At 43.7% G+C, this 60,948-nt stretch overlaps 1 protein-coding gene across 1 annotated transcript; it reads right to left on the reverse strand.

The window, feature by feature from the left end:
- Nucleotides 1-43,480: 43,480 nt before the first annotated feature.
- On the reverse strand, nucleotides 43,481-49,547 carry LOC145349763 (inhibin beta B chain-like). Its single transcript, XM_080198303.1, has 2 exons — nucleotides 48,488-49,547; nucleotides 43,481-45,054 (listed from the first exon to the last, which is right to left on the reverse strand). The coding sequence occupies exons 1-2, from the start codon at nucleotides 48,882-48,884 to the stop codon at nucleotides 44,279-44,281; spliced, it is 1,173 nt and encodes a 390-aa protein (XP_080054429.1). The 5' UTR covers nucleotides 48,885-49,547; the 3' UTR covers nucleotides 43,481-44,278.
- Nucleotides 49,548-60,948: the final 11,401 nt, after the last annotated feature.

Consider the following 60,948-nt stretch of genomic DNA (forward strand, 5'->3'; position numbering starts at 1 on the left):
ATTCTGTCTCTGCTCGTGTGCTACACTGTGATAAATCTTCAGTAGAGGATGCTGTATTACTTTAGGAACTATTATTTTCCCCTCACTCCTCCATATTCCATCATGACCTTCCTGCCCTCCATCTCTCTCCCGTTGCACCTTTTCCTCTTCATCTGCTTGTTCTTGCGTTTGTTTTATATCAATATCTGGACTGCCCTCAACTGCTACAGCTGCCAACCCTACAGCCTGTGTCCACTCCCAATCCTGTTTTCCTAAGGCCTTTGCTGCCTGGTTGGCAAAATGAGTCCCTTGCTGTATTTTGTTCTCAATTTTCCCGTGAGTTTGAACTTTTATTATTGCTGCTTCTAAAGGAACGCTGGCTGCCTGGAGTAAATTCCTAAGTGTGCCGGTTATGGAGGATTATTGTTCCCATCAAGGTGAGGGGCTCCGATATACTGACCACCCACGAGGCACAAGATATTGCCCGCACACATCGACGCATCCCACTGGCAACCGAGTAACTGAGCGGAGTAATACCCTCTCGGTCGCAATCTGTCCCCGTGCTGCTGAGCAACTACAGCTGCCTGCATTCCATCATTTCCCTCACAGAAAATGTGGAATAGTTTGGTGACCAAAGCTGGGGTTAGCACTAAAGCCTGCTTCAGATCTGAAAAAGCCTGTACTTCTGCATCTCCCCACTCTATCTTTTCCTGACCTGCCCTTCCTCCCTTTATCAAGTCCTGTCAGGGCTTTACCACTCGGGCATAATTTTCCAAAAATTCCTACAATAGTTTAAAAAGTCTACAATACTTGTCTTACCTCTTTTCTGGTTAAAAACCTTTGTACATAAAAAACCTTCCCCCGGTCCTTATGGAAACTATCTTCTTTTCCCAAATTCTATAACCTAATAATTTCTTTGAAATAGAAATCAAATCTTTCAATTTGATCCGAAGCCATAACTTATTTTGATTGTTTGTCCTTATCTTAAATAACGTCATTTTATTACAGTACCTTGCTTACAGCACATTTTCTTATGTCAGAATCATCCCAAACTCAGAAAGCAGTGTTTTGGGCTTTCCACTATCCATTAGTGCCTATCTTACCTTTTTTTTTAAGAAAACTTCGTTCCTTCATCCATAGCTGTCACCTAAATTGCATTCTACTTCCTAGAATCCCTTTGAATGCTCTCTTCTATCCAATGAATCCCACTCTCGATTCTGTCCTCCTCTGTTTACAATCAATTCCAGTATAATTCATATTTTATTTCTCTGTTCATTTTCCTTTCTCATTTACTCCATGAATTATTTTCCTCATCTCTAATTATATTAATCTGTCAATTTGGTGTTATAGGCATGCTCTCCCTTGAAGACAGCTTGGCATCTAAAAGAGCTTTCAACCTTCCCATATTCAAAATTTTCAACAGAGTGTGCTTTATGTTCAAAACTAGTCCTCCAGTTTTGTGGTTGATCCGCTACTTTGCATATCTATGTGACATATTTTAACTAGAATGCATTATGGCAATATAATAATTCCCATCATCAAACACACATTCCCATTCTATCTTATGCAACTCCCCTTTTTGTTAGATTTTTGAATTTGTGTTATAACACAAAGATCCACCCTGTCTGGGACAGAATGTGTTAGTTCTTAGTTTGTTGCAGCAAGGGAGGAGTAAATTAGCTCAGATTAACATCACCACTTCAAACACTCTGGAAAAATTCTTTCTATTTATCTTTTCATTGTCAGTTCTATCAAGAGTACATTTTCAAAAGTAATAACAAGCCTGATACAGATTAATCCAAAATTAACTATTATTATCACTTTTAAATGTCCCTTCCAAATTAAAACTTTTACACTTACTTACCATCTCTCCAGTTCAGCTCAAAATTTGCATGATTAATTATTTCTACAGCTCTGCTTCCATAACCAACACAGGCAGATACAAAATCAAATCAACTGTGTGACTAAATGGTTAACTCTCCTCACAACTTTCAAGATGTAATGTAACGCCATCTTGAAATTGATTTTCCTTTCCCAACATGGCACAGCTCAAATCTCTGTCGGATTCCTATTCTTGAAAATGACCATGGATTGCACAATTACATTCTCTCTCTCCCTTTGTCATACACAGAGAGTCCGTGCCTGCTTGTTTCTTTTAACCCATTACTCCCCTGTTTGGTCTATGATGCTTTAGGCCAACAAATTTAACCATCCCTCTCTCTTACAAGTCTCTCACAAGAGATCTATATTCCTGGGACCTCTTCCTACCAGATCCCTCACACGCCCTTGTCCCTTCTCTACTTCTGGAGCCCCCCGTGAGTTCCTTACAACCGAGCCAGTCGCCATCTGTATGCACAGTCTAGCCCCTTGATGCTTCCCTAGCTACATGGTTCTTCACTCCACTGCCTAGGACTATCCCTCACCCCCCGAGAGTCCATCCCTTGCCCCACTATGTTTAAGCGTACCTTCTCTGCAAACACATCTTCTACCCACATGGATTTTCGCTCTGCTCCATAGGAGATCCTAGTGTCCGTCCTCAGCCTCTCTATGTTAAGCATGGGCTCTTTCCATACACACTGCTTTTACACCTCTTCCCCAGTCCAAGATGCTTAACTTATGGCTTCCGGCTACCAGATGCGTCACCCCCTAGTGACTGGCTGGCATTTAGAGAATGTAGTCACCCACCTTTGGGGAACACGTCTCGCCACCAGTCACCAGTGAGTGCCCTGCTGTCACAGCGCCAAATTGTAAGAGGAATTTTCTCAGGTGTCTGCCTGGGGTGTCCTGTATTTGTTGAACCTCACTCAACCAATACATAGACTGCAAAAGACAGTATATAGTTAAAGAATGAAAAGGAATTTATTTGCTAATGCATGCATCAGGAGAGAGACACAGTCGATGAGAGTTGACTGCCCTCTCGAGCTAATATGGCAAGGTAAAATTATTACATTATCCTGAACATTTCAATTTACCACCCAGTCTTGTCAAGCAGACTGGAGGCTCCAATCACAATATTATCCATTATTACCTTTGCCAATAACATTCCACTGTCAACAGGAATAGAAGAATATCAGCTTATTGCCCATATAGGTTCTTTCCCTTTTACCTAGGAAACCTAACCCACATCATTACCAGTGTCCAAGGCCATAGTTAACATCTGTGATTTTTAATTGATGAAAGGAGTCACTCTTTAGTTGGAACCTGGGCTTCCTTAATCAGCTTAAGAGACTGCTTCAGACTTGCTACCCATAAATGAAATTACTCCCTTAAATAGCAGGCCTATGATTAGACCTGTTTTTGTGTTTCCAAAAACAGATAACAAAAGCTGCCTCTCTGTGCTCCATTGTATTAAAAGAATTTGGCCTGTCTACCCCTGTATTTCCCATCATGCTGCAATCTGAAAGAAGTTGGCCAAGGTGCACAATACATGTATACTGAAAATATGGTTTAAATATATAATATTTGGTTAATTTGTGGCTATACAGTTTATAATACATTTGCAGTTTATAATATCTTTGCGTATTTATTCCAGGCACATTGTGAATTCTCACTATGTATATAAGGCACATTATATTTACCTTGACCAAGTCAATTATAGTAAAACTAAAATGAAGTGCCTCGAATATAATATTTTATTATATTAAAATTATAACATTCTATATTAGTTTAGAATTCTGAGAGAAGAATTCTATACTAGCTCCATCAGATGGGGAACACTGTGTATCAGACAGGATTCCTGTGAAATAGGCTATGATCTCTGTGAATCAGACTGGCATCATTGTGAATCTGACAGGGATCCCTGAAAATCGGATTGGGATTCCCGGGAATCAGACTGTGATCCCTGTGAATCAAGCTGAGAACCCTGAGAATCAGAATAGGATCACTGCGAATCAGACCATGATCACTGTAAATCAGGCTGGGAACTCTAAGAATCAGACCTGAATCACTGTGAATCAGACCAAGACGCCTGTGAATCATACAGTCATAGAGGTCACAGCATGGAAACAGGTCCTTTGACCCAATTTGTCCATGCCGCCCTTTTTTTTAATGACTAAGCTAGTCCCAATTGCCCTCATTTGGCCCATATCCCTCAATAGCCATCTTAACCGTGTAACTGTCTAAACCCTTTTTAAAAGAAAAATTGTACCTGTTTCTACTATTACCCCTGGCAGCTTGTACCACCACCCTCAGTGTGAAAAAATTGCCCCTCTGGACACTTTTGCATCTCTCCACTCTCACAATAAACCTATGCCGTCTAGTTTTAGATTCCCCTATCTTTGGGAAAAGATATTGACTATCTAGCTGACCTGTGCCCTCATTATTTTATAGACATCTATAAGATCACTCCTCAGCCTTCTACGCTCTAGCAAAAAAAGTCTCAGTCTATCCAGCCTCTCCTTATAACTCAAACCATCAAGTTCTGGTAGCATCTTAGTAAATCTTTTCTGCACTCTTTCTAGTTTAATAATATACTGTTTATAATAGGGTAACACAGTATTCCAAGTGTGGCCTTACCAATGTCTTGTAGAACTTCAACAAGACATCCCAATTCCTATATCTTGTCAAAGGCATTGCTATGTAGACAACATCAACTGCACTGCCCTCATCTACCTTCTTGGTTATCCCTTCATAAACATGATTTTCCACTCACAAAGCCATGCTGACCGCCCCTAATCAGTCCTTGCATTTCTAAATGCCTGTAGATCCTGTCTGTCTGAATACCTGGTAACAACTTACCCACTATAGATGTGAGGCTCACCGGCCTGCAGTCTCAGGCTTTTCCCTGCAGCTCTTTTTAAGGAAAGGCACAACATTTGCCACCCTTCAATCTTCACCTGTGGCTGTTGATGATTCACATATCTCTACAATTTCTTTCCTAGCCTCCCACAATGTCCTGGGAGACACTTCATCGGATCCCAGGGTTACTTGATGCGCTTTAAGACTTCCAGCACCTCCTTGTCTGTAATATGTACACTCCTCAAGATATCAATATTTATTTCCCCAAGTTCCTTAACATCCATGCCTTTCTTAACAGTAAATACTGATGAGAAATATTCATTTAGGATCTCACCCATCTCTTGTGGATCCATACGTAGATGGCCTTGTTGATCCTTAAGAGGCCCGACTCTCTCCCTTGTTGCTCTTTTGCCCTTTATATACTTGAAGAAGCTCTTTGGATTCTCCTTTGCCTTATCTGCTAAAACAATCTCTGTCCCCTTTTTGCCCTCCTGATTTCTGTCTTAACTCGACTTCTACACCCTCTACACTCTTCAAGGGATCCGTTTGATCACAGCTGCCTATGCATGTCATATGCCTCCTTCTTCTTAACCAGGGCCTCAATATCCTGAGTCATCCAGGCTTCCCGACTTCTGCCTGCCTTGCCCTTCACTCTAAAAGGAATGTGTTTACTCTGAACCCTGGTTAACACACGAAAGTCTCCCACTTACCAGAGTCCCACAGACTCCCCCAGTTAACTTTTGAAAGCTCCTGTCTGATACCATCAAAATTGGCCTTGCCCCATTTAGATTTTTAATTTTTGGGCAAGACCTATCATTCTCCATAGTTATCTTAAAACCAATGGAATTATGGTCACTGGTCTCAAAGTTTTTTTTATTTCATTCATGGGACATGGGAGTCGCTGACCAGCATTTATTGCCCATGCCTAGTTGCCCTTGAGACGATGGTGGTGAGCTGCCTCCTTGAATTGCTACAGTCCATGTTCTGTGGGTTGACCCACAATGCCGCTTGGGACGGAATTCCAGGATTTTGATCCAGCGACTGCAAAGTAATGGTGATATATTTCCAAGTCAGGATGGTAAGTGGCTTGGAGGGGGACTTGCAGGTGGTGGTGTTCCCAAGTATCTGCTGCCCTTGTCCTTCTAGATGGAAGTGGTCATGGGTTTGGAAAGTGCTGTCTAAAGATCTTTGGTGAATTGCTGCAGTGCATCTTGTAGATGGTACACACTGCTGCTACTGAGCATCGGTGGTGGAAGGAATGAATGTTGTAGATGTGGTGCTAATCAAGTGGGATGCTTTGTCCTGGATAGTGTCAAGCTTCTTGTGTGTTGGTAGAGCTGAAACCATCCAGGCAAATGGGGCGTATTCCATCGCACTCCTGATTTGTGTGTTGTAGGTGGTGGCTAGGCTCTGGGGAGTCAGGAGGTGAGTTACTCACCACAGTATTCCTAATCTCTGTGCTCTTGTAGCCATTGTGTTTATGTGGTGAGTCCAGTTGAGTTTCTGGTCAATGGTAATCCCAAGGATGTTGACAGTGGGGGTTCAGTGGTGGTTATACTATTGAAAGTCAAGGGGTGGTGGTTAGAGTGTGTCTTATTGATGATGGTCATTGCCTGGCATTTGTGTGGCGCGAATGTTACTTGCCACTTGGCAGCCCAAACCTGGATATTGTCCAGATCTTTTTGCATTTGAACATGGACTGCTTCAGTTCTGAGGAGTCATGAATGGTGCTGAACATCGTGCAATTATCGACAAACATTCCCACTTCTGACCTTATGATGGAGGGAAGGTCATTGATGAAGCAGCGGAAGGTTGTTGGGCCTAGGACACTACCCTGAGAGACTCCTGCAGACATATCCTGGAGCTGAGATGATTGACCCTTCACAACTAAAACCATCTTCCTATGTCCCAGGTGTGACTCCAACCAGCGGAGAGTTTGTCCCATTGATTCCAGTTTGGCTAGAGCTCCTTCATGCCACAGTCAGTTGAATGTGGCCTTGATGTCATAGACTGTCACTCTCACCTCACCTCTCATCTCACCTCAGCTCTTGGTGATTGGGATCACTGTGAATCAGACCAGAACCGCTGAGAATCACACCAAGATCTGTATGAAGCAGAAAGGGATTACTCTGAATCAGACTGACATCACTGTGAATCAGACTGAAATCAATGTGAATCAGACAGGGATCACTGTGAATCAGACAGGGATCACTGTAAATCAGACAGGGATCACTGTGGAACAGACCAGGATCATTGTAAAACAGAACAGTATCTCTGTGAATCAGAACAAGATCCTGGTGACTGAGATGAGGATTTCTGTGAATCAGACTGGGATCATTCTGAATCAGAACAAGATCATTGTCTATCAGACTAGGATCCCTGTGAATCACACCAGTAAGCACACTGGATCACTATGAATCAAATGATGATCTCGGTGAATCAGAACGGGATCACTGTAAATCAGACAGAGATCATTGTGAATAAGTCCAGGATCACTGTGAATCAGACCCAAATCATGATGAATCAGACTGGGGTCCCTGTGAATCAGACCAGGATCATTTTGAATTAAATGGATATCAATGTGAATCAGACCGTGATCCCTGTGAATCAGACTGTAATCACTGTGAATAAAATGGGGATTACTGTGAATCTGACCAGGATCACTTTTAATCAGACTGAGATCTCTGTGAATCAGACAAGGATCACTGTGAATTAGACTGGGATTACTGTGAATCAGACTGGGATTACTGTGAATCAGACTGGGATTACTGTGAATCAGGCAGGGATCTAAAGAACTGATGGTATCGCATGACATCCCAGGCAGAACCTGGTTGAAGCTGAGAGGAGATCTCTCACTCTAATTGATTATCTTGTTCCAATAGAATCCTACTCTGACCTCTGGGAGTTAGTGAACTGACTTCAACAATAACTAGTAAGATAGTAAAATGCCTGAAAGCAGAATTCAGTCATTACAGCATTGTGGAGTTGTCACTAGAGACAAAAGACTGAAACATCTCTTTTATCCACAAATTGGTTCAGCTTCCAGAAGATTCTCTGGCATCCAGTTAATTGTGTAACCAGAAACTGATCGCATGGCTCAAATGGACAATTAAGTTATTTGTAAATGATGCAACTATGCTTGGTTCAGACAATTTGTAACTCACATAAAACCCATAAAACCTGGTGCCAAGAAGTCTAAGTCAATGTAAACAGCTTCCCGTATTTGGTCACCACAGAAAGCTTCAGGTCACAGTCCCCAAACCAGGTCATGGCTCGCAGCAACTTTACAGCCTGCATCTGTTTTTAATTATAAGTTGACCAAAAATCCCAGCATGCCTACCTCTCAGCTAGAATAGTCCTTTAAAGCCAATATAGCCATTATTGTTGTTAAAGTCATTGTAGTAGTTGTTTTTTTCCCCTCCATCTACAGACGGATGAGGGGAGCCATGTCACATTTCATTCAATAAAAGCGTTACACGAGAAACAGTGAAGGCATTGATTTCGTAATAGAATGTGGAATTTGCTACCACATGGAATGTGGATGCACTGAAAGGGAAGCTAGATAAGTACATGAGAGGAAAAGGAACAAAGGACTATGCTGATAGGGGACTATGAGGGCAGGAGGGAGGAGTCTCATGTGTAGCATTAAACACCAACATGGAGCTATAGGCTCAAATGGTTTGTCTCTGTGCTAGTCATTCTACACAATTCCATGCACGTTATCTTAACAAATTTCTTATTGTCTCAAGCAGATGTAATATACAGGAAGCACCATTCAGGATATATGCTTTTAATCCTGAAGGATATATATTAATTAGAGCAAGAAATAGGAAGTGATTGGTAACAGGAGCTAGCAGAACAGATGATAGGACAACTAAATGGAAGAGAAATGGCCAATGGATGATTGACAGCAATTGACAAGAAAACTGTGGATGGAAATAATCCGGAACATCAGCCGTAAGTGCACATGTTGGACACAGAGAGTTCCCCATCGGCCGTATAAATAAGCTGGGCGATTTAATGCACAACTGTGCAAGTCTGTAATAGAATTGTGCCATCAGTTGTCAGCCAGGATTGAAGGGTTTGCAGTGAGTAAAAGAATGCAGGATAGAGACGGCCAAGAAAGTCCAGGTCTGGTAACAGGCAGAGGAAAGAATCCAAGGCTTGCTATTTGACGAGAGTCTCATGGGATGATGTTAGAATTGATTCTTTTTGACATATTCAGAAACAATCTGGGAGAGAAAGTCAGCAGCTCTATTTCAAAGCCAACACTTCCCAACAAAATAACGGGGAGTTGATAGGGTGGAAAATCAAGACCAGTTCTAGGAGTACTTAAATTATTTACAGATGAGGGCTGGCAACTGGGCAGATGTAGACAAAAAGTGAAGATGTGTAAAGACATGAATTTAGAATATAAATTAGCAGACGATTATTGTTAAAGTGCTGGCAAAGATGTATCAGGAAAGAGACCCAGGAGCCGTGGTAGCTGAACCCATATCAGCATCAAACCAATGCCTGACTGCTTTGAACAAAATACAAAGGGGGTTGTCAGGTTACATATAAAGCTGAATGGAAAGAAGGTTATCCCACCCCTGTACAGAACTTAGCCAGGGTATATATGGAATATAGCATTCAGCTCAGACAATTTCATTATAGAAAGAATGTAGCTGAGCTCTAGAAGATGCAGAGGATTACTTTGAGGATAATCAGGGGAGTAGTAAATAGAACACGTCCAGGCTCACAAAACTGACAGTCTTCCTATTGAGAGATCGGGGGAATCATGGTGAAAATATTCAAATTAATAAGATTGAAGGATATAAGGAATGAGTTAGGAGTTTTTAATTTGATACAGGCTAGCAGAACAAGTGAGCGTGAGTGGAAGATGAAACTGGGTAGGCTCAGGGCAGAACCTCAAAGTATTAGTTAACTGGGAAGATGGTCAGTCTTTTCAATAGCTCGCCGAACAATGGGGAAAGTAGTTTAAAGTCTCCAGAAAATAGAAAATAAGACCTGCATTTCTATAGCGTCTTTTTTGCAACTACTAGAATTCCCAAAGTGCTTTTCTGGTCCTCCCCACACAGCAGAAATCGTAACGGGTGGGAAAGAAAATCTAGTTCTATGTTCAAAAGTCCGTTGACCTCTGGCGGGAATTTCTGGTCTTGGGGTGCACGTCACCAGAAAATCCCTCCGCATGTCTCCACATCAAAGAAGTCCATGGTGGGAAGGCCTGTGGATGGTCTGCTGCCTCACTCCCAATTGACATTTAATTCACAATTAATTGTCCACTTAAGGATGTCAATTGACCAAAATCTGACAAGAGACATCAGGAACAAAATTGAACTAGAACTTGCCAACTGCAACATTCAAAGTGGCAACAAGGGTGTGCAGATTAGGTTGCTTGGCCATGCTAAATTGCCCCCAGGCTGTGCAGATTAGGGAGATGAGCGGAGTAAATATGTGAGATTACAGGTTTAGGTCCTGGGTGGGGTGCTGTGTTGGAGAATTAGTGCAGATTTGGTGGGTCCAATGGCCTGCTTCTGCATTGTAGGGATTCTATGAGAAATAAGGCGGTGCGTGATGCTGTCATCAAAGAAGATACTTGTAGAATCCCGACAGTGCAGAAGGAAGCCATTCGGCCCACTGAGCCTGCATCGACCACAATCCCACCCAGGCCCTATTCCCATAAATCCACATATTACCCTGCTAATCCCCCTAACACTAGGTTCAATTTAGCATGGCCAATCAACCTAACCCACGCATCTTTGGACTGTGGGAGGAAACCAGAACACCCGAAGGAAACCAGGGGAGAAGGTGCAAACTCTACATGCACCAGTGACCAGTAATTGAACTCGGGTCAATGGCACTGTGAGGCAGCAGTGCTAACCTGTGGTGCGAACTTAATTCGCCAAGGAACCACTGTTACAGCATACTTGATGTTTCGTACAGACAGCTCCCTTCTACACAGCTAGGTCCCACAAACAGCAGTGAGCTACTTGAGCGCTTCATCTGTTTTGGATATCCTTGGTTGAAAAATGACTGTTGGGAAACTAGGGGAAATTGCCACTCTTCTTTGAAAGCTATCATGGGTTTTTTTTAATGTCCAAAATGAATACCCGGTTAACAATTCTTCCAAAAGACGACGCCAGACATTGGATTTGATACAACAATGTAAACTGGGTCATATCTACATCTTTTCCCATTTTTATTGCCAATGAAGTCAAATTTAAATATAAAAATCACTGCCAGTTCATTATGTTCCCTTTTTACACTCTCACATAAAACAACGATTATAACTGATATCACCCAACACTGCAGCACCCCAGCAACACTGCACAAATACCTCAGCCTAAATGATGTGCTCGATTCCTAGAGAAATATTTAAACCTGCATATTTCCAACTGTAAGTACTACCAACTAAATCAAGCTGAGCTGGCTATGATCCAGACTGTAAAATTAACATCATACAGTCAACCCCACGTATCACTGTGTGATATTACTGTATGAATGCCTAGGGCATCCCTATCAAATTCCTTGCCGTTATTTTAATAGTAGCATCAGCCTGTTAATGCTTCAATAAAGTAGCAGACGGAGGAACTTGATATGGCTACAGTAAGTGCTGTATGATAATATAATTAATCGTCACTTCTAGACTACGCAGCTTTGAGGGCATATTCAGCGAACCCTAGATTTGAAAAAAAATTCAGAAGTTATTGAAAGAGAATCAGTGCCGGAGGTGATCCCTGTCACTGATCCACACTTTTTGCTGGGAAAATGGATCACTTACATTTTCAGCCTATAATCTTGATCCAAAATACTTTACTTCAAAGGGAAACACTGCCCAGCGGTCACAGTGGCAGCATGGCACGGTGGATAGCACTGCAGCCTCACAGCGGGTTCAATTCCAGCCTTAGGCGACAGTTTGTGTGGAGTTTGCACGTTCTCCCCATGTCTGCGTGGATGTCCTCCGGGTGCTCTGGTTTCCTTCAACATTCCAAAAATGTGCGGGTTAGGTTGATTGGCCATGCTAAATTGTTCCTTAGTGTTGGGGATGTCAGAGGGATTAATAGGGTAAATACGTGGGGTTACTAGGATAGTTTGGGTGGGATTGTTATTGGTGCAGGATCAGTGGGCTGAATGGCTTCTTTTTGCACTGTAGGCACTCTATGACTGGATTAGCAGAGTAAATGCATGGGGTCATGGTAGGGAGGTGGGGAGATGAAATGCTCTGTCAGAGAGTCGGTTCTGACTTGGTGGGCCGACTGGACTCCTTCTGCACTAACAGGATTCTGTGATTCTATTTACGAGTGGACCAAAATAGTCAGGGCAAAATAATTACTTGTGACAGTTTGCCAGTCATAGTTCCCTCTGGCTATAACTATTTTCTCTGAGAAAGATTGTGGAATAAGTTAAACAACATCCTGTGTGGAAAGTAGGCATATTCCACTGGAATCCTCTGGTTCTCATACTTCAGTGCTATTTTTAGAATCAAGTTTTGAATGTGCATCAAACGTGCTGTAATTGAATCTGTGTTCTAAAGCTTTGCAACATCGCAAAGCAGAACGTAGAGAAGGGAGATCTTGGGTGGAATATTATTATTTTGCTTCTGTGACTTTTTGTTACATATGAGTGGACAGAAAGTAGAAATAAATAAACACACAAACTAAAAGTTGCATTTATATAGTGATTGTCATGACCCTAGGATGTCCCAAAGTTTTTGACAGCCAATTAAATACTTTTGATGTAAAAACAGAAAGTGCTGGAAAGGCTCAATAGGTCTGGTGAAAGAAACAGAATCAATAGTCAAAATTTTCCAACCATTCATGCCAGTAGGTTTTCTCATTCTGCTAAAGTGAACGGAGTTTGGCTTGTCACCAAAATCTCCATCTTTGTTGCAGTGGGACCATGGCATGAAGGGGCAGTAAGATCGCGCCCAATGTTTCAAGTCAAGTATGACTCAAAGGAGAAGCCATGATGTGGAGATGGCAGCATTGGACTGGGTTGGGCACAATAAGAAGTCTCACAACACCAGGTTAAAGTCCAACAGGTTTATTTCAAATAACAATTCTGGTCACTCTATTATAGAAAGGATATTATTAAACTAGAAAGAGTGCAGAAGAGACTTAGGAGGATGCTACTGGGACTTGATGGTTTGCTTTATAAGGAGAGGCTGGATAGACTGGGACTTTTTTCTCTGGAACGTAGGAGGCTGAGGGGTGATTTTATAGAGGTCTATAAAATAATGAGGGGACATAAATCATCTAGATAGTCAATATCTTTCCCCAAAGATAGGGGAGTCTAAAACTAGAGCGCACAGGTTTAAGGTGAGAGGGGAGAGATACAAAAGTATCCAGAGGGGCAATTGTTTTACAGGTAAGTGTCTGGAACAAGTTGCCAGGTGCAATTTTGTCTTTTAAAAGCATTTAGATTGTTACATGGGTAAGATGGATATAAAGAGATATGGGCCAAATGCGGGCAATTTGGACCAGTTTAGGTATTTAAAAAAAGGGCAGCATGGACAAGTTGAGCCAAAAGGCCTGTTTCCATGCTGTAAACCTCTATGACTCCATGGAATCATAAACTTTCAGAGCACTGTTCCTTCATCAGGTGAATGATTCACCTGGAAATGTGCTCCGAATGCTCGTGATTCCAAATAAACAAAGAACAAAGAACAACACAGCACAGGAAACAGGCACTTTGGCCCAAGAAGCCTACACTGCCATTTTAACATTCAGTGAGTGCCTCATCTATCTTCTTCTACCTCTGACTTTTCTCTAAGCCAGATTAGGGGAAGTTTAATTTAGGGACAATTTGTTAACACCAATCAGCCTAAAAGGACGTTTTTGGGGTGTGGGAGGAAACTGGAGCACCGGGGAAAACCCACGCAAGCACAGGGAGAATGTGCAAACTCCCACAGACACCGACCCAAGTCGGAGATCCGACCCAAGTCCATGTATCTGCACAGCAAAGAGTGATAGTCACTGAGCCTGTGGGCTCACCTGTGAGACTTTAACCTGGTGTTGTGAGACTACTTACTGTACTTGAAGAACAAGAAATGTGTTTGACTTGAAACATTGGCCAGAAATCTCCCACCCTATCAGCCTTGGGAGTGGCAGCGGGTAAGCTGCCATTCCCTGCTGCCATTCCCATGCAGCGGAATTTGATGGACACGTAAATGTCCATTGATCACAGGCGGGAATTTCGATATGCATGGCTGGAGAATCCCACCCATTAATTCCATTTATCTCTCTCCACGGATGCTGCCAGACTTGCTGAGTATTTCCAGCACTTCCTGGCCCAGGATTTTCCGGCTGTTCACAGGCTCACCACTGCTGCAAGCAAGGATGGAGAACTTGGCGCTCGATCAATTCACCATTCACTGCGACCGGATGAAAAATTCCCGCCAGCGTGAATGACAGGACGGTTCCAGCCCCTGTTTTATAATTCAGATTTCCAGCAGCCTCAGCATTTTGCTTCATTTTAAATACTTTGGAATTTTCGTCATTCCCATAACATAGGATGTGTGACAGCCAATTTGTCCACAGTAAGGTCTCATAGGCAGTGATGTGACAATGGACTGGATGCTGTGAGCTTCTCAGTGATGTTGGTTGAGGGATGAATATTGCTGTAAGAACATAAGAAACATAAGAAATAGGAGCAGGAGGAGGCCATCTAGCCCTTCGAGCCTGCCCCACCATTCAATAAGATCATGGCTGATCTGTGCTGTACTGTTCTTCACGTAGAGCCATGTAGGTTTTTACTTCCTCCAGCGAGGACAGGCGAGGCTTGGGTTTAATGCTTCATTCACATACTACAAAACTAGAAACAAGAACTAGGGGACATGGCCTCAAACTAAAGGGGAGCAGATTTAGGACTGAGCTGAGGAGGAACTTCTTCACACAAAGGGTTGTGAAGGTTGTGAATTTGTGGAGTTCCTTGCCCAGTGAAGCAGTTCAGGCTACCTCATTGAATGTTTTTAAGGCAAGGATAGATAAATTTTTGAACGGGAGAGGAATTAAGGGTTATAGTAAGCGGAGCTGAGTCCACAAAAAGATCAGCCATAATCTTATTGAATGGTGGAGCAGGCTTGAGAGGCCTGATGGCCTACTCCTGCTCCTAGTTCTTATGTTCTTATTCATTTCAATTCAATCTAACCTAATCTTTCCATCTCAGGTTTCTCTTCTTTCAATTCCAAATGCTGGGTCTGTACTTCAACCACATCATCCTTTTAGGCTGATGCTTTCCAGAATTTAGAAGAATGAGGGGAGATCAGATTGAGATACTTAAGATGATAAACGGTATGGATAAAGTAGGGGTGGAGCGGATGCTTCCTCTTGTGAGGCATTCTAGAACGAGAGGTCATAGTCTTAGGATAAGGCGTAGCAAATTTAAAGTAGATTTGAGGAGAAACTACTTCCCCCAGAGGGTTGTGAATCTGTGGAATTCGCTACCCCAAAGTGCGGTGGATGCTGGAACTGTAAATTTAAAGGAGGAGTTAGGTAGATTTTTAATTGGTAATGGGTTGAAAGGTTATCGGGAGAAGGCAGAAGAATGGAGAAGAGAGGTATATCAGCCATGATGGAATGGTAGAGCAAACTCGATGGGTCGAATGGCCTAATTCTGCTCCTACGTCTTATGAATTTATAAAGTAAACATAAGATTGATGGATATTAATATTTCATCTTTTTTATTACAGTTACTTATTTATTGCAGTTGTTATGATGGCTGATTTCATATATCATCCAAATGTTTGAAAATGGTAGCTGGTTATGTCTCGTTGTGATGGATCTGCCCTGACATACTGCTGCCTCCGTTCCACTCCAAACTAGCATCAGAAGACTGGTGATATTTAAAAATTAATTCTTGGGATGTGAGCATCATAGCTCAGGAAGAAAAGAAGTGCATATGCCCTTAAAGACACAGTAAAAAGTCTCACAACACCAAGTTAAAGGCAACGGGTTTATTTGGTAGCACGAGCTTTTGGAGTGCTGCCCCTTCATCAGCTGAGTGAATAAATATGAATGGGAAGGCAATAGCCTGGTGATATTATCTTTTCACTCACCTGATGAAGGGGCAGCGCTCCGAAAGTTTGTGCTACCAAATAACTTTAACCTGATGTTGTGAGACTTCTTGCTGTGCCTAACCCAGTCCAACAACAGCATCTCCACATCATCCTGAAAGGCAAAAAGAGTTTCCTGTCCTCAATGGATGCATGTCCCTTTGAGAACAGAAAAAAATAAATTAAGTCAATCAGTAATTCAATGCATGTGTGTTAATAATGGTCAGAAACTCAAGGTGTTTTGGGCAGTTAGCCTAGACCCTCAGTTTTACATTTGATTTTAGCATCGGTGAGCATAAAGTGTTTCATTTCAGGTATGATTCAAGTGACCCACAAGGAATCTTTTACCAAACAAAATTTATTTCCGAACATGGTTAAAATATAACAAAGAAATTAGCAAGTCTTTTACCCATTACAATATTTAAACATGACACAGTATAACTTCCAACAGCTCGCTATCTCTGCTGTTCCAAATTAAAGACATACACCCTCCTTCAGACTTGACACAGAAACAAGTATGCTCACATGATGTTAGATCTTCAGCTTTTTAATACCTGCTGTGAATTGATCCTTTGTTTTTTTTTAAAGTTTATTTATGAGTCACAAGTAAGGCTTACATTAACACTGCAATGAAGTTACTGTGAAATTCCCTTAGTCGCCACTATGCACCTAACCAGCATGTCTTTCAAAATGTGGGAGGAAACTAGAGCACCCGGAGGAAACCCACACAGATACGGGGAGAACATTCAAACTCCACACAGACAGTGACCGAAGCCAGGAATCAAACCGGATCCCTGACGCTGTGAGGCAACAATGCTAACCACTATGCTACCATGCGCCCAAATTTTGGATCACTGCTCCGAAGCCCTCCAGTCTTGGAACTTTCAGAAAAGCCTCTGGAGAGAGAGAAGCAAAGACACTGCCTTCCTCCGCCAGCTTCTGGCAGCAACTGAAACAAAACTAAAGCTGGATTTTTCTGTGAATCGTAGATATCCCTAGCCACATGACACAAACTGTCAATCAACCCCAATCAAGTTCCACTCAGCAATCCCCGGTGACACATTAAAACCACACAACGTTGCATTAGTCTACATTAAAAATAAATATGATGTCAATTATACTGCTTCAGTAACAATAAAAGACACCAGCTACAGACAACACGGTGCCGACAAATTGCCAAGGCCAGCAGAAACATCCTACAAAGAAACATGATTAAAATACATTTCTTAAAGGAACAATATAATCACAATAAATATTAATGAGACAAGTAGACTTGTGGATATAATTTTAACCTAATCGCAAAGTGGGAAAGTTACAGGTGGAGCATTGATTTTCCACACCACCCAATATTGCTTCGATGCAGTATTGAACCATCATTGCACCCTGTCCCTGGTTGGTGGGATAGGTTAAAATTGCACTCATTGGGCAAGATGTTAAATCAGCTTTCTATCTGATCCCATGGGGCTTCCCATCCAGCGAGTGAGGTTTAAATTGCCCCCGAGATGTCAGCACTTCTGGTCATTCGTTTATTTGTGTGCAATGGTAATGGGAACAGTATCACTCTCTTCAATGGAAGCAGGATTGACTGTGCCAGAGTGATCCAGCTCTGGAATCACTTGGTATTTTATAACGAGCCCACTTAATCTTCTCACACATTTGCAAGTTGGTCACTTCTGGGGGAGAACACAGATCAGAGGACTCAGAAACCAGGAAAGAACATGTTAGAACAGTCAGAAGATTGGAGATCAGAGGCAATCAGAACACCCTCAAGGCAGTGACGTAGTGGTTTGCTGGATTAGTAATTCAGAGGCCTGACTGAAAATCTTGGGGCATGCGTCCAAATACCCATCATAATGGTTGTGGAATTTAGGTTCATTAGTTAAATAAATCAAATCAGAATTTTAAAAGCTGGTGTCTGGAATGGTGACCATGAAATTCCTGGATTGTTAACAAAGGTTATGAGTGCTCTTCAACTGTGAATCATACTTTCAGAAAAATGTCTTATTTTGACCCTATTATTGGTATAGGACCAAGTGGCTCTGAAATCCAAAGGTTGCAGCAAAGGAATCCAAGAGTTTGGAACAGGCTCCATAAAACAGAGGTAGATATTTCTTCTTATTGAGTTCAACTTAACAACCAATATCAAATGAAACACATGATTGCAATCATTTCCATTGATTTAATTCCAAATAAACTTGCAAAGTTCACCAGTTAGAAATGCATTTTGACATAGAATATACTTTAAATTAATTGGCCCTGTTTATGAGGTGGCACTGTAGTTAGCACTGCTGCCTCACCGCGCCAGGGACCCAGGTTCAATTCTGTTCTTGGCTCACTCTCTGTGTGGGGTTTGCACGTTCTCCTCGTGACTGTATGGGTTTCCTCCAGGTGCTCCAGTTTCCTCCCGCAGTCCAAAAGGCCAGCTGGTTAGATGTATTAGCCATGCTAAATTCTCCCTCAGTGTATCCAAACAGGCACAAGAGTGTGGCAACTTGGGGATTTTCACAGTAACTTCATATCACATTGGGGAATTCTGGTACAAGTCTATGTGCAATTTGGGATGAACAAATAACTCTTGTTAAAGAGAAACAAACAGTACTTTCCATGGGTTAACAAAGGAAAGTTAACGACTGTAGCCAGAATTGAACTAACTCCCTTAAAAGAAGAAGGACCTGAATTTTACAATCCCCAGCAGGTTTTGAGGCAGGTGGGAGATGAAATTGCAGGGATAGAATTGACTCCAGAATCCTACCCGCCTCAACCCAGATACAATTTTACAGTGGGATGGATAGGGTATCAGATGGAAGCCCATCCCTACCCCTATTAAGGATCTTAGGTAGCCATTCACTGGCACTTAAAGTCTTTTTCCCACCAGCCTCAATTTTCAAGATGGTGGGCAGTGGGTATCTCAGGGTGGGTAACAGAACCTCAATCTTGGATGGGAAGTGGTGGACACTTCCATCAAAAGCCCCCTTTTTGACTGGGGGCAACTTCCATTGATGGACCAGATACCTCCTCCCATCCTCCATTTGTTCACTCGACCCTCCCCTTCCCCACACCCACCCCCATGGCACCCCTCACCCTCCCCTCCCTGGAATCCCAGCCACCTACCTCACACTGGCTCCCTGCACTTGGTCCCTGCCATGGTTCTGCAGTACCTCTTCTGGCCACTGCAGAGCTGTGCTTAGATGGTTGACACAATGTAATTGGCCAACAGCTCTCCAAGGGAGTATCATCCTCCAAGTGCAATCAGAAGAACTGCCAGCTGCCAGTTGAAGCTCATTTGAGCAGTGGGCCTTTTTTTTTGTTGGGAGATGGGTGGCGCTGGCTGGCTAGCATATATTGCCCACCCCTCGTTGCTCGAAGGCTGTTGAGAATCAACCACATCGCTGTAGGCCAGACAAGGTAAGGACAGCAGATTTCCTTCCCTGAAGGATATTAGTGAACCAGATGGTTTTTTCGAACAATTAACAATGGTTTCATGGTCACCAGTAGATTCTTAAGTCCAGATACTTTTTATTGCTTTCAAATTCTACCAGCTGCTATTGCAGGATTCAAACCTGGGTCCCCAGAACATGAGCTGAGTTTCTGGATGATTAGTCCAGGGATAATACCACTAGGCCATCACCTTCCCATAATGTGCATTCCCTGCCAACTCTCCAAAAAGTGGGATTCAAAGCCCTCACCATTAGGTCATGGAATTCTTCAGGGTTGTCAAGGAAACGTTGCAGGGGAGGGTGGAGGGGCACCAAAAATGTGGTATTATTTAGACTCTCAGGAAATCTCCCAATTTCCCATACAATCAGTTTGCAGTCTGTCCGACTATAGTTCGATATATACAAAAACCTTCTGATAAGCTGGGTTTATGTGAATGAGATTTTTTTTAATATTCATTGTCATTTTGAAGAAAGTTTTTAAAAGGATACGTAGATTTTACAGGATACAGGCCCTCCAGTGATATCCCACAGGATATTTAATTTAATGTAATAAAGCTCTGAAGCAATAAAAGTCCAAAGGATTTTAAGGAATGAGTAGAACTTAAAAGATGTTTTCATTACAATAGCGGAAAATAAACATAAGGGGATGAGGATTTTCAATATCAAATTAATGCAGTAAATCTGGCTGAAGATTTTTTAACATTCATTTCCTTTTACTTAAAAAAAAATTCAACTAGTTGCAAAAAATAAAACTGTTGTATCTCATTTTATACAGTGCCATTCTGGATCACAAAAGATTTTTTCTCAAAACTGAATAAAACAACAATAAAATGAAGAATATCTAAGCTTCCAGACTGGCACTATGCTGATAATTGATTCCCAAATTAGGGTTAAAGTAAAAGTTTATTCATTAATGTCACAAGTGAGCTTACATTAACACTGCAATGAAGTTAGTGCGAAAATCCCCTCGTCGCCATGTTCTGGCGCCTGTTCAGGTACACTGAGGGAAAATTTAGCACGGCCAATGCACCTAACCAGCACGTCTTTCAGACTGTAGGAGGAAACCAGAGCAACCAGAGGAAACCCACACAGACATGGGGAGAACATGCAAACTCCACACGGACAGTCACCCAAGCCAGGAATCGACCCTGGGTCCCTGGCGTGTGAGGCTGCATTGGTAGCCACTGTGCCATTGTGTTGCCCTCTATCTCTCTCTTCAGATTCTCTCTCTCTGTTCAGAAGCCATGCCCAAAGAGAGCATTGATGACAATGGACCTCCATGTCAATCTTTCACTAGACAAGTGAATCATCTTTGTGGGTGGTACATTCATTCAGTTTGAAGGCTCTTTAACAAGGTCATTCTTTGTCTACCTTGATCTCTTTTATCATTGATATTTCCCATCAATATCAGACTTTCTATATCATGATTACTTATTACATGCCCAAGAATTTCCAACTGTCTCCTCCTGATCCTTTGGTTTCAGATGTTACTAACACCTCTTCATTGGTAATGTGACTTGCCCAAGATATCTTTATTATTTGCCTCAAGAAACACAGTGCAGAATTCTCCTCTGTCTGTTTCGCTGATTGCCTAACATTCGCTTCCATGTGATTAAAATTGATGTGATGATTCTGAGATTTATTTTCATGGCTAATTCTGAGTCCACCATAATTTTTTTCACTCTTCAAAATGCAACTTTGGCCATTCAAATCCTTGGTGTTAGGAAATAGAGATCATTTTAAATAAGTTGGGAAAAGCAGCCAGCATAATCAGGACACCAAGCACCCCAGACCTACTGTCTTCCACACAAGGCTGGAATCAAAGCCAGGTCCCTCACACTGTGAGACAGCAGTGCTAACCGCTGTGCCATCTTTCTATTATTAAAGTTGTAATATCCAACTAATAACCCAGAAAGATCTTCAATCTCTCTAAGAAGCACATTGTTAGGAGTGGCACAATGGCACAGTGGTTAGTAGTGCTGCTCAGGTACCCGAGTTCAATTCCAGCCTTGGGTCACCGTCTGTGTGGAGTTTGCACATTCTCCTCGTGTCTGCATGGGTTTCCTCCAGGTGCGCTTGTTTCTTCCCACTGTCCAAAGATGTGCAGGTTTGGTTGATTGACCATGCTAAATTGACCCTAGAGTCAAGGGGATGACCTCTGTTAACCACAGAGCCCAGTAGTCACATACACATTAGTTTCCAAAAGTCACAGTCTTAATTTTACTCTGACAGGGATTAGGAGGGTAAATAAGTGAGATTATGGGAATAAGACCTGGGTGGGATTGTGGTTGGTGCAGACGTGTTGGGCCAAATGGCCTCCTTCTGCACTGGAGGGATTCAATGAATATTTTCACAGTACAAATTGAATAATTCTAAGGGAACACATACCCCTGTCTGATCCCTCTTTTAATTGTCACAAAATTGTTTTGATCATTCTCAACTTTTACAGCTGCAGTTTGTTCTCGATGAAGATACCTTATCATTCTAATGTCCTTTCCATCAAGGCAAAGGGCTCAAACACGCTCATCAGTTCTCTATGTTACTTAACTTTAAGCCCAATGAAATTCAGATACATTAAGATCAGCATACTGTATCAATGGCCATTTCCTTTAATCCTGATGAACCAGAGTGACACAGTCCTCCCCCCTGGTTTCCTAGGTTCCCAACCACACTGTTGACTGAAGTTTTATGATAGCAGAGGGGCTAAAAATGCAGCAAGCCAATTCATAGTAAGGAGAAACTTTGTGAAAACATTTGAGGGTTGTGTTTAAGTTAAGGAACTTTTAGTTGTTTCTTCCAGCTGGATTAACTGGATATTGTCTAAATATGAACATTTTGGGACCTGGTTTTAAATCTATGTAAGTGAACGATTAATGAGTGAGTTAAATTCTTGTCCCAATTTGTCTTAATATTGAGCTGGATAGGCATGTTCATGTGACCAACAGATTTCACGTCTTTTTGACCCCAGTTCTGAAATCCCTGAAATCAGAAGGTGGGATAATGTCCAACTTATTAAACTGACAGTCGCATCATTAAAGGTAGCTGCAATGAGGTGCACAATACTGTCCTAAAGGTGATTCTTTGCACACTGAAAGGAGTTGTCACAACTTAGTTTCTGCAAAAAATGCTTTAAATTTTGTGATATTGAATTGTTAAGTTCTTGGCCTTTTAGCTAAGATCATGTGTAGCTTTGCTGTCCTGTATTTGCTTCAAGTTATGAGGTTACACCGAGACTTCATTTGAAGCAATATTTTAAAGTGGCATCTCAGCCTTTTGGCTAAGATGCAAATGAGATTAAGCCTTGGAGGAGGTGCAATGTCTGCTCCAATCAGCTTAGATCATGTAGATCAAGCCCAAGACAGGAAGCGGTGAGCCTGTCTTGTCAACTTGGATCTCAAATGTCTCACTTGATGTGACTTTGATTGGATAGAAACAAAACAAAAATTATGATGGGCATTGTGACTTTTTCTTAACATATGAATGGGAACATTTTTTCTTCTTTGTGTCTCTCCTTTTATCCCTAAAGTTACTCTATCATCTACAAGTTACATGTAAGGGGTATAATGGAATACTTACCTAAATGGTACAGATATAGTAACACTCAGGAAGGTTAATACCATCCAAGACAAAGCTGTCTGTGTAATCACTAACCTGGTAATCTTCATTAAATTTCCAGTCCATCGATTATTGGTGTACTGTAGTTACAGTGCATGTGGTGTGCACAATGTGCTGCAGCAACCAAGGCATTCTCAACATCACTTCCCAGATCCACAAACTCCACCATGAAGAAGGACAAGAACAGCAAGAGCACGGAAACACCATCAACTCCAAATTTTCCCCAAGTCACACGTCATCCCTACTTGACCATATATCGTCACTGTTCTTCCATTGCTGCCAAATCAAACTTCAGGAGCCACCTAACATACCGGTGGAAGTACTCACATCGCATGGACTGGCATGATTCAAAGGAAGCTTCATCCATACCTCCTCAAGGGCAAGTAAGGGTAAACAACAAAGACTGACATTGCTAGCAATGTCAAAATTCCACAGAATAAACTTTCAAACAGCTTGGATGAAAGAAGCGTAATGGAACAGGTTAACCTTTCCCAAACGTGAACTACTAGAATTTGGAGAAACTTGGTTTGTTCTCGCTGGAACAACGGAGATTGAGGGATGACCTGATAGAAGTCTACAAGATTATGAGGGGATTATGGACAGAGTGGATAGTCAGAAGCTCTTTCCCATGGTGGAAAAGTCAATTATCAGGGGGGTATAGGTTTAAGGTGCAAGGGGTAAGGTTTAAAGGAGATGTATTAGGCAGGTTTTTTACGCAGAGGGTGGTGGGTGCCTGAAACTCGTTGCCAGGGGAGGTAGTGGAAGCGGATATGATAGTAAGTTTTAAGAGGCATCTTGACAAATACATGAATGGGATGGGAATAAGAACATAAGAAATAGGAGCAGGAGTAGGCCATCTAGCCCTTCGAGCCTGCCCCGCCATTCAATAAGATCGTGGCTGATCTGAAGTGGATCAGTTCCACTTTCCTGCTTTTTCCCCATAACCCTTAATTCCCCTGTCTATCAGAAACCTATCTACCCGTGACTTAAATATATTTAGTGAGGTAGCCGCCACCACTTCAATGGGCAGAAAATTCCACAGGGATTCCAGAATAGAGGGACATGGTCCCTGGAAGGGTCGGGGATTTTAGTTCAGTCAGGCAGCATGGTCTGTGCAGGCTTGGAGGGCCAATGGGCCTGTTCCTGTGCTGTAATTTTGTTCTTTGTACGCACAATGAGGAACAAAAGCAGAAATTATTGGAAAAACTCATCAGGTCTGGTAGCGTCTGGAGAGAGAAACAGTTAACATTTTGGATCTAAATGATTCTGCTACAAAACACAATGAGGAGATGGTTAATGAGTGAACCATCAAAGTACAAAATTGGTGTGCCGCTAAATAAAGGATCAGAATCGGTAGAACTTGCATTGAGAACTCATAATCGACATTCACTATTAGCTTAAAGGTTACATTGCTTTTAGCTTTCTCTTTCCTGTTCTTTAAAGAGAATGTTGAACTAATATCCCCATATTGATATCATGGTTAGTTAAAGCTATACAAGAACTCATTTGCTAAATCTAGACCTCTTGGTACATTCTCTTTGTAAAATCATTCCTGGTCCTTCCCTTAATCTAAGAACTGGCCACTAATGCTAAAAATTATTCAATGTTTGTGGGACTAAGCCGGACATAGAGGACTGAATACTCAAACGGACATTTAACTCACCACATGAATAGCTCAAAGGATCTCCACTCTCTGCAATCCACAAAGGAATAAATTCTTTCTTTTCTCAAACAATTCAGTGCATTTCTTCTCAAATGCAAGGCTATGTCAAAAAATATCCCCCTCAAAGGAAATAACTGCAGTTTCTATTCAGGGATATGATAAAGAGTTTTAAAGAGATAATGTTTCTTTGGATGATCTGGATGCTGGCAATGTGTCAAACTCTTAACCCTTTGTCTTTGCAGGAAGTGTTTTACTTGTGCGTTTTCCCTCAACATGGAGTAGCTTTGTGTAGAATAAACGGATAAGTACAACTCTTTATGTTCCAAAATTCTTTGAAATATCAATTGGAAATTTTCAACTTTCATTAATGTAGATTTTTAATTTTTTTTAATCTAGTTTAGAGAGCAATCACATTCCAGTAAGCAACCTGAGAGCAAACACACTCTCAAAGTTGAAAGGTATGAAGCAGTTGACACTAACAGATGTATGAGAACACCAATGCCTGCAAGTTGCCCTCCAAACCACTCACTATCCTGTTTTGGAAATATATCGCTGTCCCGTCATTGTCACTGGCCAGAATTTTGCAGGCATGTCCATCCCGATTCCAGGGGCGGCTGAGGCTCGGAGAACGGCAAGTTCCATTGGCCTTGGGCGGGATTGTATGAACCTCGGGTATACATGGCGGTAAAATTTCACCCATTGTCTTCAAACTCTGACTCTGACAGAATGGTACCCGTGTACCTACACCACATGGTCTTCAGCAGTTTAAGAAGGCAACTCACCACCACCTTCTCAAGTACTGTGAGGAGTGGACAATAAATTCCTGTATTATTGTCAGTGATCCTCACACCTGATCATTCAATTGTTTAAAAAGTGATTAAAATAAAACACTACAGATGCTGGAGACCTGAAATAAAAACATAGAGTGCGGGAAACTCTCAGCCGGCTAGGCAGCAGCTGGAGACAGGAATAGGGTTAAAATTTCGAGTCCAATATAACTCTTCTTCAGGACTGTTCCAAAGAAGTCATATTGGACTGAAAACATTAACACTGCACCGAATCTCCGAGAGGCCTTTTTACTTACCTTAATCTGGGGCTGCACATTTCTTGACCAGACCCAGGGTTTAGGAGGGATTGTAAGGTGGAGGAGCCAGGAGTACTGCAGGGTAGTCGGGTGCTGAAGGAGTTGGGGGTTATTCAGGTGGTTGGCGTGGGTGGTGTACCATGTGGGCAGTCGTGTGGTCAGGGGGTATCGGTTGGTCAGAGTGTGTAGCCGGGGGGTGTGGGGGATAGTGGAGTTTCAGTCGGTTGGGAGGATAGTCAGGTGATCAGGTGTTAGTCAGGGTGGGGGGGGTCTAGTTAGGTATTCAGGGGGTGGGGGTGATCGGGTGGTTGGGGGGAGAGTAGGGGAGAAATTCCTTCACTCAAAGGGTTGTGAAGCTTTTGTGGAATTCTCTACTCCAAAGAGTTCTTTACTCTCCACCGTTGGTTGTATTCAAGGCTGCACACCTTCATTGTGGAGTCCAAGAGGCATTGACAAAAGTCGTAGGTAGAAGAAGGATTGGAATGAGGCACTTACTGAATGTTAAAATGGGCGGCGCAGGCTTGTAGGGCCGAAGGGCCTGTTTCCTGTGCTGTGTTGTTCTTTGCTCTTTGAGATAGATAGATTCAGGGAATCAAAGTAATCGGGAGTGAGTAGTAAAGTTGGACTGAAGAAGATCAGCCATGAAATTTCTCCTCCTCTCAGTCCAAAATGATTAGCCCCTTTTCCTGGTACTGTGCCCTTATGTTCTCAATTCTCTACCGGGGAAACAACCCGAATGATTAGGGATAACCATGTATGTTTAAGGCTGAGATAGACAGATTGTTGGGTGCTCAGCGAGTCCAGCAATGTGAGGGGGCGTGGGGCTTTGGTGGGGGTGGGGGGGGTTCGATGGGCCAATGTGGTCAACTCATGCTCCTATTTATTCTGCTCTTACATTCTTATGGTCTAAGTAAAAGGAAACCTGCTGCCTCTAGACGGCCTGGCTAATAACATGTTGGTCAACACCAACATGGTTGATTTTTAACAACTCAAAAACCAAATCAAGCCATTCGTTACATCAATATCACTTGGACAACCATGCAGGGAAGAGCAATGAATGCCAACCTTGCCAGCGACATCCATATCCTGAGATTTTTTTTAAAGGCACACAAGATGATGGCTCAAATGAATCTTATCATTTTCTCCAGGAGAGACAATCAATTCAAGAAAAATAGAACATCAGGTTTTGATTGTGTCCTTCCTTGCCACGTTCGACCATGCCCTTTGGAACCTGAACCACATAAGACTCCATTTACACTTCAGTCTGTGATTTCTTTGGGTCTTGAACCATCAACTGCTGAAGTCCTATGAATTGAACTAACATCAACTGGCTTACTTATCTTTAGCGTTCACATTGCACTGAAAACTGAGGGTGAATGCATATTTAAACGATTTTCATAACATTACTTGGAGAAAAGACACAGTGGCACAGAAAGAAACGGTGGCACAGTGTTTAGCACTGTTACCTCACAGTGCCAGGGATCCAGGTTCGATTCCCCAGCTTGGGCCACTGTCTGTGTGGAGCCTGCACATTCACCCCGTGTCTGTGTGGGTTTCTTCTGGCTGCTCCAGTTTCCTCCCATATTCCAGAGATGTATGGGTTAGGTGGATTGGCCATGTTAAAATTGCCCCTTAGTGTCAGGATTACTAGCTAGGGTAAATGCATGGGGTTGTGGGGATAAGTCCTGGGTGGGTTTGTGGTCGGCGTAGACTTGATGTGCCAAATGGCCTCCTTCTTCATCAGAGGATTCTATAACTCTGTGGCTCCGCTCATCCTGAAATCGTAAAATCCTGCCCAAAATCCCACCCAAGGTCAAAGGATCTTTCCACAGTCCGCCCTCGCCCTCTCCAATTCCCGTGGGAGTCAGGATGGTAAAATTCCAGCCCATATTTCAAATATCTGGAATTTTAAAAAATAATTAGTAATTTCCCTTGATAACAAAAAATTTAATAACAAAGAAAGATCTTTAAAACCATCCCTTCCAATATATAAAGATTAATCTGAAAATATTCTCGACTAAATGTTTGTTCCTTTATGGTGTACAACTGGCACATATCTATTAACAATTAAGGTATTATAATAATACGCTTCAATATTGTTCCTGGGAATAAGGCTAGAATTTCTACCATGTCATCTGAGTACATGATTCACGTCAGCCAAGCTTTCCATTGTGATGGCAAAGTGTTCATATCTTCATTGTACTGGCACTTCCAGTGTTACACAAAGTATAGTTTTTCTTTGAATTATTTATCAGAGAACATGCATGTAACAGAAAGAAAACAAATTGAAAAGAATCAACCAACCTTGCAGCTGGAATTCTAAAGCCAAGGAGAAATGGCCTGGTATTGAAGCCTCAATGTACCCCTACTGCTATCCTTGTAGTTTGATGAGGTCTGAGGTAACCTTTCCCATATTACATTCTGGCTAGGCCAGCAATTACTGCCCGCCATTAATTGCCCTTGAGAAGGTGATTGTGAGCCATCTTCAAGAGCCACTGCTGTCTGTGCGGTGTAGGTACACCCGCAGTACAGTTAGGAAGGGAACTCCAGTGACAGTGAAGGAACGATGATATACTTCCAAATCAGGATGGTGAGTGACTTGGAAGGGCTAACTTGCAGGCGGTGGTGTTCCCATGCATCTACTGCCCTTGCCGTGCTGGAGGCTGCTGATTTGAAAGTTTCTGTCGAAGGAGTCTATGAGTTGCTGGTCATCTTGTAAATGGTACACATTTCTACCATGGGATGTTCATAGTAAGCATGAATGTTTAAGGTAGTAGATGGGGTGCCAAACAAGTGGGTTACTTTGTGCTGGGTAGTGTTGCTTCTTGAATGTTCTTGGAGCTGCATTCATCCAGGCAAGTGGAGAATATTCCGTCACACTTCTGACTTGTGCCATGTCCATGCAGGACAGGTTTTGGGAGTCAGGAAGTGAATAGCTCTCCACAGAATTCCCAGCCTCTGACCTGGTTTGTAGTCACAGTACTTACATGTCTGGTCAATTTTCAATTTCTGGTCAATGTTAATCCCCAGGATATTGGTAGTGGGGGGATTTGGTGATGCAGTGAATGTCAAGAGAAGATTAGATTTTCTCTTAATGAAGGTAGTCATTGTCTGACACTTGTGTGACACAAGTGATAATTACCACTTAATAAGCCACTAAATATTATCCAGGTCTCGCTGCATTTGGACACAGACAGCTTTAGTATCGTCGGAATCACAGATGGTTCTGAACGTTGTGCTATCATCAGTAAACATCCCCACTTCTGACCTTATGATGAAGGAAGGTCATTGATGGAGCAGCTAAAGATCTCTGGGCTTAGGGCTCTGGCTGGGCTTAGGACACTACCCTGATGAACTCCTGTAGAGATGTCCTGGATCTGAAATGATTGACTTCCAACAAGCACATCCATCTTCCTTTGTGTTTGGTATGACTCCAACCAGTGGAGCGTTTACACCCATTGGCTTCACTTTTGCTAGGGTTCCCCGATGCCACACTAGCTCAAAGAATGTCTTGTCGTCAAAGGCATTCTCTCTTACCTCATCTCTTGAATTCAGCTTTTTGTCTATGTTTGAAGCAAAGCTGTAATTAGGTCAGGAGCAGAGCGGATCTGGCAGAACACAAACTGAGTATCAGTGAGCAAGTTATTGTTGGGTAAGTGCCACTTCATAGCACTGTCGATGATACTTTCAATTACTTTGTTGTTGACCGAGAGTAGACAAATGGGGTAATGATTGGCTGGGTTGGATTTGTCCTGCTTTTTATTGACTGAAGGTACCTGGGCACTGTTCCATATTACTGAGAGGTTGCCAGTGTTGTAGCTATACTGGCACAGGGTAAGGGCAAAGCTGGATCTGGAGCACATGTCTTCAGCACTATTGCTGGAAATGTTGCCAGCATGTTGCATTTTTCAATGCCTTCAGCCATTTCTTGATGTCACATGGAAGGAATCAAACTTGCTGAAGACTGGCATTTATGATCCTGGGCACCTCTGGAGGTGGGGAGTTGGATCATCCATTTGGCTGGGCTGTGTATGTGCTGGGCTCCTCACCATTGAGGACGAGGATATTTGTGGAGCCTCCTCTTTCTGCTAGCTGTTTAATTGTCCACCACTATTCACAGCTGAATGTGGCAGGACAGCAGATCTTTAGATCTGATCCATTGTTGTGGAAATGCTTATCTCTGTCAACATGCTACTTAAGATGTTTGGCATTCACATTGGAATTTCACCAGTTTGACAGCTCATTTTTAGATGTGCCTGGTGCTGCTCCTGGCTTGCCCTTCTGCATTCTCTATTAAGCCAGAGTTGACCCCCCAGCCTGATGGTAATGGTAGAGTGGGAGATATGCCAGGCCATACAGCTACAGATTGTGGTTGTGTACAATTCTGCTGCTCCTATGGCCCACATCACCTCATGGATGCCGAGTTCTGAACTGTAGATTAGTTCAAATTCCATCCCATTTAGCACAATGTTGAACACAGCCCTTCATCTCCATAAGAACTGTGCAGTGGTCACTTCTACCAATACTGTCACGGACCTGTCTACCTGCAACAGGATGAGATCAAGTAGGTTTATCCTCTTGACAGTTCCCTCACCGAGGACCCAGACTAGCAGCCATGTCATTTAAGACTCAGTCAATAGTGGTGCTACTGAGTCACTCTTGGTGATGGAAATAAATGTCTCTCATCCAGATACCATCTGTGCCTTTGCCACCCTCAGGGCTTCTTCAATTTGATGTTCAACATGGAGTACTGATTCACCAGCTGAGTGACAAAGGTACGTGATAAGCCACAGGAAGTTTCCTTGCCCTATACTTGAGCTGATAACATGAGAACTCCTAGGGCAACTCCTTGCTGACTGTCTGCGACTGTGCCAGCACCTCTGCTGGGTCTATGCTTCATATGTTTCCTCCCACAGTCCAATGATGTGCGGGTTAGGTTGATTGGCCATGCTAAATTGCTAGTGTTGGGGGATTAGCAGGGTAAATATGTGGGGTTGTGGGAATAGGACCTGGGTGGGGTTGTGGTCAGTGCCGGCTCAATGGGCTGAATGGCCTCCTTCTGCATTGTAAGAATTCTAGTTCCTTCTTTTAGGCTTCTTTTAAAGTAGTGTCACAAGTAGGCTTACATTAACACTGCAATCAAGTTACTGTGCAAATCCCCTCATTGCCACACTCCAGTGCCTGTTCGGGTACACTGAGGGAAAATTTAGCATGGCCAATGCACCTAACCAGCATGTCTTTTGGACTGCGGCAGGAAACCAGAGCACCCAGAGAAAACCCACTGCAGACACAGGAAGAACATGCAGACTCCACACAGACGGTGACCCAAGCCAAGGAGCGAACCCAGGTCCCTGGCACTGTGAGACAGCCTCTGAATTGCTAATCCAGCGACATCAGCACTGCCCCACCATCTCCTCTGTGGATAGGAGATGTGGAGGCATCAAACTGGAAAGGCGTCAGAGATGGATGCAGGAGAAGACCCCTGGATGCAATAATGAATGAGGACTCAATTATTTTTTGAATAAGCCTTAAAAAAACGCTCTGTATGCATTATGCCATTTTAATTGTGATAGCCACCTTTATGAATTAAATCACCAATCTGTAGGCCTACCACTGGATTGAATAACAGATTTTTCCCTAATTTCAATTGTGCGTGGAAAACATATTTATTACAATCAATTGTTTTCTGTGAAGGAGCCATTTCATGTCATCTTGGTGGAAGTGTATCTTTGTGACAATTTCAGATCTTGTTGACATGTCGGTATTTCACCGACATTCAAAACTGATCATTAGTCGCAACCTAAATTAACTGATTTATAGAATGTGTGTAATGAATGCAGTAGTGGGACCAATCAGCCTGCTGGAAGAGCCTAAATTGAAAGTGGGAACCCTAACAGGGTAATAAAAGTGCTGCTCAGTGTAAAATGATATCTCATTATTCAATAACCACATTTTTAAAATTGAAATACTGTATTATTACAATTCCACTGCCAAAAATGGTAACTAAAGATTTTAAGAATGAATGTTCTACAGCTATAGATTTGAGTGCAAACAGATGGGTTTTATTTTTGTGGCTTTGGTGCCAAAGTCAATGGCCATTTGCACTGCTCACTGGCTGAGCTGCCAAGGAACCCATCATTGGGGTCAGGACCATTGGAACCAGGAGATCCCACTGGCAGGAAGGGTCAGAAAATCCTGCCCAGAATTAATGTTTTGAGTCAAATACAACTCTTCTTGAGAACTGAAGAAAAAATGTATATTTGAATTTGATGATTACAAAAAAAACTGCAACAAGTAAATTTGGGGTGAAGTATTTTTGAACTTTTCTCTCTATTTTTCTTAACCTTTCTAGGAGGAATATTTTTGTTCAGTTGTTCAAGGTTCAGGGGTGGCACAGTGGCTAAGGATGGCATAGTGGCACTATGGTTAGCATTGCTGCCTCACAGCGCCAGGAACCCAGGTTTAATTCCCGGCTTGGGTGACTGATGTGTGGAGTTTGCCCATTCTCCCCGTGTCAGTGATGGTTTTCTCCAGATGCTCCGGGTGTGCGCGTTAGTTGGATTGGCTCCTCAGCATAGCAGGATGTGTAGGTCCGATGGACTTGCCATGGTAAATGTGTGGGGATACGAGAATAGGGCGGGGGAGAAGGCCTGGGTAAGATACTCTGTCAGAGAGTTAGTGAAGACTCAATGGGCCGAACAGCCTCCTTCTGCACTGTAAGGATTCTATGATTCAATGAAGAGAGCTGAAGTATTGTGGGCATCAACACAAAGAAACCACTGGTTTACCAAAAGTATAAATGGCTCTCTGAAACAGGGGTGTCTTAATTCTCTAACTCTTGCAGGCACAGCATTGTTGGTGACATTTTCCATCTGAGTCAACATGTTCTGCTGTCCAGCAATGTTCCCTCTAAGCTGTGAAGTTGGCCTCTTTAAGTTAGCTTGCGTGTCACACAGGAAGACTTAAATAAACCATTTACGTATATCAAAAAAAAATCATTCAATGGAACATTGTTGCCTACTAAGCTTGAATCCTAGCCATGCAGGTCAACAGTGTAATGTTAAGATTGCTAGCCTTTACAGAGTGCCCTGGCATTGCAGTAGACAAATGGCTAGAAGGATGTTTCCAGTGTTCAAACTCCAGTAAAGAGAGGGAACTTCAGACTGGAGCATACTGATGAACCATGTGTCAGAATAATATAATGACATACGGCAACATACGTAGGTTTACTGCATTGACTGAACAGAATTGCTCTGTGTGATTTCAATTGCATTTGTGTGGAATGCTAAGATTCTGCTGCAAATTCTGCTGAAACTAACGTGGAACATATTGTGTTAAATCTGTTGACATGCATCGACCCTCATCTACATGTGACAGCGCTGGTGACATATCATTTTATATCTTTTCAGATGCAGAATGGCTTCAATTAATTAGATCTGGTCCACCCCTTTGTATTTAGTATGCTTATGGTGAGTTAGTTCCTGGTCTGTTATATACTAACTTTGCATCAAAGCTACGCCAGCAAATGCAGGGTGCCATTAACATCTTGTTACCTTGACTGATATATTTCAGTTTCTGATCAGTGGATAATAAAATTACCAGCCCTAATGACCTGTCACTAAAACTTTTGTTATTTCACACACAGATTCTAGCTGACATTTTTCCAGTCTGTGTCTTTTTTTTTGTACTTAAAATAACACTTTTTTTTTCCTGTATTGTCACCATTGCGATGTGTGAAACCCATTGGCAATGAAACAAATGACCACTTTATCTGTTTTTTTTTAGGGGTTGGTTGATCATAAATATTGGCCAGGAAATTGGGAGGCCTCCCGAGCTCTTCTTCAAATGACTGAATAATTCTTTACACGGAGAGCGATCAGGATATGGAATGCACTGCCTGAAAGTTTGGTGGAGGAGATTCAATTGTGCCTTTCAAAGGGAATTAGACAATTATCATAGAATCTTACAGTGCTGAAGGAGGCCATTCGGCCCAATGTCTGCACTGACCACAATCCCACCAGGCCTTATCCCCATGCATTTACCCTAGCTAGTCCCCCTGACACTAAGGGGTAATTTAGCACGGCCAATCCAACTAACCAGCACATCTTTGAACTGTGGGAGGAAACCGGAGCACCTGGAGAAAACCCACACAGACACGAGGGCAATGTTCAAACTCCACACAGACAGTGATCCAAGCCGGGAATCGAACCCAGGTCCCTGGCACTGTGAGGCAGCAGTGCTAACCACTGTGCCACTATGCCACCCTTATGTTTGAAGAGAAAAGGCTTGCAGGGCTACAGGGGGAGATGAGTGAGAGTGGGACTGGCTAAGTTGCTCTTGTGGAGGATCAACACAAATATGAAGGGCCAAATGGCCTCCTGTGCTGTAACCATTCTGGTTATTACTAGAGTTGTAAAGTCATAGAGGTTTACAGCATGGAAACAGGCCCTTCGGTACAAATTGTCCATGCCATCCTTTTTTTCAAACCCCTAAGCTAATCCCAATTGCCCGCATTTGGCCCATATCCCTCTATACTCTATATATGCTTTTTAAAAGACAAAATTATACACGCCTCTATTACTACCTCTGGCCGCTTGTTCCAGATACTCACCACTCTCTGTGTGAACAAATTGCCTCTCTGGACACTTTTGTATCTCTTCCCTCTCACCTTAGACCTATGCCCTCTAGTTTTAGACTCCCCTATTTTTCGGAAAAGATATTGACTATCTAGCTGATCTGTGCCCATCATTATTTTATAGACCTCTATAAGATCATCCCTCAGCCTTCTACGCTCTAGACAAAAAAGTCCCAATCTATCCAGCCTCTCCTTATAATGCAAACCACCAAGTCCTGGTAGCATCCTAGTGAATCTTTTCTGCACTCTTTCTTATTTAATAATATCCATTCTATAACAGGATGACCAGGACTGTACACAGTATTCCAAGCGTAGCCTTACCAATGTCTTGTACAACTCCTGTATTCAATATTCTGACCAATGAAACCAAGCATGCTGAATGCCTTCTTCACCACTCTGTCCACCTGTGACTCCACTTTCAAGGAATACTTTCAACCAGTACCCCTAGATCTCTTTGTTCTGTAACTTTCCCCAACACCCTACCATTAACTGAGTAAGTCCTGCCCTGATTCAACCTTCCAAAATGCATCACCTCACATGTATCTAAATTAAACTCCATCTGCCATTCATCAGCCCACTGGCCCAAATGATCAAGGTCCTATTGCAATCGGAGATAACTAGTGCCATGAAATTTCTACATCCACCTTAGGGGGTCAAGAGAGGTCTCAGTCTAATATCCATCTGAAAAATAGCAGTTCTGAGAGTGCAGCACAGCCTTAGTACTGCGCTAAGGCTTCAGCCTAGATTATGTGCTCAGTCTCTCGATTAGGGTTTGATGCGTGAATTGCTAAATTGGAGGTGAGAGTTCTTCCATTCAGACAAGATCAACTCCTTAGGGCAGAGATCCAACCATGATATTCCCCTGCCCATTTGAAAATAGCAAAATGGAAAACATGGGCAAAAATCTCAGCAATAGCAAGTTCTGACCATTGTGCACTTTTATTTGCAGATTTATTAGTAAAATGATAAGATGAAAAGCAATGTTCATTGCTTGTTTGATTGCTTCATTTTGCTTGTTGTGAGTGTTTTCCTTTCTTGATGATTCAATGATGATTGAAATTTGTTAAGAAAAAATGAATGTTAAGTAAATGTGAAATATCTTTCTATTAAAATCAGAGCATATGCTATAGCAACATCTGTGGCTAGTCAGTAATGAATATTGGACAATCCTGTTGTAGTACCTCAGACACCTTTCCTAATGGGCCCTGTTCTTATTTAACTACTTAATTTTAATTTGGACATCAATTTTTGATCACTAGTGTAATTATAAGAACTAGGAACAGGAGTAGGCCAGCTGGCTCCTCCAGCCTGCTCCACCATTCAATAAGATCATGGCTGATCTTTTTGTGGACTCAGCTCCACATACCTGCTCGCTCACCATAACCCTTAATCCCTTTGCTGTTCAAAAATATATCGATTCTTGCCTTAAAAACATTCAGTAGGGTAGCCTCAATTGCTTCACTGGACAGGGAATTCCACAGATAAAACTTACATTCACCTTCTGCAGTTTTGACAACTTAATATTCCGTACTGATCCAAACCTTTGGATACTCTATGAAGTATTTTGTGTGAAAAGTCATTTGTTAAACTACTCGACCAACACAAAAAGTTAACTTTGAAAGAAACGTGACCACCATCGCACTTTCATTTTATTTGCCATTTTCAGTCCTGTACCACCAATTACACATGATGTCACATCGATTAACATTAACCAGTTTCTCACTGTGGCTCCTTACTCATAGTTTAGATTAGGTTGTAGTGTACAATATGTGGATTGCCTATTAGATATGAACTACTTGCTACTGTCCTTGAGTGCAGATGTACAATATGTACTCATGACAGGATACATTTCACTTGAATATGATCTCTGCTTTGCACAACGTTAAGTGGACAGTGCAAATTTAGATTTAACTCTTGGCTCTCAGAGTCCCCGGGTGGGTAGATAGGGTGGAGGGTGGGGGTGGAGGACGGGGGCAGGGGAGGAAGGGAGGGTGTGGAGTTTCATGCCGTGTTCCCTTGACACCTCATGAAGGTTAAATCGGGTTTCACCAAATGCTCCGGGTGCACTGGGTTTTATTAAACCGACTTAAACTCAATTCAAATGTTTACAGATTGGGTATTCCTCTGCCCCTTCCCCCCCAATCCCTGCTGACTGAACAATTCCATTTGTAGCCCTGAGTTTTGACCACATTTGTATCAAGGCACAACTTCTTCCTTATCACACTCTCCACCTAAACAAAAATTGGCCAATTCATTGATTTTAGTGCAAGGTTATACTCCTGTAGAATTAATTTAACTTTTTGTTTTACTCCACAAACGTGTTTCAAGCATTTTTGGAGCCCAGGCTGCAGCTACTGCAGTCACCCCTGTGCAAGTGCATCGTCAAGTAAATAGTTACAATATCCTTTGACAACTAGCAATATTTTGCTCGCGCAGCTTGGGTGCAATGCACATTCACAAAGAGTTGTCTACTTGCCTACGTGGATCTCAGCTCCCAGCTGTTAAAAGTTAAAACTGGTGGAAGTGCTGGGGAGAAAGTCCACATTCTCAGCACATTTATAAACTGCCCAAGTGTTCCAATAGATGTCCTAATGGGGTAAAACGGGGGCACAGTGGTTAGCACTCTGTCTCACAGAGCCGGTGACCCGGGTTCAATTCCTGGCTTGGGTCACTGTTTGTATGGAATTTTCACATTCTCCCTGTGCCTACATGGGTTTATTCCAAGTGTTCCGGTTTCCTCCCACAGTCCAAAGATGTGCGGTTTAGGTGAAGTAGCCATGCTCAATTGCCTTTTAGTGTTAAGGGATAGTGTTTAGTGCTAGAGTAAATGCATGGGGTTATGGGAATGGGGCCTGGGTGGGATTGTGGTCGGTGCAGATTGAAGGGCCAAATGACCTTCTTCTGCTCTGTAGAGATTCGATTGATTCTAATAACTGAGCATGTATGGAGTCACAGTCATAAGGGGCGATTTTCCTGTCGCACCTGCCATGCGAATGATAGTGGGTAAGGGGGGCAGACCACGCAAAAATCCATTTACCTCAGGCAGGATGTTCTGGTTTTCGGATAACGTGGCTGGAAAACTCCACCCATGGAGTCATACGGCACAGAAATCAGGCCCATCGACCATATCTACCACTAAAAGCATGTTAATCCCACTTTCCTGCATTTGTCCCATATCATTGACTGTTATGATATTCCCAGTGCTCATCCAAATACATTTTAAAGGTTGTAAGGTTCCCAGCCTTCCTAAGCTGTGTGATCCACATTTCCACCACCCACTGAGTGAAAAGGTTTTTTTCTCAAGTGCCCTTCAAATTACCTGCCCCTTTCCCTAAAACTATGGTCCCTGTTGATTGGCCTCTCAACCAAGGGGAACAGCTACTCCCTACTCATTTTGCTTATACTCTTCATAAATTTATACACCTCAATCATGTCCCCCCTTTCGCCTTCTCTGCTCTAAAGAAAACAATCCAAGCCTATCTAGTCTCTACTGATAGCTTAAATCTTCCATCCCAGGCAACATCCTGCTGAATCTCCTCTGCATCCCCTCTAATGCCATCACATCCTTCCCATAGTAAGGTGACCAGAACTGCACACAGTATTCCAACTGTGGCCTAACGAATGCTCTGAACAATTCCAACATTGCTGTTATACTTTATACCACAACTATGGAGAGCAAGTGTCCCATATATTTTCTTAACTACCCTATTCAGGTACTCTACCACTTCAGGGATCTGTGAATAATTACCCCAAAATTCCACTGATTCTCTGAGGTACCCAGTGTCCTGCCATTCATGAAATAAAAATATGGTTTGGTACGAGACTGGAGCTCTAATCCATGTCTTGTCAAACACAGCCTCAGATAAGGTAGTTCACAGCACTCTACTCTAGCCAGTTCAAGACTAATGCTGATATGATACTGCACCTATGCAGTCCCAACAGCAACTTACATTCATATAATGAGTGCATTTAGTATATAAAAATCCAAAGGTGCTTCACAGGAGAATTATCTAACAAACTTTGACACGGTGGCACAGTGGTTAGCACTGCCCACTCACAGCGTCAGGGATCTGGGTTCAATTCGGCCTGAGGTTACTGTCTGTGTAGAGTTTGCACATTCTCCCCCTGTCTGTATGGGTTTCCTCCAGGTGCTACAGTTTTTACCCACAGTCCAAAGGTGTGCAGGTTAGGTTGATTGGCCATGCTACATTGATCCGAGTGTCAAGGGGATTGGCAGGGCAAAAGTGTCGGGTTTCAGGAATAGGGGCAGAGTGGGATTGTAGTCGGTACAGGCTTGATGGGTCAAATAGTCTCCTTCTGTACTGTAGGGATTCTATGAACTAGCCACATAAAGTGGCCAAAGGTTTGATGAAAAGTATCTTAAATGAGAAGAGAGAGAAAGAGGGAGACAGAGAGGCTAAATGACAACATCCTGCAAAGTTTACAGAGATTGTGTACCAGCAAGGAGCAGGTAGAATAGTCCAGCCCTAGGTAGCAAAGGCATTGGATGAGGGTTTGGGCGACAGATGAGGTAAGCCCCAAATGAGACCGAAGTTACAATACAAAAAAATCCATGTACAACGCACCTGTTCTTTCCAAAGTGTTTTTTTAACCAATGAAGGAAGTAACATAGAAACATAGACATAGAAGATAGGACCAGGAGGAGGCCATTTGACCCTTTGAGCCTGCTCCGCCATTCATTATGATCATGGCTGATCATCCAACTCAATAGCCTAATCCTGCTTTTCTCCTCATAACCTTTGATCCCATTCGCCCAAAGTGCTATATCTAGCTGCCTCTTGAATGCATTCAATGTTTTGGCATCAACTACTTCTTGTGGTAATGAATTCCACAGGCTCACCGTGAAGAAATGTCTCCTTGCGTCCATCCTAAATGGTCTACGCTGATTATGACCACTGGTTCTGGACTCCCCCCACCATCAGGAATATCCTCCTTGCATCTACCCTGTCTAATCCTATTAGAATTTTATAAATCTCTATGAGATTCCACCATCCCCACCCTGCCCCCCCGCCGCATTGCCTGAACTCCAGCGAAAATAATCCTAACCTAGTCAATCTCTCCTCATACATCAGTCCCGCCAACCCCAGAATCAGCTTGGTAAAGCTTCACTGCACTTCCAGAGAGCAAGAACATCCCTCCTCAGAAAAGGAGACCAAAACTGCACACAAAGCTCTAGGTACGACCTCACCAAGGCCCTGTATAATTGCAACAACACATCGCTGCCCCTGTACTGGAAACCTCTGGCAATGAAGGCCAACATGCCATTTGTCTTCTTTACTGCCTGCTGCAAGGGCATGCTTACCTTCAGTGACTGGTGCACAAGGACACCCAGGTCCCTCTGCACACTCCCTTCTCCCAATTTACAGCCATTCACTTAGTAATCTGCCTTCTTGTTTTTGCTTCCAAAATGGTAAAAATGGTAAGCTGTAATGTCGGAATCAGAAGGTCTTTACCTTAACTAAAGGCCCCTTCCACAAGCAAGCTCAACCGCGCTTGCGAAGCTGCCCATTCAGACACTACAGAACTCTGAACCCGGTAACACTCTGTCTAGCCATGTTAATTCGAGGAAAGGTCTCCCGTTATATTTCATTCTTGACAAAACACGTCGAATAGGTCCATACATGACTGGGGAATAATATAAAAGCGGATTATGCCCAGCAAATCCCCCCATTGCCGACCCACCATTCCACCCTTGGTTCCCATTGAAGCGGTAATATTGTAACAACAGTGCGTGTGAATCGCAGGGTGGTGAGGATCAATGAGCGTGAAAGCTTCATTAGCAGCCGAAAGGAACAGTGGCAGCATAAATACTTGGGAGAAAAGTGGTGTTGGGGAGGGGCGTGGATTGGTGTTTCAGGAATGCGTGAAAGAAGGAATTGACAGTGCAGGACTTGGCAAGTCAGCCAAGTGCCGTTTCTCTGTGAGAGGGCCAGTGGATTCTGGTCTAGGGGCAGGAGGTGTGTGGGACTCCAGCAGTATGGGCATAATGACAAGATGATCCATGGTGCCAAGATTGACCTGACACTGGTTAAGATGCTGCCGAATAAAGTGACGACCCTTTCCGTCCCGATTTAAGTGGGAGTGGGATGAAACAGATTAGCTGGCAGGGCTAATGAATCGTTAACCCTCCAGTGCAATGGGAATACTTTCTTGTAATGTTTAACATTTCAACCTCACACATTGGTCTTGTTGTGATTGTCATAGCTGGCCGATTCTTTGATGACAATATAGGTAAAGGTGCTATGGGAAATGAAGAACAGGTAGAAGGGTCCCTGTCTCTATCTGATAACTATAATACCTCATTTAAAAAAAAAGTAAAGATGGATATTTTTATTGGAGCCCTAAATCTCTAATCTAACCCCATTCGAAGTTGAGGTCTGGTTGCAAATTCACTGCCAAAGATTGTAATGTCACTGCCAGGGATTGCAATATCAAATTGTAATATCACTGCCATTGATTGTGATATCAGATTATAATAGCACTGCAATATCAAATTGTATTAGCGCTGCCAGCGACTGCAATATCAAATTGTAACAGCACTGCCAGTGATTGTAATACCGCCGCCAGTAATAATATCAAATTACAATATCACTGCCATTGATTGTGATATCAGATTGTAATAGCACTGCCAGTGATTGTAATATCAAATTGTAATATTGTTGTCAGTGATTATAATATCAGATTGCAATATCACTACCAGTGATTGTAGTATCAGATTGTAATATCACCGCCATTGATTGTGATGTCAGATTGTAATAGCATTGCCAGTGATTGTAATATCAAATTGTAATGTTACTGACAGTGATTGTAATATTAAATTGCAATAGCACTGCCTGTGATTGTAATATCAGTTTATAATACCACTGCCATTGATTTGTGATAGCAGATTGTAATAGCACTGCCAGTGATTGTAATATCAAAATGTAATATCACTATCAGTAATTATAATATCAGTTTGTAATATTGTTGCCAGTAATTATAAGGTCAAATTATAATGTCACTGCCATTGTTGATATGAGGTTGTAATAGCACTGCCAGTGATTGTAATACCAAATTGTAATATCACTGCCATTGACTGTAATATCAGATTGCAAGATCATTGTTATTGTAATATCCCTGCTAGTTATTGCAATATCACTGCCAGCTATTGCAATATTGGGTTGTAAAGCACTGCTAGTGATTGTAACATCAGATTGTACTATCACTGCCAGTGATTATAATATCACTGCAAGTAATTGTAATATCAAATTGTAATATCACTGCCATTGATTGTAATATCAGATTGTAATATCACTGCCAGTTATTCTAATATCACTGCCATTTATTGTGATGTCACATTGTCATAGCACTGCCATTGATTGTAATTATCAGTTGTTATACCATTGCCAGTTATTCAGTGCTTTGGACTTTTGAGTGCAAGACCCAAAACCCTGGACCACATGTCCCTCTGTCCTGCAATGTTCATATTTTGGACTTGATATTTGATTTTTTTTGTATTCTGTGGATAGAATAGTAATTTGAACGGGGTTGAAAGACTCGCGGTGCCGCCTAGAATTCGCTGATAACTGGCAGAAATCACACTGAACAAGCTCACAAACATGGCCAAGTATCGCACTCGCCTCTCGGTCCTTGTAGAAATAACCGCTGACACAGATCCCAGGGATGTAGGCTTGTTTTTTTTTCTCTCTCTCTTTTATTGTAGCGAAACTGTACAGAAGTGTCAAATAGTCCAACTGTTAGCTAGTAAAATGAAGGTGAACGTGGAGCAGTTTAAAATGGCCATAAATGTAACAATAATGGAAGGGCATGATACAGTCGGAATGGGTGTGTGCGGTGCCGTGTAGAGCATTGTGCTAGCTTGTGATTAAATTGCACGGGTTATTGAGACATGGAATCCACATGACATAAAGCTGACAAAACACTCACCTTCCTCGCTAACCAACCACTCTTCAACACTGAACTTTCCAAAGGCTTTGCCGCCCAGTGACATTTACAGAACACTAAATATTTGACATCTTTGGTTGCATTATTTAATCCATTGATATGTATAATACATTTCGATATTCCCTGCCCGAACCCTCCCCCCCACCCCGCCCAGAATTCCTTTCTATAAAAATAACGTTTTCACTTTTTTTTAAATGGCAGTTTTTTTAAAATCTAATCGACGCAACTTTTCAGTGCAAATAGATAACGCGACAAAAAAAACTATAAAACAATCATTCGCCATATACCAGAAGCGAAAGATATAGCTTCAAGTAAATTGGAGAGATATTTTCTTTTTTAAAAAACAAAATCCAACAAAATTCACTGTCCGCTGCCAATGGTGTTACATTGCATAGCTCCCTCCCCAACCCAACCCAACCGGCACTTAGTTCATCAGAGAATAAGAGTTGGGAGGGGGTGGGGGGGTTCGTGGCCATTGCACCGAATACCACTTACTGATACTTTTTGACTCTTTTTCAGGGCGACCAGAGCAAGTGCTTAATGTGCGTTCGGTACTTTGTTAAGTGCTATGCGACTCCGAAAGTCATAATGTAATACGCCCATCAATGCACAGTATTATCCAGTCATCACAGGTTAATTTTAAACCGTGCTATCACTGAAGGGCCGTCTTCATACAATTGTCCATTCGGCCCATGGTGAGTACATTTTACCATCTGAAAACAGTTCTCATATATATAATATATTTATATATATATTAATAAGAAGTGAGGGGGGGGGAAAACGAGACGCAAGGGGAGGAGAAAGTACAGTGTGGGGAGGTGGATTGAAATAAAGGGAGAGGACAGGAGGGACAAAGGGGAGGGGAAGGGACAAAGCGTGTTTGCATTCCACTGATGAGGTTTAATTGCATGAAACGGATGTTTCGAAGTCGGTTGGAACTTGTGAACTGGTCGCCAAAGCTGGAGGAGGCGCACAGTGCGTCGGAGCTGTCTGAACTGTGGGGAGGCGCACATTGCACGGGAGGGCAGCGAGCAGTGGCGAGGAGGAGAGAGGGGGAGGGGGAGGAGGGAGAGAAGGAGGGAGGGTGGGAGTGGGGCGAGAGAGGGGAAGGGGAGAGGAGAGAGGGGGATGAGGAGGGAGCGAGGGGGTACTGGGGAGGGTGAGGGGAGAGAGGGGAAGAGATTGAATGGGAGGGTTTAGGGTGGGAGAGGGGGAGGAGGGAGACAGAGGGAGGGGAGAGAGAGGGTGAAGAGGAGAGAGAGAGGGTGGAGGAGAGAGAGAGGGAGAAAGAGAGGGGAGAGAGAGAGGGGGAGACAGAGTGGGGAGAGAGAGTGAGGGGGAGAAAGGGGTGGAGGGCATCATTTTTTCGCTGGAAAGTTAAGATCAGAATCTCGAGTTTCTTTGCTGTGGTTCAGTTTCACTGATGGGCGCCCGGGATTCAGATAGAAGCGGGAGATTGTGTGAATGTGTGTGTATGTGGGTGGGTGGAGGGGGGGTGTTTGTATGTGTATGTGGGGGTGAGGTGAGTTTGTGTGTGTATGTTGTCTGTCTGGGTGTGTGTTGGGGGTTGTGTGTGTGTGTGTGTGTGCAGGTGTGTGTGAGTGTGTGTAGACTGAAAGCAGATACCTTATGGGTCCGACCATTTACACACAGCTCACCACCGGATAAAACAAGAAGTCTTTGCAGTATAAATAATTAAGTGTACAATTTCTCATCGAGGCCAAGAGTGTTGGAAAGGAACACTCCATTTAAATATATTGCTGATGTGCTTTTTTTTGAGATTTGCAGTGCTTCGGGGGAGTATCTAGGGGCCTTAAGACCACATTGAGAAGGGGTAAGGAGGAGGGGGGGGGGGGATTCAAATCTCTGTGCTTGGAGCTGGAGAGGCACTATATGTACAGGATTCCACCACCCAGGCCTGTTAGAGCTAAAAAAAAAGTCAGATACTGACTGCTAACCGCCCCATCCATGGGGTGAGTTGGTGGATTGAGCAGTGAACCAGCCCAAAGTGTCCTGTCCACACCCACCTCCTTTTGTTTGAGAGGGGGGGGGAGGAGGGAAAGGCGAAAATGTCCCTCCAACCACCACACCCCCCCCCCTCCCCCACTCATGCACAGCCACACTCCTCTACAATCATATTGGGCACATCCCTCTTGACAATGTTGTACTCATCATCGAAGTAAAGCATAGACATGGTGCTGAGTTTGGTGGGGATGCAGCAGGAGTTCATGCTGCCCGGGTTCATGCCCCTCATGCGGTACTGGTTCACCACGGCCGTGTGGAAGGACGAAGCAGAGCCCGGCGCCCCCGCCATGTAAGCCGGGCAGCTGCCCTCGCAGTAGTTGCCGTAGTAGCCGGTGGGGGCAATGATCCAGTCGTTCCAGCCGATGAGTCGGAAGTCGATGTAAAACTGCTGGCGGCAGCACAGGCTGGTCCTGCCGTCGCACTCCAGCCCCCGCTTGCGGATGCGGTGCTTGCTGTCCAGCGCCCGGGCTTGCACCACCAGGAAGGGCCGATGGGACTCGTCCGCCCGCTCCACCAGGATGGGGGCCACGGCCAGCGCCCCGCAGCCCAGGCACTCCACCTCCAGGTCGTGCCGCCTCTCCCCCCGCTGGAAGTGCGCCTGGATGGGCTCAGTCAAGGGGAAGGTGTGCCAGCTGCTGCGCTTGAGTTCCACTCTCTTTTCCACCCATGCCCGCTTGCCCGGGCTCCCGGCCTCCTGGTAATAAACCCTCACCGTCACCTTGCGCCGGCTGCCCTTCTCCGCCTGGGACGGCAGCAGTTTTAAGTAGAGCCACAAGTTGGCCTGTTGCACAAAGAGATTTTGGTTCCCCTCGTTGGAAATCAGAAAGTACAGACGCGATTTGGATGAAGCCAGCTCATCTGCATAGAGAGAATGGAAAATGTTAATTTTTTTTTTCCGCAGGAAAACTGGCCTCCCGAATCAGCAATGCATTCAGGGCAGGGTCCCCGGGAACGTGTGTTCAGAGGCGATTTACCCTGACAGAGCCGGGGAGGGAAGGAGGGGGAGTGACTGGGGGGGTAGAGGAGGAGAGGGAGTGTTCCATTCTCACTCTGTGTAGATGCCACTACCAAGGTTAAAAAGCTCAACACACAATTCTCCCCTCTGAAATCTAAACAGAAACCATCTGTGTACAAAAAGAGAATGGCTAAAAGATGTGTGGAGGGGTGTCCCTTTTTCTCTTTCTCCATCGCTTTAGCAAAATCGTACCTTTTGTCTGTGGGGATTACTGCACACTATCTGAGATTGAGATTAGATATTGGGGAGGGCCATTCCCTCACACAGTTCGCCTAGGCAGTGGCAAAGCCATTTCTTTGACTTTAACCAAGGGCTGTTGGTGATTTTCTCCACCCAACGCGAGGGAAGGAAGGGGTCGTGTTAAGTGGAGATCAGTTGTAGGATATTTTAAGTGTGTTTCCCACGCGTCTCCCCCCCCCCCCACCCCCCAATCCCCACTACCCTCCCCAGCGATTGAAACATTAGAACAAGGGAGGGGACAACTTGATTCCTCTACACCGGGACTCTGGGACACATTCTGAGTGCATTCCTGGAAGATGACAAACTGCCTCGCAGCTACAGGCCAGAAGTATGGGAGATATAATTTCACTTCGACAAAGTGACTTAATCAAACATTCTATTTACGGGGTCACTCCCCAGCCATCCCGGGCAAAACACTGGCAAAACTGAGGTGGTCACTCGCCCACTGCAAGTGGTTCCGATGATGTGCAGTTAGGTGGGCTGACTTTCTTTAAAAAACAAAAATCTTTTTAATAAGGTAATCCTGTCGAAATGATTCGCAGAATTTGACTAAATTAGAGCGTGTACTCTGTGCACAGGTTTAGAGAATTAAATACTTGCATTATGATTTATGGGGAAGACTCACGGATACATGGAGCGTTTTAGCTTTAAATACCCAAGCCTTCCGAGCAGCTATGACAGTCCCGAATGCAAGCACCATTTAAACCAGATATATTCCGCCCGGGATTCAAACCTGATCTACATGTTGTATTGTTCCCGACCCGATAAACAAGAAAAAAACTCGAATGTTGCTTCCAGGAGAGAGCATGGGTTTTCGTCCTATAAGGAGCCAGTTCAACTTTCAAAAACTCGTTTCCTCAGCCCTACTGTAAACTTTACAAGACGGTAATGCCAAGCTTACACCGCTATTGTGGGCAAACTGGGCTGTAGTATTTATTTCAAAGGTCAACTCTATGTTCAGTAAGTGGCTGTGTGTGTGTGGTGGTGCTGGTGTAGAGGGGGGGGTTGTGAGGGAGTTTGTGTGTGCCTGTTTGTGTGTGTGGGAGGGGGAGTGTTCTGTGTGGGTGGGTGTGTGGGTCTGTGTTTCTGCGTGTGTGTAGGTGGGGATGACTTTGTAGACTTGTGTGAGTCTGTGTGCGGTTGTGTGTATGGTATCTGTGTGCGCGAGTGAGTGTGTGTCTGTGTGTGTGTGTCTGTGTGGATTTGTGTCTGTGTGTGTATCTGTGTGCGGTTTTATGTAGGTGTGGGTGTTTGTGTGTCCCTGTATATATGGGTGCCTGTATGTGTGTGTTTGTGTGTGGGTGTCTGTGTGTGTTTGTGTATAAGTGGATGCGCGTGTGTGAGGGTGTCTCTGTGTGTGGGATGGGGGGGCATGTCGTGTGTCTCTGTGTGTCTGTTTCTGTGCGTGTGTGTGTGTATATGTGTGTGTGTGTATATGTGTGTGTGTGTGGGTCTCTGATCTAACTTGCAAGGAGAGGAATGAGGGACATGTGCGCATCTTCCAAACTGCTTCCCATTTCAATCTGATCCCCCCATCCCTTTGCCCAGACTTCCCGCCAGCCAGCGACTGTTTAGAAAGTGCAGAGGTAACCCATGGCCATATCGCGACATGGCAGCGAAACACGATTTAATCCTGACAGGTAATTTCGCTTCAAATCAGACGAAATGCTTTCCTCCGCCACATACAAGAAAATCGAGCAACCATTATTCTTCCAGAGGGAATATTCCTTCTTCAATGTTCTACGTCAATAGAGACTGCCCAGAATAGATGCAATGGGTTTGTGTTCCTCCCACACGGTGGTAAAGTTATGCTAAGTTAAGAGTGAACGTTCTTGTGGTATTTTAAACAAAGGCACCTTTCCAAGCCGGTGCACTTTCACCTGAACCAGACAGGCACCAGAATCAGAACATCTAGAAATCTTCTCTCATTTAAATTTCGCTGCAGTTTTTTTTTGTTCCGCCTAGCGCCTAACCACAGCGTGTACAGTAAACACCCCCAGTGCAACTAAGATTACGGTGAATCTGTAGTGCAATTTTTGCTCATATTTAGTGGGTCCCATTTGATACCCCATCACAATTCACAGCTGGGAGAGAGCACAGGTTGGGTGAGGGGTGTATCTGGTCAATTATTTTTATCCCAAAGTCTTGTAGAACAGGATATCAAATCACTTTTTCCTCATGTGATGGTTATAAACACGCACACACATATACCACACTCTCTCAAATAATGTGTCATTGGCCCCATTTAATGATCTCCGACCTCATTTTTTTGACTGTAACTCTTTTCAGGACTATCTTTAGTTATTGTTGAGAATCTGCACACTCTCCCGCTCTGGCCAAACCCCTGGATTCAATTATAAATTAATGTTTCTGTTTTTGACGCTGGTCAAATTTGTACACCAATAAACCGCTGCAGTGAAAGGGACTTAGCAAGTGAGCGAATGCCCTTCAGTCATCGGGATATAATCTCGAAACGGTCCCCAAATCCGGTCCTAGCACATGTCTTACAAGCGGTACGAGGCTCCACTCTAGTGGCGGTGAAGGCACGTTACAGCTCACACAGCTCTTGACAGTCTGCAGAGTGCTTCCATAGAATGGGATAAGGGGGGGGGGGGGGGGGTCCTGGACAGTGGGGGCTTGTTTTGGTCGAAACTCGCACTCTGCTTCGTCCAAAGCCAAAGTCTGGAAAGTCCCCTGGCCTCTGAAACCCAACTATCCTTTGATTTGATTTATTATTGTCACATGTATAAGTACACAGTGAAAAGTATTGTTTCTTCCGCGGTATACAAGACAAAGCATACCGTACATAGAGAAGAGGGTGCAGAATGTAGTGTTACAGTCATGTGTAGAGACTGGTCAGCTCAATAAAAGGTAGGTGCATTCAAGAGTCTGACGGCAGCAGGAAAGGAGCTCTCTGTCCGGGGAAAGTCACTGTCAGTATAATAAAAGGCTCAGTTGTCTTATCCCAGGGATTTCTGAAGTTGAATACTGGTGACTTCTTGGGGAGGGGGGAGTGAAATAAAAGAGTTTACCGACCTGTCTCAGCGAAGCTGATGATCTCCGAGGTTTGTTCCTGCAGTTCCCTCCGGGAGTTGGCTGTGGCGTGTCCGTCCAAGTTGGGGATCTCCAAGCGGCCGTCCTCCCTCATCTTGCCCGAGTGAAGCTTTCTCAGGGCGGTGACCATGGCGGCTCTGGGGAGCGGGTGCGTGATGTTGGGCCGCTCCCGCATCTGCAGCCGCTCCAGGATGTGCCTCTTGACGGCTTCCAGGAGCAGGGCGTCCGTCCGGCTGGGCTCCTCCGGCTGCTGCACTCCGCAAGCCGGGCAGGAGCCGGCGCTGAAGGGGGGCGAGGCTGGGGCCGGAGTGGAGCCGGCACACACCAGGATCAAACAGCTCACACACAACAGTCTCATCTCCCCGAGCAGACAGCTCATCCCGAAGAAAGCCTCTCGCCCCCCCTCTCTCTCTCTCTCCTCTAACACACACACACAAAAAAAGAGGCTATCAAATATGGCTTAAACCTGGGTTAGTGTTGGTGCTGGGGTCGCCACTGTCTTGTAGATGAGTCTCAATCAGCATTGTACCGCCAGAAAGTGGACATTCTAGATCTTTCCAGGTCGCACCGACTTCCTTGCGTTAAATAACTTTCCAAAAAAAAAATTCCCAAACTAAGGGCCGCCGGGATACACACACACAAAAAAATTAGCATCCACACTCAATGCACTAACTCCTTTTATTGCACTTGTGCAGGCAGCCCGCGCCGGCTCAGGGTTGCTTGAAGTTAATCTGCGCGGCACAGAAGCCAAGAAAATGATTGCTCCTCAAGTCTCAACTTTAAAGTCATCTTAATGGTCCCATTTATATACATTTATGGAGAGATGGGGAGGGAGGAGGTTGTTGGGTTGGGTTGGGGGGGGGGAGGAAGATCCAGTTGTGGTTCGCCAGGGCAGGAGTTTCTGATGATTTTTTTTAAAGCAATAATCCAACATTTGTCAGCAGCGACACATCATGAATGTTGTTCGGTCCACACGCTGTGCAGTGACTGTGGCACTGAATTGATCCAGCCCTCTTCCCCTCTATCATAAGCAGCATTAACTATCCGCTCTCCCACACAGCCCTGCCACATTGTGTCACTTTGCTGTAAACTTTTTATATATATATGGTCGGCAGGGCCACGTGGAAAGTTCCACCTATTAACTGGCTGGGTCCAGAGGAATAGACCAGATCTTCCCCCAAAGTGGGAGGGGGGGGGACTGCCGCTTCCTGTCGGGATATTCGCACTCAAAGCTTTATTTTTTTCTTCTTCTTCTTAAATTGAAAAAAAGAACAATTCCACCAGCTTTGACAGCGACAGATTAAAGTTCGGTGGCGTGCGGTTTAATAAAAAACTCCACAGAAAGAAGGTTGTGTCCTCTGTGTATGTGTGTGTATGTGTGCTTCTTGTCTTTCTCTCTCTTCTACAAGTTATTCTGAAGCTTGGCGATGGTAATTTCAGTGTGAGGGCTGATATTCTAAATTACATTTGAGAGAGGAAGAGAGAGAGGGAGTGTGTGTGTGTGTGTGTGTGTTTGGTGTCTCTCTCTTTTCTCCAAGTTATTCTGAAGCTTGGCGAAGGTATTTTCAGTGTGAGGGGCTGATATTCTAAATTACATTTGAGTAGAGAGAGAAAAAGAGATTGTGTGTGTGTGTGTGTGTTTGGTGTCTGTCTCTCTGTTTCTCTCTTCTACAAGTTATTCTGAAGCTTGGCGATGGTACTTACAGTGTGAGGGGCTAATATTCTAAATTATATTTGAGTAGAGAGAGAAAAAGAGAGAGGGTGACAGTGTGTATATGTGTTTGGTGTGTGTGTCTCTCTCTCTCTTTTCTCCAAGTTACTCTGAAGCTTGGCGATAGTACTTGCAGTGTGAGGGGCTGATATTCTAAATTACATTTGAGTAGAGAGAGGAAGAGAGAGAGGGAGACAGTGTGTGTGTTGGGTCATTTCAGGTCGTGTTACTGCTGGCCAAATCAGATTTTCCCACATGTTCCGCTTCCTCTGAGGGATTTATTACCCGGGTTTTCCAAGCACGTTTCGGGGCAGTTTCGCGCAGATCTCCAGTCTTTGCTGTTGTTTTTTAAATAACTCGAATTAACTATTGATTGTAATTCTGTCGAGTGTCTGGAACGGGCATTCGAGGTTTTGTTGTTAAATTGCGGTATTTTGTGTATGGTTCAGGAATAAAGTTAATCGTTCTGCGCAGTGGGAGAAGCGTGTGTTTAAAATTCACTCTATCAGGTCCAGATTTGAATTGGAGCCACCCCTGGATTCCGAATAATCACTGACTATTACAAGCTGCAACATTACTGTTGATCCCGGCCATTAGAAACAGTGGGTGGTCAGTCGGGGTCAAGTGCGATTATCCGAATGACAAGTGTTCCTTTGGCCTCCGGCCTGACCCTTGCCTTGTGGTGGTCCGCACAGAGGCCAGTGGGCACCGAACGATATCCAAGGCTGATTCACCGAACCGAGACACTCGTCAGGGAAGCAAACGGCACCACCGGACCGACACTGAGGTCATTACAAATGGAGGATGTCTTGGCCACTGCTTCAGGTAAATTTGGAGTGATTGACTGGGACAATTCTGTATGCCAATGTTAAAACAAAATGCCTTCCAGCTCCTTCTGCCCGCCTAATTAAGGCTGACAAAGGGAATGTATGCTCAGGCTAAGGAACCCCTTCCACGGGTGCCAATAATGGACAGATTGCCAGCGATAATGAATATTGTCTACCTAAGATCTTGATGGCACCCACTCAAAATTACAGCTTGCTCGCTTTCATCGCTGCTATTGGCTTGCCTGTAACTTAAGAATAAAATCACTTTTTAAAGTCAAATACTTTCTGATTTTAGAGGCGATTCTCCCCCCCCCCCAAAAAAAAATTCTAAGTCTTGAATTGGCAGGAAAACTGGTGTAAATCACGATTGTGTTTTTTTACAGTGGGAATTCAGATCCTAATCTCCCACACTCTGTGCAATGCAGAGTTCACAATCGTGAATATCAATGGGATGGGACCTATTCACGCCAGGGTCTAACAGTTTTGGCAGACTCTCCCCCATGGGAGGCAGACCACTGCCCCCCTCCCCAGCGCCCACCACCCAGCCCCAGTGGCTGGCCTCTGTCCAGCCCTGACCAGACCCCAATGCAAAGTGGCAGCAGGACCCCCCCCCCCCACCCCCATTGATCACTCCTAGGCCTGGCTCTAGGTTACCCGCTCACAGCTGGCCCCATCCATAAGCCCCACCTCATTGATTCCATTTCCTTGACACTGCTTGAAGCCCGGTGGGCAGTGCTAAGGTGCCAGGGGCACAGGCTGGCACTGCCAGGGTGCCCATGCCCGGGGCCACCACTCCCTGCCACGCAACCTTCTGGTTGGCCCCAGTTGTTCCCCCCGCTTTCCTCCAACAGGCTCTCCCACTAGTTCCCAGCAAGTGGGGAACTGCTCTAAACCCTGCTGTAATGAAATACTCCTGGCAGGATGGGAGATGAAATTGGGCATGGAAAATTCAGTCCCGAGCCCAATAATGACATTCAAATAACATTAAAGGCAGATTAAAATGACTTACCTGGTGTTCCTGCTGGTTTCCTGCATAATCCCGACCACACCAGATTTCTAGTGGTGGGAGTTCACATATGTTGGGAAAGCATGCACAAATCCCATTATTCAGGCACATGTGTACCTAGTAACCCAACCAGCCAAAAAATTAGTGGGTCAGAATGGGAGAATTGCCCCCACTGTTTCTAAGGAAGTTGGTGTCAAAATGGGATGCTGGGCAGATGGGTGTGGTGAGCTGTGAGGGGTGGGGGGGGGGCACTGCCAAATAATTAGAACCAGCTTCTTTATTCTCTGGGCTTTGGGATCCGTGCTCATTGCTACAAGTGTCACTCAACTTATAGATGTGTGAGCAGCCAGTAAGAAAGATCTGTCCCACTGGTGTGTTGAGGTTGGTAAATATACATACACAGCAGGAGGAGCCAAAGGACGAGATTCTCTGGCTTCCCTGTGGCATGTTTCCCGGTGGTGTGCTGTTGGCCAGCAGCGGGATCTTCAGGTCCCATCGCCATCAATGGGATCTCACATTGATTCCACCCATGTCGCCGGGAAATCCAGGTCCTGATAATCTTCATCCCGGAATACTTAAGGAAATGGCCCTGGAAGTAGTAGATCCATTGGTTTCGTTTATTTATTAGTGTCACAAGCAGGCTTACATTAACACTGCGATGAAGTTACTGTGAAAATCCCCTAGTCACCACACTCTGGAGCCTATTTGGGTACAGTGAAGGAAGATTTAGCATGGCCAATGCACCTAACCAGCATGTCTTTCAGAATGTGGGAAGAAATCCAAGCAGGCATGGGGGAAACATGCAGACTCCACACAGACAGTGATGCACGCTGGCAATCAAACCCAGGTCCCTGGCGCTGTGAGGCAGTAGTGCTAATCATTGTGCCACCGCGCTGGTTATTTTCAAAAAATTCTTTGGTCTCTGGACTGGTTCCTACAGGTAATGTAAACCCACTATTCAAAAAGGGAGGTAGACGGAAAACAGGGAATTGTATACTTGTGAGCCTAGCTCCGGTACTTAGGAAGTTGCTGGAGTCCATTATCAAGGATTTCATAACTCACCATTTCGAAGGCAATGGTATAATATTACAAAGCCAGCACGGATTTACAAAGGGGAAATCATGCTTGACAAATCTTTTGGAATTCTTTGAGGATGTAACTAATAGAGTTGACTGAGGATGTGGTTTATTTAGACTTTCAGAAGGCTTTTGACAAGGTCTCGCACAACAGACTACTATGTAAAGTTAAAGCACATGGGATTGCAGGTAATGTCTTGAGATGGATAAAAGGCTGATTAGCAAATAGGGAACAAAGAGTCGACATAAATGGGTCTTTTTACGATTGGTAGTCAGTGACTAGTGGGGTTCCGCTAGTACCCCAACTGTTCACATTATACGATGGCACAGTAATTAGCACTGCTGCCTCACAGCATCAGGGACCCGGGTTCAATTCCGGCTCGGGTCACTGTCTGTGTGGAGTTTGCACATTCTCCCTCTGTCCGCATGGATTTCCTCTGGGTGCTCTGGTTTCCTCCCACAGTCCAAAAGATGTGCAGGTTAGGTTGATTGGCTGCGCTAAATTGATCCTAGTGTCAGGGGGATTAGCAGGGTAAATGAGGGAATAGGGTCTGAGTGGAATTGTGGTTGGCACAGACACAACGTGCTGAATGGCCTCCTTCTTTACTGTAGGGATTCTGTGATTCTATGATGTAGTAATGATTTGGAAGAGGGAACTAAATGTACTATCTCCAAGTTTGCAGATGATACAAAGTTAGGTGGGAAGGTGAATTGTGAGGAGGGTGCAGACATGCTTCATGGTGATTTGGACAGGCTGAGTGTATGGGCATATGCATGGCAGATGCAGTATAATGTGGATAATAAAGCAATAAAGGAAGACTTGATACTTGAATGGGTGTAAATTGAGAGAAGTGGATACTCAACAAGACCTTGGTGTCCTTACGCATCAGTCGCTGAGAGTAAGTGTGCAGGTACAGCAGGCAGTGAAGAAGGCAAAAGATATGTTAGCCTTCAAAGTGAGAGGATTTGAGTATAGGAGTAGGGGTGTTTTACTGCAATTGTATAGGTGGTTGATGAGGCCACACCTAGAGTATTGTGTACAATTTTGTTGTCCTTATCTGAGGAAGGTTGTCCTTGTTATAGAAGGAGTACAGGGAAGATTTACCAGTCTGATTCTTCAGATGGCGGGGCTGACATTTGAAGAGAAACAGTTAGGAGAGTCAGTTAGGATTACATTCACTGGACTTTAGAAGAGTGAGAGGGGATTTCATGGAAACTTATAAAATCCAAACAGGATTAGACAGAGTAGATTTAGAAAGAATGTTCCCAATAGTAGGGGAGTCAAGAACTAGGGGTCATAGTTTGAGGGTAAGGGGTAAACTTTTTAGAACTGAAGGCGGGAGAAATTTCTTCCCCCAGCGAGTGGTAAATCTGGGGAATTCACCACCACTGAATGTAGTTGAGGCTAAAATGTATGATTTCAAGAAAAAATTAGATATAGCTCTTGGGGTTAAAGGAATCAAAGGACATGGGTAAAGGGGTGAGAAGGATATTGAATTTGATCATCAGCCATGATCAAAATGAGTGGCAGAACAGGCTCAAAGGGCTGAATGGTCTACTCCTGCTTCTAGTTTCTGTTAAATGGCCCATTAGGGAACATTTATCAAATGAAGTTTATTTAAGAATATAATTAATATGTACAGTAAGAAAACTAGCAATAACTTTAATAAGGTCTACTCCTGCTTCTAGTTTCTATGTTTCTAAATCCATAGCGGGGGAGGAGTCCGCTGAGATCAGGACCAGAAGATCCCAACAGTTTGAACAACCAGAATATTTTGCCCAATGTCTTCTCACTCTATATTATTTTTGGGAAGGGAGCATATCAGATCAAAGCTTTCATCTTTCAGGTGGCAATGGTATTCTATTGCTTTTCCTGGTGTGGCCACATGGAACGAATGACAAGCACTGCTCAGTGACAGGTGTAATATGGAATGAATTTGTGAATGGTACTACTCCTTAAACAGTTTCAATGAGCTGACACCTTAGATATAACTGATAAAATTAATAGTCACTGGGCAAATGTGAGTCATTCAGGAATGGCAGTACTGGCTTGTTGAGGGCAAATCATATCCTTTCTTGGGTTTCTTACTGGGGTATCAGAGAGGGTCAGTGATGCTATTAAATGGTGGTGTACATCGACTTCCAAAAGGCATTTGATAAAAAATGTTGCACGACTGACTTGGAGCAAAGTTGGAGCTCACAGAATAAAAGGGACAGGAAAAACATGGATACTAAATAGGCTTTATTCATTCATGGAAGCCAGGCATCGCTGGCTGGCCAGTATTTATTGCTCATCTCTAGTTGCCCTTGGAGGCCAGTTAAGAGTCAACCACATTGCTGTGGCTCTGGAGTCACATCTAGGCCAGACAAGTTAAGGACATCAGATTTCCTTCTTAAAGGACATTAGTGAACCAGATAGGTTTTTTCAACAATCGACAATGGTTTCATGGTCATCAATAGATTCTGAATTACTGACATTTTTTTTATTGAATTCAAATTCCACCATCTGCCGTGGTGGGATTCAAATCCAGAACATTAGCTGAACTTCTGGATTAATACTCTAGCGATATTACTACTAGGCCAAGGCTTCCTCCTAAGTGAACTGTTGTGTTTCTGATAGGAGGAATGTCTAGAATGGTGTTTTTCAGGGGCAGGGGTTGGTATTAGAACCCCAATTCTTCCTTATTTTGATATAAATGACCTAAACCTTGAGGAACAGGACACCATTTCAAAATGTTTTTACTATACATATTAATTATATTCTTAAATAAACTTCATTTGATAAATGTTCCCTAATGGGTCATTTAACAGAAACTAGAAGCAGGAATAGACCATTTGGCCCTTCAAGCCTGTTCTGCCACTCATTTTGATCATGGATGATACAAAACCTACAAGTATTGTAAATTGTGAGCAGGACAGGGACGACACGGTAGCACAGTGGTTAGCATTGCTGCTTCACAGCTGCAGGGACCTGGGTTTGATTCCCGGCTTGGGTCACTGTCTGTGTGGAGATTGCACATTCTCCTCGTGTCTGCATGGGTTTCCTCCGGGTGCTCTGGTTTCCTCCCACAGTCCAAAGATGTGCAGGTTAGGTTGATTGGCCATGCTAAAATTGACCGTAGATGCCTAGGTTAGAGAGTATTAGTGGATGAAATATATATGGATTGGGGGTAGGTCTGGGTGGGATTGTGGTCGGTGCAAACTTGATGGGCCAAAGAGCCTCTTTCTGTACTGTAGGGTTTCTATGATAGTGTTAAACTTCAAAAGGACGTAGATGGGTTAGTGGAGTGGGTGGACAAGGAGCAGAAAAATGTGAAATGATTAATTTTGATTAGAAGAATATAGAGACTATATGAAATAAAGGGTACAATTCTGAAGGGTATGCAGGGGCAGAGGAACCTGAGTGTATACATGATAAATCATTGAAGCTGGCAGGTCAGGTGGTGAGTGCAGTAAATACAGCATAACGCATTTGAGCTTTATTGATAGGGGTATAAAATACACAAGTGAGAAAGTGGTATCCAACATGCATATAACACTGGTTTGACTTCAACTGGAGTACTGCGCCCTGTTCTGGGCACTGCACTTTGGGAAGGATATGAAGGAATTAGCAGAAAAGATTCACGAGAATGATTCCAGGGATGAAAATCTTCAGTTATGTGGATAGATTGGAGAAGCTGGGGCTGTTTTCCTTGTAGAAGGGAAGGTTGCAAGCAGATTTGGTAGAGGTATACAGAATCAGCCAGAATGGTGGAAGCATTGAAAACCAGAGGATGCAGATTTAGAATAATTGCCAAAAGGAAGCAATGGCAGCATGAGGAGTAAACATTTTCATTGTCCAAAGATGTGTGGGTTAGGTTGATTGGCCATACTAAGAAATTGCCCCTTAGTGTCCAGGGTTGCGGAGGTTAGAGGGATTAGTGGGTATAATATGTAGGGATATGGGGCTAGGGCCTGGATGGGATTGTGTTCGGTGCAGACTCGATGGGCTGAAGGGCCTCTTTCTGCACTGTAGGATTCTATGGTTCTATGGTTTTAAACAGCAAATGGTTAGGATCTGGAATGCTCTGCTCAATGGTGGGGACACGGTCAATTGAGGCAACCAAAAGGGAATTAAAGTTTTAACTGAAAGGGGAGAAATGTGCAGGGGTGTGGGAAAAAGGTAGGGAGTGGCACTTGGTGAATTGCTCCTACATAGGACCAGGCCAAATGGCCTCTTTCTGTGTTGTAACCATTCTGTGATGCTGTGATGAGTAACATTGCCAAGTTACCTCATTCACACTGACACATTTCCCTGCAGAATCATACTATTTACTTTCTGTTTAGTGATTAATTAAGGACATTTACGTTTTCCATGATCTAGATAGCATTGGAAAAACTTTATTTGCAATCAGAATTTGGCCTTCTATATTAGTTCCCTGCAACCGATGCAGTATTTATAGCCCTATACAAATGTGAATGCATATTCCAGTCTCAAGACTATCTAACTGTAAAGACTAATGTCCACTGACAAAAATATACCTCTGCACTGGGTTATGCTACAAAATAGGAATTATTCAGTAAATGGTATAACCCTTAGGAGTATTCACAGGCAGAGAGATCTGGGCATACGTGTCCACCGATTACTAAAAGTGGCAACGCAGGAGCATAAGGAAGTCAAGAAGGCATATGGCATGCTTGCCTTCATTGGTTAGGATATTGAGTATAAAAATTGGCAGGTCATGCTGCAGCTGTACAGAACCTTAATTAGGCTTCATTTGGAATATTGTGTACAATTCTGGTCGCCACACTGTGGATACTTTGGAGAGGGTACAGGAGAGATTTACCAGGATGTTGCCTGGTCTGGAGGATGCTAGCTATGAGGAGAGATTGGATAAACTCAGTTTGTTCTCATTGGAATGACAGAGGTTGAGGGACAACCTGACAGAGGTTTACAAGATTATGAGTGGCATGGACAGAATGGATAGTCAGATGCTCTTTCCTAGGGTAGAAAAGTCAAGTACAAGGGGACATGGGTTTAATGTGCATGGGGAAAAGTTTAGAGAAGATGTTGCGAGGCAAGTTTTTTACACAGAGGGTAATGAATGTCTGGAACGCGCTGCCCGTGGAGAGGGTGGGAACAGGTACAATAGCAGCATTTAAGGGGTAACTAGATGATTGCATGAATAGGATGGAAATGGAAGGATAGGGACTCTGTAAATGCAAGCGGTTTTAGTTTAGGCAGGCATCATAATCGATGCAGGCTTGCAAGGCTGAAGGGCTTGGTCCTGTGCTGTACTGTTCTTTGTTCGTTGTACATCACGGCATCAGGTAATCCACTTTTGCGTACCATATTTACCACAGTGTGATAGGAATGGAACTGAACCCCATTTTGAATGGATGAGAAACTCAATTCAATCTTTTCTTTTGGTGCTGTGTCAACACCGTTGTGAGATGTGGTTGGGGCACAATTCACCCCAATTCAAATTTGTCACCTTCACACAATCCCACAAACAGTACCCATTCTTAGCCAAAGTTTCATGATTTTCTTGAACCTCCTGGAAGCATTTGAAGCTTTTTAATGTTGACAAAAAAAAAACTAAAACTGCCCTGACCACTCTCTGTCGGAGTGTAAGAAATGTTCAGATGTTGGAGTGCGGAGCGCAGAACCGTTGCGCCAGTACAAGCATGCCTATGTCAAGCACTATTTCACTGACCAGGGAATGATTTCGAGCAACTCTAGTCACTCAGTTGAGCTCTGATTCTTCGAATGTGTCACTCATTGACAGGGTATGTGTTGTTAAACAGTGCCATCATTTTTATTCTTTGGCATTGGTGTAAGGTGTTTTGTATTCACTGAGCCAAATCTGAACAAGTGCAATTCCGACACTATAAGTATCCAGGGTGCTTGAATTTCTATACTGTCAGGGAGCGACGATGCTCCCTTTTGGCTGCTTTTGGGATGTGCAGTGTGTGACAGCTTGTGCATGGCAGACTTCCATGGACAGATAGTTTGTGATGTTGATTGAGGGAGAGATGTTGGCCAGGAACTGTGGGGATAATTCCACTCCCCAACCCCCCACACCCCACCCCTACTCTTCTGTAAGGTGCCCTGTAAGATCTTTTGTGTCTACTGGCATGCAGACGGGGCATCCAATCCCTCAGTGCACTTTTGTGTTTTGATTTTGCACTTGAAAGTCCTGGTGCAGAAATTGAAACCACAGATCTTTGATGCAAAAAATTCACTCCCCCGACGTATCGTAGAATGATTGCAACCCAGAAGAAGGCCATTTAGCCCACCTTATCTGTGGCAGTTCTCTGTGAAAGCAACACAGTGAGTTCCACTTCCCTGCTTTTTCGCTGAAGGCCTGAAAACCACGATTATAGAATCCCTACAGTGCAGAATGAGGCCATTCGGCCCATTGAGTCAGCACCAACCACAATCCCACCTAGGCCCTATTCCCATAACCCTACATATTTACCCTGCTAATTCCCCAACACTAGGGTCAACTTAGCGTGGCCAATCAACCTAACCCACAACATCTTTGGACTGTGGGAGGAAACCAGAGCGCCTGGCGGAAACCCACACATACACAGGGAGAACGTGCAAACTCCATACAGACAGTGACCCAAGCCTGGAATTGAACCTAGCTCCCTGGTGCTGCGAAGCAGCAGTGCTCACCACTGCGCCATAGTGCCACCCAGCTGGAATCTGACTGCAATGTACTTTCAGGTAGAGCATTCCTGATCCTAAACACTTAAAAATCTGGTACTGTGATTCTGTTGGTTCTTTGATAAGATCAGTTGTTTAGTTGGGTTAATGAGAAGGGTAAACATTTAAGTATCTTTCAGGCCTAAGGAGAGTGAAAGCAAACTCTCCTAAGGGGGAGAAGCTGCTGTAATCTGGGTTTTTAACTGAGACACCAGTTAAACAAACTGGTTATGACTGGTTCCTAAAGCAGAAAAGGCAAAGGGTATTAAAAACAAGACCCAAATATTTAGTTTGGAGGGGTCAAACCATGATCAGGCAGGGGACGAGGCTAGCCCATTGCACTAGGGGTATGCCATACCTGCGATCATGGTTTGCTTGAGCTAGGGTAGAGTAAAGGATCAGGGTAACCAATGAGGTCAAACCAAGGTTTTACCTGATACAATTTTTCAAAACCATCTCGGCCTTTTGGCCAAGATGAAGCATTAGATCAAATCCAGGAGGAAATGCAATACCTCGTCCTGTCAGCTTCGATCTTGTTCGATCAAGCCCAAGATGGGATGCAATGTCTTGTCAGCTTGGATCTGACTTGTTCCTCCTTGTAACAAGGATAGACAGAGAGTACAAAGTTCCAAATGATTGGGAAAATACTAACGTAATGCCCCTGTTCAAAAAGGGAGGAAGGCAGGAAGCAGGAAACTATAGACCAGTTAGTTTATCATCTGGAGTTGAGAAACTGTTGGAATCCATTATTAAAGAAATAATAACGGGATATGTAGAAAGTCAAATCCGTCAGAGTCAGCATGGTTTTATAAAGGGTAAACCATTTTGACTAATTTGCTCGTGTTCTTTGAAGATGTAGCCAATAAAGTGGATAATGAGGGCCCTGCAAATATAGTGTATCTTGTGACAATACTGTGCCTTTAAGAAGTGTATTTTAATCATGTTTTTCTACAGGATGTTTCGAGCAGTCCTTGGCATTTTGTCAGAGCTGTTTTGTATACAGCTGGTGTCCTCTATTGTTACTGAAGATCCTAGAATCCCTACAGTACAGAAGGAGGCCACTCAGCCCACTGAGCCTACACTGACAGCAATCCCACCTAGGACCTATCCCCGCAGCCCCCATATTTACCCT

Source organism: Carcharhinus amblyrhynchos, chromosome 11 (assembly GCF_965287045.1).
Source record: "Carcharhinus amblyrhynchos chromosome 11, sCarAmb.v2.hapA, whole genome shotgun sequence".
Taxonomy (NCBI): Eukaryota; Metazoa; Chordata; class Chondrichthyes; order Carcharhiniformes; family Carcharhinidae; genus Carcharhinus; species Carcharhinus amblyrhynchos.

Excerpts from the sequence above, each read along its gene's own strand:
- LOC145349763 (XM_080198303.1), bottom strand. The coding sequence starts at position 48,884 with ATGAGCTGTCTGCTCGGGGAGATGAGACTGTTGTGTGTGAGCTGTTTG. Across the intron at positions 45,055-48,487 it reads CATCAGCTTCGCTGAGACAG|ATGAGCTGGCTTCATCCAAA; the intron begins GTCGGTAAACTC and ends CTCTCTATGCAG.